This window comes from Podarcis vaucheri (assembly GCF_965113315.1).
Source record: "Podarcis vaucheri genome assembly, chromosome: 8".
NCBI classification, from domain to species: Eukaryota; Metazoa; Chordata; class Lepidosauria; order Squamata; family Lacertidae; genus Podarcis; species Podarcis vaucheri.
The window spans coordinates 15,631,465-15,703,553 of NC_138766.1; the positions used below are offsets into that span (position 1 = coordinate 15,631,465).

At 43.1% G+C, this 72,089-nt stretch overlaps 3 long non-coding RNA genes across 6 annotated transcripts; 1 reads left to right on the forward strand and 2 right to left on the reverse strand.

Moving 5' to 3' along the window:
- Window positions 1-15,013: 15,013 nt before the first annotated feature.
- On the reverse strand, window positions 15,014-19,432 carry LOC309538858. The gene is made up of 2 exons (XR_014222405.1): window positions 18,478-19,432; window positions 15,014-15,990 (listed from the first exon to the last, which is right to left on the reverse strand). It is a non-coding gene; the product is annotated as an uncharacterized lncRNA (long non-coding RNA).
- An 8,358-nt stretch (window positions 19,433-27,790) lies between these two features.
- Window positions 27,791-48,104, forward strand: LOC309538896. The gene is made up of 3 exons (XR_014222472.1): window positions 27,791-28,265; window positions 43,126-43,304; window positions 47,853-48,104. It is a non-coding gene; the product is annotated as an uncharacterized lncRNA (long non-coding RNA).
- Window positions 48,105-57,163: 9,059 nt separating this feature from the next.
- On the reverse strand, window positions 57,164-66,574 carry LOC309538927. 4 transcript variants are annotated; one of them, XR_014222513.1, is made up of 4 exons: window positions 65,976-66,574; window positions 59,693-61,219; window positions 59,034-59,089; window positions 58,378-58,587 (listed from the first exon to the last, which is right to left on the reverse strand). It is a non-coding gene; the product is annotated as an uncharacterized lncRNA (long non-coding RNA). The 4 variants fall into 4 exon arrangements; XR_014222512.1 differs by lacking the exons at window positions 58,378-58,587; window positions 65,976-66,574 and adding an exon at window positions 57,164-57,301 and having other exon boundaries at window positions 59,552-62,693; XR_014222514.1 differs by lacking the exon at window positions 65,976-66,574 and having other exon boundaries at window positions 59,693-62,693.
- Window positions 66,575-72,089: the final 5,515 nt, after the last annotated feature.

Below are 72,089 nucleotides of genomic sequence, written 5' to 3' on the forward strand. Positions count from 1 at the left end.
TACTGTGGCTTGCCGTTGTTTTATTGATTATAGTTCAGATATTATTGTAACTGTTGAGTGGATTTCTGTTGAACTTTCATATGTTGATATAATTATTTTTTACTATTCTAATGATTGTTGAATGTTACCTTTTTGATGGAGGTTGCCTATTTTAACGTTATGTTTTATTATCACATTTTTGTATTGCATTAGATTGTTATAAGATGTACATTTTTTGTTTCTTCAGCTTGTAAACAGCCTTGAGTATTGTAAGATAGAAAAGCGGTATACAAATTAAAAATGATGATGATGATCTATACATTAATTAGATTTGCTAAAATCCTAAAGTCCCATGAGGCAATCTGTTTATTAGGGGCAGCCATTGCTTCTAGGAGTAAAGGAAGTGTTCTTATAATGAGTCAAACCATTGGTTGATCTACCTTAGTTTTGCATTTTCCTGTCATATCTGGAGATGCCAAGGGCTTAAAGAATCATACAATCATAGAGTTGGAAGGGACCATGTATTGCAACCCTGTGCAATACAGGAATCTATTGCCCAGTGTTATTTTTCTAGAAAAAGGTGCCACAACTCACTATGAATATCTCCCTTCTTCTCTGGCAATGGCATCCACTTGGGAGGTGCCAGAATGGAGTTCCTGTGAGTTACCCCTGAAAAAAGCTCTGTTTTTGCCCAATGTGGGACTTAACTTAGGACTTTTTGGACACAGGATCTACCCACCTTGGAAGATTGGCAGATGCAATTAATGGACTACATGGAAATGGCGGAGATGACTGGCAGAATCCGAGATCAGGGAGAGGAGACGGTGGAGGAAGATTGGAAGAAATTTAAAATTTATTTGCAGAAATATTGTAAAATTTATGAATGTTAAGGACATTGAAATGAATCGCAGGGGTTTTAGCAACAAAGTAAAATGTAAGAGTGGATTAACAACAGATAAATTAATAGGATATGAATTTGCTGAATTAACTTTTAAAAAGGGGTACAAGAACGGGAGACGTGAGGAAGTCCGGAAAATAAGCTAATTGAAGATGAGAAATTAAGAAAGAGGGAATTTTTGTTTTTTGTTATTATATGTGTTTTTATCTCTTTTTTCTTTTTCTTTTGATGTGTTTAATGTTTGTATTTTTGTATTGTATTTTTTTTTTGTGTGTGACTTTGTATCTTCTTTGTCTTTTTTTGTGAAAACTTAATAAAATATTTAACTTAGGACTTTTTGTATGAGAAGCATGTGCTTGAGTTACTTTTTTTAAAAAAATATTTTTATTAAACAATTTCAACCAAACAAATTATTCAAATAATCAATTACATCCCCCCCTTTTATTCCCCCCATCCCTCCCTCTCCCCCCCCCAAGACTTCCCTCAGCTCCCCTCTCTGATTTATTTGCACATATTGCTCTCTGCATGTAAAAGAACTGTACATATCATTCGGTCAATGTCCTATATTCTATTAATAATTTTGTGGATGTTTATTCAAAACGTGCCACAGAGTCCAAATCATTTTGTTGTTTTTTTAAAATAGTCTGTAAAAACTTCCCAATCTTCTCTGAAGTCCCGATTGTCCTTAACTCGTAGGTTATTTGTCAGCTTTGCCAACTCTGCTTGAGTTATTTTTTAAGTGGGGTGGTCATATTGGGTCTTCTGAAGGACTGTGTGGTTTTGCAATGACACCCCCGCCGCCGCCAATCCTTAAAGGCATCTTTTATATCAACCAGTTTTTAGCTTGGATAATTTTCTTATATTTTCCAGTGTATATATGTTGCTACAGCAGGCTGGGCTGACTTATTTAATTTTATGTATGAATTCATTGTTTCTTTCCGTCTTAAAACATGAATAAACTACTGGTGTTGAATTGACCCTTGTAGAATAATTTCCCCCTAATGTACTCAACCAGAAGTCGAAATATGTGCATATCCCTTTTCGTTTTGAGACGCTGAAATGTATCTCCCTTCTCAGCTGTGGAGAACAAAAAGCCTCCCTCAATTCCATTGGGTAGAATGTCCTGCCAATACAAATAAATAATGATGAAAAAGTCAATAGAACAGCATATTATTGCTACTATATAATATAGTGGAGAACATAAATGTTAAATTAAGATGCCCTTGGCTCCTTGGTTTTCTACATGAGTTGTGGGTTATTACTCTGCAGAAATGAACCATCTAGCAGCATCTGTCACAGGAGGAAAAATTAGTCAAAGGAATAAGAGAACAGGAATGTGGGAGCTGATATGACGTAGAGCACTCTGTTGGTCTTCAGCTGGTGATTTGTGGTCCAACCTAAATTGGACCATGCTAACACTACTAGCACATTTTTTTAAAAAAAAGGTTTCTAAGGTTTCTACTTTTTAAAGAGATGGAGCGCGTGTGAATGTCTGTACTTGCAGAGAGCTGGTGAAGAGTGAGAATGGGAGGTAGAGGGATAGACGGGAAAAATGTAAAGGTGGGTGTGATATTGCAAGTTAGGGTTAAAGGTGTACCCCAGCTTTGAAAAAATTAAGCAAATCAGTCTCTTAAACGTAAGCCAAGAAATAGTATTCTCTATGAAATTGAATATCAATATACGTATCAAGGCTTTGAGATTAGACCACTGAAGAAGCTCGGAAAACTACCTTGGGAGTGTGCTATGTGCAAGCCCCAGTAAAAGGGCCCCATCGGGGGTGAACAGCGGCTTCTTGATTACTTGGACTGCCAGGGCGAAACAGGTGCAAAACGCCGGCACCCTGTCCACAACTTCATTAACATCCATCTACAACTTCACTAGCATCTCTCGGTATTGCGAACACCGAACTTACCTTTGGTTGGTATCTTCATGAACTTACCTAAAAAGATAAAGAAAACAAAAGACTGAGGTAAGCACTTGAAAAAATCCATTGAAATCAGACATTATTAGTTCACCTTAGGTTGTGTAGTTTGCAAGTCTCTGTGGCTTTGCATAAGGTTTTGTATATTTCTCAGAAGACTGATAAAGAAAGCATAATCATTTTGGTAATTATTGTATGTATATTAGTCGCCAACATGTTGCATGAGTACTACTACTTCAATCAACAGCACAGATTGCATTTTTCTAGCATTGAAAAAATTAATGGCACTGAAGGTATTGCTGAATGAATGTTTGGTTCAGTTCTCAGCACTGAGGACTAATAGAAGTGCAGAGGAACCAATTCCCACGGCAGGTTGCCAGGAATGGACAAGACAAAGGAAAGTCCTTACTACCTGCTTTTATTCAATATTCACAGAGAGAAGCTTGGGGATGTGGCCTCTCAGAATAATGGTGTTGCTTCGAGTAAATCTCCACCCCTCCCACTTCCTCATGAGTCATCACTACAGGTGTTGGGACATGCCATCTGCCTTTGAGCTCTTTGCTCTCCTACCTTCAAGGCCCACCATGTTCTGGGAGTGAAGGGAGGTCTGGAATGCTCTCTAAAGACACTGAGTCCATCAGCTGTCGCTCCCCTGGTGCTTCTTCTTCCTCATCCTCCTCTCCCATTATTTCCCAGATTTCTCCCTCATCTTCCTCTGAGCTGTGATCTCCCTCAAACCCCTGCTGTAATTCTGAACTGTCTCCTTCTTCTCTGGAAGGGACAGGCTGAGGAGGCAGTCTCCAACATTCCTCCTCTGCCTAGTCCCTGACAGTGGGGTAGGGGAGACACAAAGCTAACTTTCCATTAGCGAGGTCATCACCACTTACTGATAGGGAGAGGGGAGAAATAATGGGGAAGGAAGCGCCTGCCCCCTTACTTCCTCACCCCTCACCCTCCCATTAATTGACGGCAACTGTCCTGCTGCAAAGCTCGTGCCGTGACTCTGCCGCACTGGAGGATCCATTTATGCTGGCTAATAGTATCAGAAATTTAAAGAAGAAGAAGAGGAGGAGGAGGAGGAGGAGTTTGGATTTGATATCCCGCTTTATCACTACCTGAAGGAGTCTCAAAGCGGCTAACATTCTCCTTTCCCTTCCTCCCCCACAACAAACACTCTGTGAGGTGAGTGGGGCTGAGAGACTTCAGAGAAGTGTGACTAGCCCAAGGTCACCCAGTAGCTGCAAGTGGAGGAGCGGAGACGCGAACCCGGTTCACCAGATTACGAGTCTACTGCTCTTAACCACTACACCACACTGGCTCTCAAAAGAAGTTTGAATCAACTACCTAAAAAGAAAAAAGAAAAAACCAGAGTGAGAAAATTGCTTTAGAAATTCCAGAACACACCCCATTTTTTTTTACAAGGAAGGCAAGTAAACATACTGAGGTCTGAATAGCGTCTTTCTCTCCACCCCCAGCCTTTGTTCCTTGTACTTGGTCCATTTCTGCCACAGATCTCCTACAAAACTAAGGCTGGCTAATGAAAGGAAAGAAAGAAAGAAAGAAATGTTGGAATGGGTAAGCCTCAGCTGAAGTGCCTGCAGGCAAAGGAACAGAAGCAGGTAATTAATGTGTTGACATAGGAGCAGACGTCAAAACTGATTTTGTAGCTGCCCTGATGCCAATTCCATTGTGTATGTCAAAAAGAGAGAGGCTCATTTGTGCATATCCATTCTCCTCATTGTACTCACTCTTTTGTTACCAGAATGTTTAGCTTGGACAGTGAGTGGGAAGACAGAAGAAATGGACATACCCTCCCACTCCCACTTTGGGGGGCGGGTGCATAAATTCTGAAATTGAGAGCTTCTCTTCTTAAAATCAACACTCTGGTCAGAAAGGTCACATATTCTTTGAACCTCTGGTCACTGGTGTATGGAGGGGGGCGGGGGCGGACACCCAGGCACCATTTGGGGGAAAGGTTGCCATCCCAGCTGCCCTCTCACGGGACGCACAACCCCAGATGTGTGCCACACTCCCGCAGGCAATGTGCCATGCCCCCACAGCCGACGCACAATGCCCCCAGGACATGCACCAGCCACGCTCCCACCTGTTCTCTGCTCTGGGGGCTGCAGCATGTTGCTCCACCACTGCCTCTAGTTACTATTAAAAAGGTAAAGGTAAAGGGACCCCTGACCATTAGGTCCAGTCGTGGCTGACTCTGGGGTTGCAGCACTCATCTCACTTTATTGGCCGAGGGAGCCGGTGTACAGCTTCTGGGTCATGTGGCCAGCATATCTAAGCTGCTTCTGGTGAACCAGAGCAGTGCACGGAAACGCCGTTTACCTTCCCACTGGAGCGGTATCTATTTATCTACTTGCACTTTGATGTGCTTTCCAACTGCCAGGTTGCCAGGAGCAGAGACCGAGCAACGGGAGCTCACCCCGTCACGGGGATTCAAACCACCGACCTTCCGATCGGCAAGTCCTAGGCTCTGTGGTTTAACCCACAGCACCACCCGCGTCCCTCTGGTTACTATTACCCCCTAGTAATTATTTACCAAAGTACTTCAGCATGCAAAACTAATGCATAATACAGGTAATACTCTTCAATTCGTTCTCCTCCTGAACACTTTCATCATATTCCCTGTACAGTGGTAACTAGGGTTAAGAACTTAATTCGTTCCGGAGGTCCATTCTTAACCTGAAACTGTTCTTAACCTGAGGTACCACTTTAGCTAATGGGGCCTCCCGCTGTCGCTGGACCACGATTTCTGTTCTCATCCTGAAGCAAAGTTCCTAACCTGAGGTACTATTTCTGGGTTAGCAGAGGCTGTAACCTGAAGCATCTGTAACCCGAGGTACCACTGTATTGTTAGGTTATTAAAAGGTTAAATAGACCCTCCATGTTTAGAGATAGTGTACCCCTGATTTCTGGACCAACACTGGGTCCTGAGAGCATGGGGAAAGTATAGAATGTGGTCCTGGATGCAGAATTGAGATCTCTGAGGATCTCAGCTTTAATTTATTTAAAGAAACCAAGTTTCTGGTCCCAATGAAGAAAGAAGTAAGCCACCTGTGCTTTCCATTCAATTGCTCAGAAAGAAGCCAATTTACAGTGGTACCTCGGGTTACATACGCTTCAGGTTACATAAGCTTCAGGTTACAGACTCTGCTAACCCAGAAATAGTGCTTCAGGTTAAGAACTTTGCTTCAGGAAGAGAACAGAAATCGTGCCCCGGCGGCATGGTGGCAGCAGGAGGCCCCGTTAGCTAAAGTGGTGCTTCAGGTTAAGAACAGTTTCAGGTTAAGTACGGACCTCCGGAACGAATTAAGTACTTAACCCGAGGTACCACTGCATTTCAAAATTCAGGAAATTGCCTGGGTTTTTTTTCTGAACTAATTCAAGGTTGGCCTATTGTTTCCCTCCGTGAGGCTCCAAGCCCCTTTCACCCCAGCCTGCCTTCTTCCATCCCACTAATGTCTGATCTCCAAACCTCATAAACTTGGTTGCTGTGGCTAACGATAAGCAAACACAGGTAAGGGAAAGAGACCGAGAGGATGCACATCAAAGGCCCTTATCACCCCTATGGAGGGACACATCTACTATGCAAAGACACATCATTGAGTTTTGGAGGTTGCACAGAGACAAAAAAGTCTCCTCCAAACCACAGGTGTGTATTGTGGAAGAGGAAGTCCCAGCTCCCTCTAGGGATGCCCTTGTTCTAATGGGTATTTACTGATGGAGGATATTCCCTGCCTCCTTTCCAGTTGTTTTCAAAACCGTAGCCTCTTAGTTCAGCTGCCTGCGATGGCTGGCCCAGTTGAATTTAAGGGAAGTGGGCAGGGTTGGTGGCTGGGGTCTGTTTTGGTGCTGACTGGTTGTGAGGGGGCCCCAGCCATCTAGGAATTTGTCTCCAGCTGAGCCAGAGAACAATTCAAGTTGTTTACACTTCTCTCTTCTTTGAGCCCCTGGACTCCATATCTTGGTCTGACTCCACAAGCTTCAGTGACAATTCCTAGTCTTTATGGCTGAGCCACTGTGGTGTAGTGGTTAAGAGTGGTAGTCTCGTAATCTGGGGAACCGGGTTCGCGTCCCCGCTCCTCCACCTGCAGCTGCTGGGTGACCTTGGGCTAGTCACACTTCTCTGAAGTCTCTCAGCCCCACTCACCTCCCAGAGTGTTTGTTGTGGGGGAGGAAAGGAGATTGTTAGCCGCTTTGAGACTCCTTAAAGGGAGTGAAAGGCGGGATATCTAATCCAAACTCTTCTCTTCTTCTTCTTCTTCTGTAAATATCTGCCATGAACCATATTGGCCAGTGTTTGCTGACATAGATAAAAAATAGTTCTTTATTGTGAAACAACCAGTTAAAAAGCCGTTAAAGAAAAAAATCCAATACATTTCAAGCCCCTTAGAATTTCCTTCAGGGACTCCTAAAACTGTTTACAGTGAGGACAAATACCTTCTTCCAGCCTCCTGAATGCTCTGGCATCTGGAGAAGGGAGAAAATGCTTATTTCCGTCTCTGTAAAGTGATCAGTGCCTTGTGTTTTCAATGACCAGCCCACTTTGAAAGAGCAATAGCCTCTCTTGTGGGCTTTGTGCTATGTGGGTGCTGGCGCCTGCCTCACAAAACTGCATGAAATATAGTCCAGAAGCGACACAATAATGTGATTACTTCATACGCAGCGGTGTCGAGTGTGAAATTCACTAAATGATTAACGGTATGAGCCTGCTGTAAAATATCATCCTGATGCTTTGCTGTTGCCCCGCTTGTCCAGTTTTTAGCGCTGCCTTTCAAACAGTCAGAAAACTAAACATGATTATAGCATGATACGGAACGGGGGGGGGGCAATGTCTTCTTCACTACAATATATTTGCTCAATTTCTCTAGGACTCCATCACCCCTCCCCTGTCCTCCATAATCTCTCAAGTAATACTGTCAAAATCCTGTCACAATGTATCCACTCTGTTTCTGCTTTTGCTCTCTAGTACAGAGTGGCTTAGAAATCACTGAAATCTTCAAAAATTGATATAAAATCAGCCGTGGTTCTGATCTGCTCGTTCTCGGTGCCATTCAACTCAGTTCCCCTTGGACTCCATGATGCTGTCCCTACTTCCATAATCCCCAAAGCGGCAGGTCACGTACGCAGGAACTTCTTAATCCTGTCAGATAGTTTTGCAAATCCTTCCTTCGGGCAATACTAGGTGACAGACGATGTATATTCCTGGCCCATTGTCTTGCCACCACCGGTACTCAATAAATGTGTATCTATGTATATTTCCCGCTCCGCATATCCCCCCTCCCTCATCCGAAAATGCTAATTAATGTAATCCCACCTTTTCATAATGTATTCATGACGTGTAAAGTATATTCATGATGTAACTTGTGAAACCCAACCTTCCCATAATGTATTCGTGACGTTTCATGCACTGTATTCTGGGACATGGAGGGAAAACTCAAAAGTTCATGTCACCCCTTTCTCACTGTTCAATCTCGCCTTGAACCTGTTGCGCAATAAACTTGGATCTTCTGCAGTTTGCTCCTGCGTCCGGCTGAGCTCATTTTCTTCCGCAGGGACCCACGGACTTAGTCCGATGAGCTGGGTGGCAGAGTAACCCCGCACCCAGAATTTTTCCGTAACAGTTGGCTGCCCAACGTGGGGCTTGTGGTTCTCCCGAGCTGCTGACTGGGGGCCCCGAAATCTTCAGCCGGCTCCGGGCCATTTTGCCTGGGAAGATCCTTTTGGACCCCCAGCCATCTTCTGGGCGGTAATCGAAAGCCCTAGGAGTTCAGCCGGGGAGCAAAAGAGGGATCCAGCCGGCTTATTCATCGATCCCGGGATCATCATAGAAGACGCGTGAGTATAAGGAAAAAGGAAAATCCAGTGCACTGGTGGGAAGGGGGTGGAAGTCTCCTGGCAACTGAATTCTCTGCCCTCCTCTCTATCGCTCCTTCTTGCCTTTCTCTTGGTCCGGTTAGTGAGAGAGACCGGGGACCGCTGCTCAACCCGAAAGGGGGGTTCTGAGCTCTATCCCTTTTCCTTAAAATCTCCAGCCAGCCGCACCAATTGGGAGCCCGAAAGTAAGACGGAGAGACCCGACTTGAAAGATAGCCGACTCTCTGCAACGGACATCCCAGTTGAAAGCAAGGGGTTGGAGCTCTCTTTCCGATCTTCCCGAGCGTCCTTTCTAGGGGGCAGGAAGTGGTCTTGCTTTCTATCCCAATCCCAGCCGCACCGGTCGAGCTACATACCACGTGTACTGTAAGCTCGCTTCCGAAAGCAAGGGGGATTTTCGACCCGAAATTCTATCCAGGGACCACCCGATCTGGCACTGCATGGCGCGGGCGTCCAGTAGGGCCCCTTTTCCTGAGATGTGACGATAGGTAGGAGGTTGCCAGGAGGGATAGCCCATGAGGAATTGGGCAGGACCGGCAGAGTGGAAAGAGACCCCAGGTTACAGGAAATAAGGAAATAAGGAAATAGGAAATGGAACGCAAGGAACCGGATAGCTAGAGCTCTCTAAAACCCACTAAGGAAGTTGCCAGGCAACTAGAAGCCCCTTCTCCTCTTTACTATACGTCCCTGTACTAAGCATACCAAACCCCTAGACATACCAATCCTAATCAACCCCTCTTTTTCCCCTTCTCTATCCCAGACACCCCCCCCAAAAAAGAAAAAAGCAAAAAAAGCAACAACAGCAACGCATGCATCTATAAAGGGGTACCCAGTCAACCAAGCGTTGTGAGCCCTACCAGTCTGATTACCTGGTGGTGTGTTTGAAGAGGCAAGGAGGCTCATAAAACCATGTGGGACCTTCCTACTAATTTCACTTAATGAAGCCAAAGGTAGTGGCCCATCTCCTTGCAATAACCAACTAAAGGATGAGAATATATATGTTTACATGTTGTCTGTTATGTGTGTTGTCTGTGAATACATATATGAGAATATGTATGTTTACATGTTGTCCGTTATGTGTGTTGTCTGTTCCTTCTGTCTCTGGCAGACTGCCTTTCTTAAGTGTGCATGGTTTAAAATGCAAGCTTGCTTCAAAATTTAAATCTAAGGAAACCATGCTGGACCTTAGCAGTCCTAAATAAGACAAAAAAAATGAGAATGAAGTGTGCAAATATTTGTTATTTGAGAGGGGCTCCAAAAGAGAGTTTTCCTCCCAAGTGGTAAAACCTAATGTTTCTGCTGCAAAAGCCTAGTTGAGCCAACTGCTCTCAAGCTAAAATGCAGTGTATGTATTTCATTAAGCATATGCCTATGAAAGTATGGTGTTCCTTCTAATAAAATTATGTCAGTCCAGTTTTAACTTTGATTTGGTTATTGTGAGAGTTATTGTAAGGCTCCTGATATCAGTAGTCTCTATAAGACGTCCTGGCCTCTTTTCTTAGAAAATGCCCCCCCCCTTGTTTCATTCTGTCTCTTTCAGGGTTTTTCCCCCCTTCTCCTTCTTATTCTGTGCCAGGTAAATTTACTCCCGAGTAAGCTTCCTTTAAAGGAAACTGCAAGGGGGGGGCATAGATTAGGCTTACTATTCCTCTGCAAGTTCAGGAAAATTGTCACTTTTGTCTTCCTTTTAAATCAAATCTATGGCTGTTTTAATTATTTGTGAGTGGTTATATCAATTGAATTAACTTTGCTTTATAAAAGATCCTCTCCCTATCTTAGGAAAAATGTTAACTTCAATCTTCCTTTAAAGATAATTTCTATAGGTATGTGTGTGTTTCTGGTAGTACAAATCTTGCTATGAACCCTGTATTTTAGGGTTGGACTAGATGACCCCAGGTCCCTTTCAACTTTCCCAATTTGTGGCTGATGAGTTGAAATTCAGCCCAGGTTGGCTCTTTGTTTTTTAAAAGGTGTGATGAGAGGTGAAAGCCATGATGTTTGAAGCAGAACTGGTGATATCAAGCATTTAAGTGATTACAGTGTTTATCATTTTGTCTATTATTTACAAAAATCAGACTTAAAAGTCTACTCAAAGTTTAAGCACATACAAATGGATAATCAAGTAGAATTAGCCTTGACCAATCCATTTGTCTGCAAATGGTAAGGCCGAAATGACTGAGAATGTTTAAAAAAAAAAAAAATTCCTATGAATTCTAACTCTCTGGCCATTTTTACTCATAAATAAGAGAGCGGTTGATTGTTCCGCGAATGGCCAGAGGGATATTAGCCCTTTCCTGTACATAAAGGAAGCAGTCTCGTTTGCTTGGGCCGAAATCGCTAGCTTTGGTAAATACTTAAATTGCTGAGTTTCTCCTTTTTGTTTAAAATCAAACCCTGTTTTCAAAATCTACTCCATACCCTTCCCTTCCCTTATTCAAATGTTAATTTAGCCAAAGGATGCAACATTTTCAATAGTACAAAAGGTTTGCTGAGACATGAACTCTGCACATGCACAGAGGCTAGATCAGCTAAAGAAGAGAGAGAGAGAGGACGGGGGGGGGGGGACTGTAAGGAGGGAGAGGAGGTTTCTTCCAAATGTAAAAGAAAAGTCAGAACCATTGAGGGAAATCACCCTTAATCTGTCTTTGCCCCAGGGGCTACTTAAGACAAAAGGCTACAAAAAAAAAAAACAAAAAAAACTAGCCCATCAAAAGTCAAGAGCTTTCCAGGTTCCAAATCTTAACATGCAAAATTCTTTTCACAGGTAAATATCAAAGCATTCCCCCCTGATTGGGAATTTTAGGAACAGCATTTCCTGACAGGCTTCTCACATGAAATAATTTCCCCTTTTAACAGGATATGTGAACCCCGATAACAAAGTGTTTGTCCCTTTTCCTCCCACAGCAACTTTCTTTCTGTTCTGTGAAACAAGTCTGAATCCCTGCTATATTAGTGACTTTCATCTCTTTGTGGCTTTGACACTCTTTTAAGTTACAAATAATCTGTTTCATTTATTTAATCCGTTTCTCCATGATGTCTATGAAGTTAATCGAAGCACAACCAAACATTGTTTGTGGAATGGTACTTGTTTACCTTCGGCCTGAGCATTTCTTATTAATTCTGTCATTTTGGCTAGTGCAAGGTACCCACACAACTTTAAATTGCCATTCATTTTTCTTGGTATTAACTCATTTCCCAGTATTCCGCTATTAACATTACAGCTGATGTTGTCACGTCATTTGGGATGTTAGAATGCCAAAACAGATTACTTCAGGTTACTTCAAGTTTCGTATTAATTGTGTGTCTTAGCATTTATTTATTTTTGGTTCCTCATAGGTCATTTTGTGTGTGTGTGTTCTACTTTGGGGACATGTTCATCACATGTTGAAAGTCAGTTTCATGAAGTTCTTTTATCAGATAGCACATGGTGAATTTAAAGTTTCCCCCCCATGGTTTTCCCTTTCCCCCCCCCAGTCTAGTAGTAATCTGTGTGGTTTTGATAATATATTTAATAATAATTCTTTTCTAAATCTGATGTCTTTGTGTCAAGTTTGTTTTCATCTGACTGGTAATCTAATTTTTTACTTTCTTTTGTATTTTTTTAACCTTTGTATTTTTTCAGTTCTCTTTCTATACATGTGGAGTAATTTTTATTTTATAATATGAAAAGAACAACAACAACAAAAACTAAGTGAAGGAAAGCAAACAAACTTAGCAGATAATAACAGTAATTATATGGAAATGTGATAATAAATAATACTAAATAGTAAATTTTATTTCTATCCTGCCCTCCCCAGCCGAAGCTGGGCTCAGGGCGGCTAACAACAATCAAAATAGTCCAATAATGATAATGAATAAAATGTTTAATCCACTAAGATTGTTATTATTTGCAGCTTCCCATGGAAACTGGAGGACATCCCTTTTACCTTTTGCCCTTTCCTTGTCTAACTGTGTTTTTAAGTCACCCCAAAACCCTGCCCCCTTACAGGATATCACTTCTACAGATGTGCAATGATGAAAAGCAGCAACAACCCCTCAACTCAGTACTTCGCCATCGCAAGACCAGCAACAACAGACAACAGAGACTGCTTGGGGAGTGGGCCTGACAAAGGGGGGTGGAGTTGACTTACAAGGACATCTTTTCACTTGAACCTCAAGCCTCTGTGCTCCAGGATTCAAAAGATACATGCGTAAAAGATCACAATTGTGTCAAGATATGCAACTGATACTTAATTAGTTTGTTTGTATTACGTGTTATTACGTAGGAATGTTGAAATGTGTCTGACAGTGTGTTATTTGTGGGGGGGCTATTTTGTGTGTAATTGTTTTTATGTTTAATGTCTTATTCCTTACACCCCAGTGAAGGATTCTCATACATTTTATGCTTTTAATAGGTCAGGCTATTATGTAGTCCAATGTTTAGAATTAGATAAATTTATAACCACATTTCGTTGTTCCACCTGGCACTCTGCCAACTTCCCAACTTCCCTACCCATTTTTAAAATGTGCTAAAACTCGCTTTACCAAAGAGAAGCTGATAAGATACATGAAGGTGCATATGCTTTCGTTTAGCAGGAATGATTCCTTATAGACTTAAATTGACTTATTTGGACAACTGCCCTTGTTAAGAATGGTTTTCTTTTAACAGATTGGTTTGAAGAGTTGAGAACCATGGGGCAAGATAAATTCAAATTGGACTCAGTTTGAATTGGGCACGTGTATCCAGGCTGCAATTAGCCTTTTGGTCCTTTAAGTGCAAGTGAGCAACCCCCATGCGTGCAAAACCACAGCCTATAATAAAATCCCATAGCTAAAGGCCAAGGCGAAGACATCTCCCTCAGAGATGCCCAAACCTGTGCCAGCTATGGTGAATGCCAGGCGACATGGTTAAATGAAAGCCCTGAGGGGATTCAACAGACAGGATGTGTTGCTGTAGCACTATGTCAGTGTGAGACCACAGAAGAGCTAGCTTGACACCTGAGAAATACACAAAAATGGCGAAGGACAAAACACCAACTGCATTTTTCAGTCAATTAGACCTTCCTGCTAGGTGTAAAGCATAAAACACTACTGAGAATGCCACAAGTAATTTAGCAACAAAATACAAGAGGTGTTCTTTATATAATACCCTATATGCAGCTACCTGCACTGATATACTTGCAAATGACCGTAAGAGGCATGGCTTGCAAGTCCCTTTCAGGTTTGCATAAAGCCACACATCCCATTCACCGAGATTTAGGGTGCGGAGAAAAGATTTGCAAGTTCTTACAGAACTTTAATGCAAATCTATCTCCGAATGGGGGACTGATACGGAACGGGGGGGGGGGCAATGTCTTCTTCACTACAATATATTTGCTCAATTTCTCTAGGACTCCATCACCCCTCCCCTGTCCTCCATAATCTCTCAAGTAATACTGTCAAAATCCTGTCACAATGTATCCACTCTGTTTCTGCTTTTGCTCTCTAGTACAGAGTGGCTTAGAAATCACTGAAATCTTCAAAAATTGATATAAAATCAGCCGTGGTTCTGATCTGCTCGTTCTCGGTGCCATTCAACTCAGTTCCCCTTGGACTCCATGATGCTGTCCCTACTTCCATAATCCCCAAAGCGGCAGGTCACGTACGCAGGAACTTCTTAATCCTGTCAGATAGTTTTGCAAATCCTTCCTTCGGGCAATACTAGGTGACAGACGATGTATATTCCTGGCCCATTGTCTTGCCACCACCGGTACTCAATAAATGTGTATCTATGTATATTTCCCGCTCCGCATATCCCCCCTCCCTCATCCGAAAATGCTAATTAATGTAATCCCACCTTTTCATAATGTATTCATGACGTGTAAAGTATATTCATGATGTAACTTGTGAAACCCAACCTTCCCATAATGTATTCGTGACGTTTCATGCACTGTATTCTGGGACATGGAGGGAAAACTCAAAAGTTCATGTCACCCCTTTCTCACTGTTCAATCTCGCCTTGAACCTGTTGCGCAATAAACTTGGATCTTCTGCAGTTTGCTCCTGCGTCCGGCTGAGCTCATTTTCTTCCGCAGGGACCCACGGACTTAGTCCGATGAGCTGGGTGGCAGAGTAACCCCGCACCCAGAATTTTTCCGTAACATAGCAAAACATGGCTTCATTAGTCCCCTCGGGGAATTAATTACCTGCTTTATCTGAGAAACTGTAATAATCCTCTTAGGTCGTGAGTTGTTAATCTATGTTAACATTGCAGTGTAGGTCAGAAGTGTGGAACAAGACAATCCATATCCTGAACAATCCTATTGGTAACATTTCTTTTCCATACAACGACCGAGACAAAGAGATATCAGAAAAGCAAGCTTTTAATAATTTTCTCCTTAGCTTTTGAGTACTGCTGACCAAAGGCAAGGACATACAGGGGTGTGCACTTCATATTAGCTTTTTCATTGCAACTGTCATAGCAGCATCTGCTATGGATTAAAGAGATCCATTCTCAATTTTTCTTAAAACTTGATTGTGTCCTATTCAAACCTAGTGCAGGAGCAAAATCACTTTTCCTTTTCTTTTTTTGCAAAAAATGCCAGAAATGATAAAAAGCCTTTTTTGTAGTGTTTGCGCTTACAGTTTCTGCTTGCGAAAAGGGGGGAGCAGCTCACCAGATGGGGTAGAGCAGCTATGCAAGGAGAGAGAGGGGTGAGATGGTGAAGTCAGTGCAAATACAATACTGGAATCAATGTGGTGATCCTGCCAGTGGGCTTGCACCATGCTGACCTCCCTGCCTCTTTCTCCTGTTAAGCAACAGTTACCCAAAGCTAGGATAGCATTTCCACACTGCCCTGCCTCTGCAAAAAAAAATGTTTATTCGTTAAATTGCCTTCGGTGAAATTGTTGTCAAATCAAGCTGGCTGGTAGCATCTGCCCCCCGATTTTATTTAGAGTTGCACAATATTTGTACCGAGGTATATTTTCAGTGCAAACATAGTCCTCAGAGCTGGGACCTGACTACTCATATTGAGTGAAGGACACTGGTGGTGCTACAGAAAAAAAAAGAATGAATGCAATGCTTTCAGAACCTCCAAAACATACCAGGAAAAAACCCTTTCCTCGCCTTGTTTGTAAGCCAACTGGCTGCTCCTTGATTGGCTGCTGTTTCAGGAATATGAATCGGATGATGAAATGAACTGTGCTCCATGAAAGTGTTTGCCATCCAAACTTTGGTCATCTCAAGGCTGTTGGTTGTTTCACATATTCTCCTTTGTGCTTGCACTGCAGCAGCTGACGCCTATGACCAGGACTGGGCTGTAAGGAATGTCCTTAGAAGCTGCAGAAACAAAGAAAATTGTTCTTGTCAGTGGTGAACCACATTTGCAAAAGAAACTGTACTTGAAAGTGCCAGAGAATAACATTGTTTGACAATCTGTTCCTATTACTTCTTACTTGCACTAGGCATTGTGACTTTTGGATCTTTCAATCTTTGCAAACTAGACTGCTAGACTATTTCGTGATTTTAAATTTAACACAGACCAATAATCACCCGATGAATTTTGGACTCCTCATATGGAGCTCAACTTCTCTTTAGCACAATATAAATGAAATACAATCCCCATGCATCCAACTGATGGAGATCCTTGACTTTTTTCTTAAGGCATTGTAATTACTCCTTGATTCATTTTCCTTTGAATGGAACAGTTAATAGAAGTTATTTTTAGCGCTGCTCCTATGCAACTCAGGTTGAAATAAAATGTTTTATTCCCCCCAAGGAGCAATCTGTTTAAAATCATTTCTCAAGCCCGGCTACTATCAGTAGCACTGTCAAAACCTCATTATTACTGACTTCATGTTTTGAATTTTATTCAGCACCTTTTCAGCCACCGGTCACAGGAAGCTTCTGCAGGCCCAAATAACTGTTTGCAGTATTCATATGGGAGCATGAATAGAAATTAGGCAGAGCTAAGGCAGGATAAGAACGCAGTCAGTCAGACAAGGCTAGCAGTGGCTGTGTGTCAACCGAAAGAGAATATCTCCATCTACCAGTGAGTGAGCTAAAAGGGCAAACAGGAAACACCCTGTCAGGAATTGAGACTGGAACTGGGAGATGAGTTTATTTTGTTGGATAATGTCTGAATGTGATGTAAGTAAGGTCCATGTAAGTAAGGGAATGAGAAAAGGAAAGAAAGAGGGTTGGGGATAAAGAAAGAAAGAAAGAAAGAAAGAAAGAAAGAAAGAAAGAAAGAAAGAGGCACAATGGGTAAACAATGTCTGTCCAGTTGATGTAAAGCATTACAGTGGTACCTCAGGTTACATACACTTCAGGTTACATACGCTTCAGGTTACAGACTCCGCTAACCCAGAAATAGTGCTTCAGGTTAAGAACTTTCCTTGAGGATGAGAACAGAAATCGTGTTCTGGCGGTGCGGCAGCAGCAGGAGGCCCCATTAGCTAAAGGGGTGCTTCAGGTTAAGAACAGTTTCAGGTTAAGTACGGACCTCCGGAACGAATTAAGTACTTAACCTGAGGTACCACTGTATAGCAGAGAGACAGAGATAGAGATAAACGATTAACTATCAAACTACATATTCTGCATGGTAGATTCCTAGAGAAGCTGGGACAGGCAGCAGTTTTAATTTTATTTATTTATTTAGAGCAGGAGTGAGGAAACATTGGCTCCCTAGGTGTTGTTGAACTTCAATACCCATCACTGGAGACAGTCAGTTTATGCATCCAGAGCAGTGACCAGAGGAGGAGTGATTCCTGGGGGGAGCTTGGAGAGATAAAACACCATGGTGCACCTGTAGCAGCAGAACTGGATACCTTCATCTCCCTCTGCAACAAAACATGTCCCTCCCATGTTACAGCTACAGCAGGTGCTGTAACTGTCAAGGACTGGGCAGAGGAGGAATGGTGAAGACCGCCTCCCCATCCTGACCTTTCCAGGGAGGAGGAAGAGGAAGAAACTATATATTTACAACAGGGCGTTGAGGGAGGTAGCAGCTCAGAGGTAGATGAGGGGGAAAAGCTGGGAAGTCATGGGAGAACCGGTACAACACCCAGCAGACATGCTGTCTTTAGTAAACGATCCATCTCCCAGAACCTGTCAAGCCTTAAAAGTAGGAGAGCAAAGAGCTCAAAGACAGAGGGCATGTAGCAGCACCCACAGAGGAGATGATGAGAATGACGAATGAGGAAGTGGGAGAGATGGGAGTGGAGATTCACTCGGGACAACGCCATTATCCTAGAGGCTGTGTTCTATAGCATCTCTCTGTAAACATTGAAATAATAATAATAATAATAATAATAATAATAATAATAATAATAATAATATTTTATTTATACCCCGCCCTCCCCAGTCAAGACCAGGCTCAGGGCGGCTAACAAGCAATAATAAAAACAAGTTGAATGAATGAAACTTAAAAACAAAATTAAAATACAACATTAAAATATTGAAACATTAAAATATTAAAATGTAGCCTCATCGCAGGAGGAGAAAGGAAAAGAAAAAAGAAAGAGGGGGAGAGAATCAAATTGTCTCCAAGCCAAAGGCCAGGTGGAACAACTCTGTCTTACAGGCCCTGCGGGAAGAAATCAGATCCTGCAGGGCCCTGGTCTCATGAGACAGAGTGGAGCCAATGTTGAAAAGGCCCTGGCTCTGGTTGAGGCTAATCTAACTTCCTTAGGGCCCGGGACCACTAGGGTGTTGCTATTTATGGACCTTGAGGCTCTCCGTGAGGCATACCGGGAGAGGTGGTCCCGTAGGTACGAGGGTCCTAAAAAAGGACGGTAAGAAACTTTCCCTTGTCTTTATACTTACCTGGGCAACCAGCTGGGAGCCACTGACAGCATCCTGACAGTAACTCTCCAGTGGTTTGACTTTACCCCCGAAGGCACTTTCTTCCATCATCTCCCAAGACAATGGATGCCAGCTCTCTCAACTCAACAACTCCCATCAACCCTAGGAAGCTCACTTTATAGCCTTATGAGAAGTTCTCAGACCGGCTTATAAAAGATTCCCAGATGAAAAACGGCAAGTCTGGTTTCAAGCAGAGGAACTCAGGTGACATTTCCTGCCCTCATTCTTGGGTCTGCCCTGATTTTGACCTTCACCCTCAAACCGTAGAGGCAGCAAAGCCTACTGAGAATCTTGGAGGACAAAGGAGTGGGAACTGAGCAGCTTGAATTCACTCAGCTCATAATGGAGGCAAGTCTTTCCTTGCTGGCAATTGGCCGTTGCCTGGCAACAATTCTCACTGAGGACCTTGAAGGCAAAGGAGTGGGGCTGAACTACCAGAACTTGTTCAGCCCATGATGACCTTACACAGACATTTTCTATTGTCTTTGCTCGGTGTGCTATGCAAACCAGCAGTTCTGATTGCTGAGAATGGGAAGTACAGCATAAAAGAGGCTAAGAGAAAGCTAAGCCACAGTAAGGCTACAATCCTAAGATCACTTACCTGGGAGTAAAGCTCTTGAACTTGGAGGGACTTGCTTCTGAGCAGACTTCTATCCTATGTATAGCATTACACTGTCAATGATCTTTAAAATGGACAGTGCTTTTTTCTGGGGGTACTCAAGGGTACTCAGTATTGGCACCTCTTTTTTCTAGAAGAAAAGCACTGCATATTTATGTGTAGGGAACATAAGAGGAAGCTAAACTATAGCTGAGAACTGGGTCCCACCTTGTTTTCCATCATAATCTGGAGAGTACACCCAAGATATACCTCCTTTTTGTTTATTTAACTGCTAGGCAAATCTAGCCAGATGGATGGGGTATAAATAAAATTATTATTATTATTTATTATTTACATGAACTGTATGACAAATGTACACACTGAAAGCTGAATAAAGATCGATTGGAATTGGCTAAATATATAATATAATGGAAACCTTCTGTGGCGAGGGGAAACTAGGTTATCCATTGGTGTCTTTCCAGTTTTATTGTTCTTAAATTTAGCTACAAGGCATTCACATAAAATGTGGTCAATTCTAATGCTCAAATGGTAGTGATGTTTAGCACTTATTTTGTGTCTTAAAATCAGTTCATGTACATTACCTCGCAAATCCTTTTAATAGCCCTGAAAGGTAAGCCAGTATATTACTTTTCTAGTGTTGCTTATAGAGGGTCTTAAGCTAAAATTTTTGGCTTGCCCAAAACCACACAGTAAGATTTGAATGCTCTCCAGCTCACACTCAAGAGTCACTATGCTCAATCAGTTCCATGTAACGTCACAGAAGCCATTAAGTGGTATTATGAGTGGGGATATCTCAAGACCCATGGAGGAATGTGCTGAGCCTTCTCAGAGCTCTTTTCGGTCGACTGAAATCGGTTGGCTGTTTTGCCCAAAGCAGGAAGCTCATCTTGACCTTTTACATGAGGTCAAACTCACTACATTAGATCGAGGCGTAGTCATACTTCAAGTAGACCCATACAAATCAATGGGACTGACTTAAGTGCAGTTGATTTCAGGGGGTCTGCTTTAAGAAAAAGCAGCATTGGGGCACTGGTCTGAAATACGGTCCTGATCCAGATCGAGAAATGTAGTCCTGATCTGAAATATGGTCCTGATCCTGGCCCAGAGCAGTCTTCTATCAAAAATTGCCTCCTTCCTAGATGTTAGCTCCAGAAGCGCCATTTAAGGGCAAGTAGAATCAGAGAGACTCCTGCCAACCTAGCAGTTCGAAAGCACGTCAAAGTGCAAGTAGATAAATAGGTACCACTCTGGCGGGAAGGTAAACCGCATTTCCATGCGCTGCTCTGGTTCGCTAGAAGTGGCTTAGTCATGCTGGCCACATGACCCGGAAGCTGTACGCTGGCTCCCTCAGCCAATAAAGCGAGATGAGCGCCGCAACCCCAGAGTCGGCCACGACTGGACCTAATGGTCAGGGGTTCCTTTACCTTTACCTAGAATCAGAGAATTCTAGACCAATCCCCTCTAGACCAACCCCCTCCAGTGCAGGAATCACAGCACAAGCATCTCTACAAAACAAATTTGCTCCATCTTCCCTGTGTACAGCCCTTCAAATACAACAGAATAACAGAACCTTTCACAGAGTTGGAAGGGATCCACCAGGGTGATCTAGTCCAACCCCCTGCCATACAGGAATCTTAGGCCCAAGATGGGGCTTGAACCCATGACCTTCAGATTAAAATTCTCCTGCTCAGTCTCTACTGACTGAGCAATCACACCTGGATATGGTGTTTTGGGGTAGGAATTAGGTGTGGGCCTCAATCCGGATTGGAAACATTATTCCCCGTGGCTTTTTCTTAAAAAATAAAAGTGGCTGCTTTAAGCACACCCTTTTTTTCTTCCAAAGTGTGAGTAACGTGGCATATAGTGGCCCTAAGCATTCATCAAAAAGTTACCTTATGCAAAATGTGATAGCAATGCCTACAGATGTATTTGTAATGGCAGGAATAATGTGTTCTCTGTTGAGAATTTTATTGTCCATTTCTGAATACATGAAAAAACCTCTTTCTCCTCGCTGTATTCTACCTCCTTTTCTTCTGCTGCTACAATTTTGGGTTGTTTTCATGGCCTCTTCATGTTTCTCAATCCTTTATTGGCATGTATTCCGTCTCTCTTTGTCACCACTCGCATGGCACAGTCAGTGCCGAATCTGTCTAGCTCATGATTTTGTATTCCTAAAGGAGACTTTCATTTAAAACTGTCCTTCAGCTTTTGTCCTCAGAGATGGACGGGGGGGGGGAGAGGGAGAGAGAGAGAGAGAGAAACCAAAACCCAACACATTCCTTCAGAAGCATAATTGGGGACAATGGCGCTGTGCACTCTGTAAAGAATGACATTCTTCTCTTCAAAGTTCCCTTAATCTTTACAATCCTTTATTTTCTGAATCACTATGTCATCTTAAGAAGGATGGTGCATCTGCAGATTTATATTATGAATAAAAGCCAGCCAGAGCCTTGCTTTTCTGCATGCAAACATTGAATTTCACAGCTGATGGACTTGGGTCTGGAGTTAATGATGTGCAGCATCAATACTTTATGAAGATCAGATGAAGTGTTTAAGTGAAACACTTCGCAAAAACCTTCCCTGTTTTCTTCAGGGTGCTTTTGAATCTTTCAGTTCATCAGTCACATATCTTTGGGGTTCTGGTTTGAAATTGTAATATACTAGACAGGTACCCTAGATTTAAGAGATTATACAAGTTTTGGTAATCTAGGAGGGTTTTTTTTAATATAATGTCTGGTGTGGTCGCGGGTGGCACTGTGGGTTAAACCACAGAGCCTAGGACTTGTTGATCAGAAGGTCGGGGGTTCGAATCCCTGTGACGGGATGAGCTCCCGTTGCTCGGTCCCTGCTCCTGCCAACCTAGCAGTTCGAAAGCATGAAGTGCACGTAGATAAATAGGCGCCGCTCCAGCAGGAAAGTATACTGCATTTCTGTGTGCTGCTCTGGTTCGCCAGAAGCGGCTTAGTCATGCTGGCCACATGACCTGGAAGCTGTAAGCTGGCTCCTTCGGCCAATAAAGCGAGATGAGCACCGCAACCCCAGAGTCGTCCATGACTGGACCTAATGGTCAGGGGTCCCTTTACCTTTACCTGGTGTGGTCAGTGGTATTTTTCTAGAAAAAAAGATGCCTGAACTCACCATGAATACCTCATTTGTTCTCTTATAATGGCAATTATAATGGCACCTGAGAGGTGCCGGAACTGAGTTCCAGTGAGTTCCAACTGGGCAAAAAAAGCCCTGGGTGTGGTTATCACAGTTGTGACAGTGATACAAGAGAATAAAGAGGAGCTTGTGTTGTCTGCTATTATGTGCTTGACTCTTATGTGGAATGGTAATTGAACTTTAATGTGGGCTCTGTGCTTTTCATTCATTTGCTAACCATGTGAGCCAATTAATTTCCATATGACCACTAGCTTTATTGAACAGTACTGATTTTTTTTTAAAAGCACCAACCTAACAATGTTTTCAAACTCAGGCCATTATACAAACAATACTCCGTTTGTTGTCAATGTTTTGGAATTTACATCGGATGCAATGTGCTAAAATGTGTAGGGAGGCAATGATATACCCTCCACCACTGTCAGGCTTCGGGGAATCGAATCCCTCCCCCGGTGGCAGTAATTAAGAAGATCAAATGTTCTTCACCCAGTATTTCCCAGCTTTCCTCCTCTGGACTATGCCCCTCTGCAAACCACTGTTCTAAATCAATACTGTCCTCAAGCCCTTGGGAATGTTCAGGAGAAGGGAGTGGGGCGGCTCCCACCATTCCTCCTCAGTCTAGCCCCTGACAAACACATTGCTGCAGAAAACCAGGACGCACGGCTACATGAATCACATGAACCGCATGAGATCGTGGTGCCCCTAAATGTGTGGTTTTGGGCATCCTGCTCTCAAGAAAACAGCACCCATAAACAGGATGCCCCGATTTAATCGGGGCAGTTGAGGGGTACGAAATGAAGGTCGCTTAACATTCACTGTTAACGTTTCTTATCCTGTCTCCCTAATTATATAGCTTTCTGTTACGTGTGTGTAGACATTAGTAACGCCTAATGGTACCAGTAGCTTTCTTTAAAAGAAATAATGATTTTTTGAGTTTCTCTCAGAGTCACATACGTAGTCTCATACGCTGCCATACAAAACTGAGGTCATTCTGAATTACATAAATTTTATTTCATTTCCTCAGCTTTCATCCTCAGTTCATCATATATTAAGACTATGTTTTTCATTTATTTCTCATACAGATGAGGAAACAATACACACAACTTTCTCCAAAGAGAAAGTTATAATTTCACTGTATAATTGCATTATAATTCCACCCCTACCATTGCACACCCAACTGAATGTTTAAATGTGTGAAATGTTTGAATGCTTATGTTTAAAGTTAGGGTTGTCATACTGGAATACTTTTGTCGGCACCAGTGTCCAGGCAGAAATCGCTAAAATGTCTGGGAAATTCTGGACAGATGTCAACCCATGTTGGATGTCTAGATTTTGCCGAATTTCCTTAAAACTAGCTCAGTGGCAGCCCTATTTAAAGTATCAATTTTTCTACAAATAATAAATGTTAATGTTGTTTACTTACGGTATATTGATCAACCAAATGCATATTTGTCAAAAAAGGGCTTTTATTTCTAAAGAAAATGATTTTTACAAACAAGGCTTAAAATAAAGAATACAGATCCCTCCCGCAAAACAAACAAGCCAGTTAGGGTCAATGGTACAACTGAGGATCGATGATGGAGTCAACTTGAAACATAGCAAAATAGTAAAATGAAGCACTTTGTTCAGCTGTATTTGCAAGCTACATTAAACTCCCAAAGAAAATAAGGACAGAAGAAGGGGTCACATCAAACCTAATGTGACACCACAAGACAGACAGATTACAATACCTCTGGAGGCATGCAAATTACTGCTTGATGATGAGCAATGAATAACAGCAGCAGTACTACACCCATTGCATAAATGCTGCAATGTTGCAAGAAGGTTCAAATCCAAAAATGCTATTTTTGCAAACCACCAACTGTGGTGTGTTGTGATTCCCATTTCTTTAAGCTTCCAAGTTTGAGTAACGATCACTCGGTCAAATGATGAACAGGTACAGAACAGCTAATCCCATCTCTACTGTTGAGTCCTTGTTTATCGTTTGGAACATAAGGAGCTGTAACTAGTACTATTGCCTAAAGTTTGCAGAGAGTGCACATTCATGCACTGGACAATCATGCAAGTTGTTTGTTTTTTAATTATGTAAAATGGTGTGTGTGTGTGTCCACATATTCACTCACATACTATTTTTTTTAAAGGTGGGGGCAATGGAATACTATAAATATACCCATTTCAACAATATACTGCCGTTCAATAAAACTATTCACCCCCACTTTCCCATCCTAAATTTCCTCTCGTTTTATGGGAAGTGATTCTTAAATAGAATTAATCAAATAAACAAACTCACTGGACCCCAGGAATACCAGTCCAATTCTAGATTGCCAGCACAATTGGCTGGTGCTGATGGGAATTGTAGTCCAAACCATCTGCAGGACATCTGGTTGGCAAAGGCTGATATGATATATATACCAATAGAACTGGATCCTTATGTAGTCGAAGTGGTACCATCCATGCATAAAAGGGGGTGGTGGCAGGATAATGGTTTTACAAACAAAGGGTTCTGTCCAAATGTTCGGTCTAGAGGGGGCCGAACATGACAAGTGGTCCCTGTATGCTGACTGTTATGCAGAGGATAGAAAAACTAAGCAAAGAGGGAAATGCATTGGATTATCCTCAAAAAGATAATGTCTGGAACCCTGAACCGTAAACTTTGATGCAGGTCCAACTTGTGGAATCAGTTTCACAGTTCAGTGGACTAGGGACTAGTTCTCACTGAGGTGCTACATGGCTTATGTTTCTGAAGTTTGGAGAGCCAGTGTGGTGTAGTTGTTAGGAGCGATAGACTCGTAATCTGGGGAACCGGGTTCGCGTCTCTGCTCCTCCACATGCAGCTGCTGGGTGACCTTGGGCTAGTCACACTTCTCTGAAGTCTCTCAGCCCCACTCACCTCACAGAGTGTTTGTTGTGGGGGAGGAAGGGAAAGGAGAATGTTAGCCACTTTGAGACTCCTTCGGGTAGTGATAAAGTGGGATATCAAATCCAAACTCTTCTTCTCCTGTATGAACTTAGCCATTTGCTGTGATAGCCATTAGCAGAGGCACCGACTTGCACCCAAGATTGTGGGTGCTCAGCAGCGCACTGCAACATGACGTTGTAAAATTACTCGTGCATCATGTGCTCATGACGCTGGGCTCCATGCTCGGCTGCTTCCCACTGCTTTGCCTCCGCTGGCTTACTGCTGTGGTGGTGACTGAGCCAGGGCCTCCACTTCTGCCACATGGCCTCCATTGGGGCCCTCTGCAGATGTGGTTGCGCTCCTGGAAGTGCAGCCTGGCTTCCTGGGTTGCGGCTATGGCTGTGGTGGGACTCGGTGGAGGCCTCGCACTGGAGGTCTTGGCCTCGTTGCCGAAGAGGCTGTGGTGGTGAGGGCGGTAGAGGCCCTGGCCTGGTCACTGCGGCAGCGGTGGGGGTGGTGCAGCCAGCCAAGTGCATATCTTTGGGATGAGACCTCCTCTACCCCCTCAAGATTTTGGGGGCCTGGCCCCCTGCTTACAAATATTGAGGAGGCTGAGACACCCACAGCCCCTTAGAGATGGTGGCATTGGTCACTAGAGACCTTTCTCCAAGCACCCCTGCTTTAGTAAATAGACAGGTAGCCACCATAGATTAGGATTTTCCTTTGGCTGGCACCCAGATATATTTGATTAACACTTACTCATCTCCACCCTCCCCAACAAGCATTAAATCTGCTGTGCTTACATATGATTTAACAGTCATTATCATTAACTTTCTTTCCAATCTCACACTTCAGAGGAAGTGCTTCAGCCCCTGCTATCAAACGACCCCCAAAATGAAATTCCCCTTTTCCACGGCTGCTCCTAGATCAGCAGGGAAATAAGTGCACATAGCAGACAAATAATATATTGCATCTGTCTGGAAGTAAAGTGAAAGGTGGGAGGACAGAGCGTAGGTCCATGCTAAACAGAAGGGAGAAAAGTCACTTGTAAGACGGTTGTTAGTCTCCACGTGAACACAGATTGGCAAAACCTTCGAGATATACTCCTGGGACAGCTCTTTCCTCAATTCAGAGAGGCAGCTTTGATAGAATATCTTGTCTATCACTGAGGACTGAGTTCAAAAATTACATTCTGTAGAGGAATCACAGAGCCTACAGTACCTCTTAAATTCTATCAGGTCAGACTCAGTATGCACCGGCAGATTGATGCTTTATCCTGAAACAAGGTTGAGACTCATCATTCTGACATGTAACTGCTGGGCCCCTGAAAAACCCATGAATATAGATAAGAAAAAGGACGAGTGAGTGCAGCCTGGCTTCTAAAGACGACATAGTGCTTTTCTCCCTTCACTATCTGCCTTATGCAGGTATCGGCAAGGGTTGGAGGGGGAAGGGATTTCCATAGATTTCTCTCTTTGTAACTTATATTGCAAATTTGATATCATCTTCTTTCTTCTCCCATGGTTTTCTTACACCTTTGTGTCCCAGAATGTCTAGGGAAGTAAATAAAGAAAATATGGTTAGGATTGTCACCCCACCCTACTCTGTATGCTTGTGTAACTCATCTGCCTTAAGAATGTCTTTTTTAAAAATAAAAGCCCCCTTCTCCCCCTGCCAAAAAAAGAAGACTAGTGAGATAACTGGCTGATCTAAGTAGACAATCTGATCCTTCTTGGTATTTTGTTATGTTGAAACTCTATATATCCCAAATATAGGTGATATTTACCTGACTGTAGTATTTTCAATTCAATTTTCAGCAGCAACTTTAATAGTTTTTCTTAAAAAAAAAAAACCCGCACAAGAGTACTTTTTGAGCATGGTGACTTACCGCAGCCTTGCAAATATGTCTGCAAAAGCACTAGCTCAAGAAAATATTCCGCTTGCCATATCTCCCCAATTTAAGTCTGTGGTAGGGGACACATTCACTTCTGAACAGCCTTCTGGGGAGGTTGGGGGCTTGTGTCAATAATGGGCTAGAGGCAAAGTGGACAGATCCATGAATGTAAATGTTATCATTGTATGGTAGGATAGTTTCTGTATACTCAGACACCCCTCTCTGTCTTCTACCCAGGCAAGTTAAGAGCCATTAGCAGAGTCTGAGGACACATCTCTGCCAGCCAAAAAACATTCAAAGAGTGCAAGAAGCAGGGCCATTGTGGATTCTTTTCATTCCCATCCAGGCAAAGTTTCCCTTGAACTCCACCTAGTGCATTGTCCAAACCATGGCAACTGGAACCCTCCTAACTGGTGGAAATGGTTCAAGGGAAGAACACAAGATGCCTTTCCATAGGTTCCTAACTAGACCAAGCACAGAGTAACAAACATGGAAGGACAACAGGAAATGCTGGCGAGGGTAGAAAGGGGAGCCAAACTAACTTGGGCTGGAAATATCTGTCCCAGGAGAGATCTCATGAAGACTGTGGGGTTCATATGGGAGAGGACTGTGGCATTTGCCTGTTCTTTTGGAAATGTCTGTACAGGGGGAGAGAAAGGGTTAATAGGTAGAAATAGAATAGCCCAGAAGTGGAGCCTACCTGTTTTTAAAAGGCTTAGCCAGAGGTTTAGACAGTTGGGAAAAAGCAGTTGGAAGACAGTTGGAAATATAGACAGTTAGTGCAGTTGGTTCTTGCTTGAGGGGAGGTAGAGGAGTTAGAGTGAGTTAGAGACAGGAGAAAATAAGACTAAGAGGGTAAAGGGTAAGAGCGTTTCGAATGCATTTAAAGTTTGTTTGTGTTTGCAATAAACTACAATCTTCATTGTTAACTTGAGAACCTGACTGAGACAAAGTGTTTTACCGGGGAGAACCTGGTTGGTGGCAGCGGATTAGTGGTGTATGGGTAAATAGTCCATGAAACGACTGGGGGCCACAACTCTCCTGCTTCCTTGGCAAAGAGGTGTACCCTTGACAAAGGGAGAGTGATTTAGCAGGAAAGTGATCTGGAGTCATTATCCCATCATGGAAGCTGGTGGACACAAGTTCCCTGGCTTTTGGTGCAGGGTAAAAAGTTGAAGGTGAGTTCTGTGTTGCTGTTGTTTAGTCGTTTAGTCGTGTCCGACTCTTTGTGACCCTATGGACCAGAGCACACCAAGCGTTCCTGTCTTCCACCGCCTCCCACAGTTTGGTCAGACTCATGTTTGTAGCTTCGAGATCACTGTCCAACCATCTCATCCTCTGTCGTCCCCTTCTCCTTGTGCCTTCCATCTTTCCCAACATCAGGGTCTTTTCCAGGGAGTCTTGTCTTCTCATGAGGTGGCCAAAGTATTGGAGCCTCAGCTTCACGACCTGTCCTTCCAGTGAGCACTCAGGGCTGATTTCCTTAAGAATGGATACGTTTGATCTTCTTGCAGTCCATGGGACTCTCAAGAGTCTCCTCCAGCACCATAAGGGGAGAAAGGTCAGCAGAGCTTCTTCCTGAACTATTACTGCGCTTTTGTGTGTAAATCCTGGGTGGGAGTTCTTGAACTTTCGTAGTGTTAATGACTTGTGGATTACCTTACTGATAGGGAGAGACAATGCTTAGGGACACTTCTAGGGAAGGAATGGCCTGCACATCTCCACTGAGTCTGGGTGGCTTAGCCCTTGCTGACAGAAACTGCAGTCCCACCCTACATACAAGGAGACACACAAACCTTTCTTGTCTTATTGATATCCAGAAGTGAAGGAACCACTATACATGCAGGGGGGGAGAGATGTTGGGCTATGGTTGTAATGAAAACTAGCCCACCTCATCATGGCTATGGGAGAGAATGAAGCATCAATTTCTTTGTCACAGGAAAATCTATGTGCATAGTAGAACAGTAATTGTGTACTCATCTTGGGAAACCATTTACTGTACTGACAGTTAGCATCAACAGAGAATGGGGGGTGTAGAAGGAGGGAGCAGCTAAGGAGGAAACCTAGAACATGCAGCAGGCAGAATAAAAGACACATTGGGCAGATTTTTAATTTTGCAGTTAGTGTTGCTTCATGTGCTCTAGAGATCAGAATGATTGCAGAATCCTCAAATGTTGCTTTAATGATGATTGCACAATCCAGAAAATGCCCAGGCACGTCTTCCATAATGGCACGGAATAACTACACCCCAGGAGGTATCAGGCTTGGCAAATCACAATTTGCATGATATTTCCTCTTTTTAAATGGCTATTTCAGTAGGCTTGCATATGGACAGTAGCTGTATGTTTGTCCATCACTGTAGAACCACTTTGGGCACGTTAAAGCATCCATCCATCTGCAACTTGCTTCTTGGCTCAGACAAGTGAGGGCATATATTGGCCAAGAAACACACCTGGCCCCGTGTTATTGCCTACTTTATGTTCATTATCTGCATTTTCATGAACAATTAGGGGAATAAATCTTCTTCAGTGGCCAATTTTATAACCTGAAGACTCCTGCTGTAGAAATGTTATGGGGAAGCTGATGCAGTTTTGGCAGTATAAAGTATATATCAGCAATCCCCAAACTGTGTGCTAAGGCATCTATGAGTCCAAATTATCTACCAATCTAGGGTCTGCCTGCTGTGCCTTTGCACAGTTCATGGAATCAAAGAATCATAGAGTTGGAGGAGGTCTTGTAGGTTGCTCAAGCCATCCCTTCTGCTTAGTGAAGAAATTCTGAAATAGAGCATCCCCCAACTAGTGGTGGTTGGTGCCCATTAGGACTGGTGGGCAGAAGGCAAGGAGACCAAGGGAGCCAGAACAAAGGACACCCTCTTCCCTGCTGAGCTTCAGGGGCAAAAATGAGGCTAAAGAGGAAGAAGTTGACAGCAGTGCTACCCATTGGACTGGGTGTAAGATGACAGGGAGAGGCATAGTGGGGGTGTGATCAGAAGGTGGTGGACGTATTCTGGATATTAAGCCCATTCTACTCGGTCATGTGACCTGACAGCACACTGAAAATTAGGCTGGAAAAATGGATGGCATAACTCAAAGTCTATTTCAAAGGCTTGTTTCACCTCTGCCAGGCTTAGGTGAGCTCAGCCAGCAGCAATTCCTATGCTGAATGGAGTTTCGATCCGGTGTAACTTTACACTAGCTTAGCTTATGCCACCCTTGCTTCCCACCAGCTTCTTGTCTAGTGCATTGTTCCTTTAGGGACACATGCAGTTTGGCCATTAAAGGTAAAGGTACCCCTGACAGTTAAGTCAAGTCACGAATGACTCTAGGGTTGCGGCGCTCATCTCGCTCTACAGGCCAAGGGAGCTGGTGTTTGTCTGTGTGGCGTTTGCCCTCCTAGGTGTGTGACTTCATACTAGGTCATAAAGAAAGGGTTAACTAAGTGTAAAATGATTAACCAATAGGAACCCAAGGGGAGGAGTTAGAGTTAGAGTTGTTAACAAGTCAGTCTGGAGTTAGAGAAGGGAGAGGGAGGAATAGTCTGTGGGTTGGGCTACTTTGATGTGACAGAGTGAGAGAAACTGTTAAGAGGAGTCAGTTAAACAGTTGGGATAATCAGTTAGAAGTATTAGGAAGGTAAAGGTAAAGGTAAAGGTACCCCTGCCCGAACGGGCCAGTCTTGACAGACTCTGGGGTTTGTGCGCCCATCTCACATCTATTGGCCGGGGGCCAGCGCTGTCCGCAGACACTTCCGGGTCACGTGGCCAGCGTGACAACGCTGCTCTGGCGAGCCAGAGCCGCACACGGAACGCCGTTTACCTTCCCGCTGGTAAGCGGTACCTATTTATCTACTTGCCCCCGGGGGTGCTTTCGAACTGCTAGGTGGGCAGGCGCTGGGACCGAGCAGCGGGAGCGCACCCCGCCGCGGGGATTCGAACCGCCGACCTTTCGATCGGCAAGCCCTAGGCGCTGAGGCTTTAGCCCACAGCGCCACCCGCGTCCCAATTAGGAAGGTATAGGTCAGTAAAGAAACTAAGATTAAGAAACTGACAAGAAAAATTACCTGAAACCATAAACTTGTTAATGCTTATAAAATAAACTTGCTTATTTGGTTTAATGTTAACAACTGTCTGGACTCTGTGTGTACCCAAGAGAAACGGGTTGGTGGCAGTGGGGAAGTGATCACAGTGGTGGCACAGGGATCAATAGACCGTCAAACGTCCGGGGACCCTGTGTGATTGCCACAGTCCACTTCCACAGACAGTTTTTCCAGGTCATGTGACCAGCATGACTAAGCCGCTTCTGGCAAAGCCACAGCAGTGCACAGAAACACTGTTTACCTTCCTGCTGGAGCAGTACCTATTTATCTACTTGTACTGCATGCTTTCGAACTGCTAGGTTGGCAGGAGCTGGGACTGAACAACAGGAGATTGCCCCATCGCGGGGCCTCGAACAGCCGAACTTCCGATTGGCAAGTCCAAGCGGCACAGTGGTTTAAACCACAGCGCCACCCGCGTCCTAGTTTGGTCATTACTCATTTTAAAAGCAGGACGGTTTCAAAGAACATCTGCTGGAGCCAAGTATGTAAACATATGGATTTTGCTCTGTTCAGAAGCCTTGAGCAAGCTTTTTTTTCTTCTACTGGGGTTGCCTCTGTCTGTTCGAGGCATCTGCACACAGCTTGTGTGGCGAGTGGCAGCACAATTCACTCTTACACGTAAGCGTAAAAATAAAAAGCTATTTTCAAATGTAAGAGCAAAGTGTGCGTCCAGTTTTAATGCCGAGTGAGAGAGTGGGAGGGAAAGTTTGCCTGGGCAATCGGGAGCCGGGGGGGGGGGGAGAGAGAACTTTAACAATTTCAAAAGGCGTTTTTGCATTGTGCTTTCAGCTTATCCATATTGGCTGCAACAATCCTCTGAACAGCTGGATTGTTTAAATTCCGCGGAAGCCACTGGGATTTCAACAGCCTAACCGTCTATAGGGTTTCATCGATTATAGATTGTGCACGCAAAAGGCAATATTAAATGCTCAGCCTTCCTTCCCCATTCCTAAAATTGTTACATCTAGGAGTGTGCTGCCCCCACTCCCAACCCCAACCCAAATATGCGCCAACGAGCAGGAGGAGATTGTGCTGGGCAAATGCGGCTACTTTGAATTACCTTGTTCAATTCAGGGCTTGCAAGCTGTACCACAAAGAAAATAGGATCAAGTTACAAAAAAACTGCTGCTGATGCTGCTTCCAGAATATCCGAGGAGGGGGCAAAATGATTTAGGGAGGTTTATCCTGCTAACCGGATTTACTGAGCTTAGTACACTTTTTGCTCTCTCACTCTCTCTTTTAAAAGTCTAATACAGAACAGGTTTCCTTACATAGAGATTTGGCAAACAAACTTCATTTGATCTCTGAGAGGAGCTTAAAGGGGACTTAAAAGTGGGGATGGAAGACTGCTCTTTCATAACATAAGAAGTGGTTGAATCCTTCCTTCTAATCCTTAAGTGGAGCATGGCTAAATATTTAGGTCAATTTCGTTAAATTGCCCTTTTTTCCCTTGCGGAAAATGAATCTCTCATTTTATATTTTGGCCTGGCTTGGATTGCTTAAATATAAAAGAAAGAAAAACTTAAATTACTTGATATACATACATTCAGTTCCGCAAATTACAAAATGGAAAAATGGAGATGTAAAGTGTATATTCAAATGGAACGAAAACGTCCTTCAGTTGTCCTGCCGTGGTTTGAATCTCTTAGGTAGCAATGTGTAGGATCCTTCCTTCCTTCCTTCCTTCCTTCCTTCCTTCCTTCCTTCCTTCCTTCCTTCCTTCCTTCCTTTCTTTACATTTTATTTATGCTTTTCAGACTTATACATTTCACTAATTTTACGATCATGTTAACATTTCCAAACTTGACTTCCTTCCCCCTCTTTCTGAGGTTCCTTAAATTTGTTTTTAAGATCTTCTGCATATCCAAATTAACTTAATTTGCTCATTTATTCATCTACTATAAATACATACTCTTATAAAACTGCATGTTATTTCAATAATCCTGCCAATGTTCTTATCTGTTTGCAATTTATCTGTAAATATTCAATAAACCATTTCCATTCTTTAGCAAAAAGTTTGTTGTCTTGATTTCATTTCTGCATGTTCCATAAGTTTTTGTATCCATTCTTCCTTTGCTGGGACTTCTTCTTCATTCCATTTTCCAAAATGGAAAATGGTGTAGGACCCCTTCTGAGTCATGTCATTAGTCTTTTCCAAAATCCTTTCATTTCTCTTAAAAGTTCTTGAATGACGCTCCTCAATAGAAGCTTCCAAGTCTGCCAGCTTTGGACAACACATGTGGATCCAGCAACTAAATGCTGCAATGTGGAGTTCTCTTGTATAGTGATCCAGCCACTCAGCCAGATAGTCTTGACTTCCTTCAGGATACTATTCCCCTTTTCCACCTGGTTTTCCTGACTCACTCATCTACAACAGTCCATCAGCATTCCATGGACAATATATTCATACTGCTGAAAAAATTGAGGTTCTCCGAAGCTCCCCCTTGTGTTTTGCATACACAAGCATTGGCACTCATGCCTAAATACTGGAAATAGAAGTTTAATGGATCTGTGGATGCCCTGACTCCCTTGGGTTTCTGAGTGTCTTCCTCACCCTTGATTCCTGGGTGTTAGGATTCAATTGATTACTGCAATGCGTTATACTTAGGGCTGCCTCTGAAGACAGTTCAGAAACTTCAGCTAGTGCAGAATTCAGCTGCCCGTTTGCTCACTGGAGCAGGATGGTTTGAGCATATAATATAGTGATCCTGGTCCGACTGCACTGGCTACCAATTAGTTTCTGGGCCCAATTCAAAGTGCTGGTTTTGACCTATAAAGCCTTAAATGGCTCAGGACCACAATACCTCAAGGGACCGCCTCTTTCCATATGAACCTACCCGGACCCTGAGATTATCTTCTGAGGCCCTCCTTCATGTGCCCCCTTCAAGAGGTCCGGAGGGTGGCAACACGAGAACGGGCATTCTCTGCAATAGCTCTCCATCTGTGAAATGCTCTCCCCAGTGAAGTTCACCTGGCGCCTTCATTATACACCTTTAGGCACCAGGCAAAAACGTTCCTTTTTAACCAGGCCTTTGGTTGACCTGGTCGACATCCTATACCCTTTTAAAATGTGGCTTTTTTCTGGGAGGGTGTTATTGGGTTGTTGTTCTTATTTTGATTTTCTATATTGTGATCTTTTCTGTGAACCGCCCTGAGACCTCTGGGTATATTGTGGTATATAAATTCAATAAATAAATAAAATAATCAGTGTTTTGAGAGTTAAGATGGAACTGACAGGCAATGGGTTTAGAAGTGTAGAAACAGAGTCCATACCAGTAATTTTCTTAATGTTCTCTATGACAGGCAATGTCATATAAGTGTAGGAGGAAGGCCTACATGTCCTGCAAGAAGTTGGAGTCTCTGTGTGTGTACATGCGTGAGCAATGCTTTGCAGGGCTGAGCCATATAGCTCAGGGATAAATTGGCCTTGTGTTATGCTAAATGTGAGTTACTGGAGTTATTGTTGTTTAGTCGTTTAGTCGTGTCCGACTCTTCGTGACCCCATGGACCAGAGCACACCAGGCACTCCTGTCTTCCACTGCCTCCCGCAGTTTGGTCAAACTCAGGCTGGTAGCTTCAAGAACACTGTCCATCCATCTCGTCCTCTGTCGTCCCCTTCTCCTTGTGCCCTCCATCTTTCCCAACATCAGGGTCTTTTCCAGGGAGTCTTCTCTTCTCACGAGGTGGCCAAAGTATTGGAGCCTCAGCTTCACAATCAGCTTCCGGGGTGGGTTTGTTAATTAATCACAGGCATGGGTGGCCTAATTGTCAGGACCACAGCATGCTAGAAGGAGAAGTTCATCGCTTCCATCCCAAGGCACAGTCATTGAGACTGCCCACCAGCATATGCTACTTGAGGCGATTGCCTCATTCTGAGTAATGGCTTTATCCCCCATGAATTTGTCTAATCCCCTGTTTTTATTTATTTATAAAAGAATTTATGAATCACCAACTCATGAACAATATCATGGCAGTGTTCAATAAGATTATTAACACTTCATGGAAGACAGGAGTGCCTGGTGTGCTCTGGTCCATGGAGTCACGAAGAGTCAGACACGACTAAATGACTAAACAACAACAATTGTATAAAAACTTAAAATACACAGCAGACCAAAACTGATTCAAAACAATTCTCTAAACAGTAAATTTTCAGCAGATGATGAAATATCAGAACTGTCTTATTTCAGTAGGAGCAGCATTCCAAACTAATAACAACAACAACAACAACAACAACAACAACAACAACAACAACAACAATATATTTATAACCTGTCCATCTTACTGGGCTGCCCAAGCCATTCTGGGTGGTTCACAACAACAACAACAAAATAGTAAAAACACAACACAGCATCAAAACTTCCCTAAACAAAGTTGCCTTCAGATGTCTTTTAAAAATCACATAGCTGTTTATCTGTTTGACATCTGCTGGGGTGGGTGCCACTACTGAAAAGGCCCTCTGTCTGGTTCCCTACTAGTGACTCTATACTAAAAGCTATAGTTTGGGTAGAAACTAAACTGTGGAACATTCAGGAAGGTTTCTCCAAATGATTGCAATGATCTGACGAGTCTAAAGTTCCCTTTCATTGCTAGTCTTGTTTCAGGGAGCCAAGAAGAGAATTTTTAAACAGGGAACAAGACCTCGTTTTAAGATTCCAAGCCAAATTATTAAAATATAATTGCCATCCAGCGTATTCCTTTTTTCTTTTCTTTTTTTAAAGGTGGCAGCACTGGTCTTCTCTTGAAAATCAGAAAACACATTTCTCTCTTCCATTTCTTTTTGTGATAAATACTGGTAATCAAATTTTTCTACTTGAAGGGAAGAACAATTCTTATGCTGCTGCATGTCACGAGGAAATGAATGGCTAGTATTTTCAACAAGCTTGGGGCCAAAGAAAAGAAGCCTTCAAACAAAAAAAGCCTAATAACGGAGGTTTTTTTGGTTGGGGATATAATCTGCTCTGAAAGGTTGGTAATGTGAGCCAAGATGAATATCTTACATTTCAGCTTCTTGAAGGCATCTTCAGGCAAAGTGAAAAGAGACTGTTTCAAAACCTAGAATGATTCCTCCCCTAAGTTTCTGTTAAATGTTTGAAGAATCCCAAAAGAAATGACTTTTTCAAAAAAAAAAAACTACTTTAAAAAATGTACTTTTTCAAAAAAAAAAAAAAACACAAAGCAAACTGTGCCCAACCTGTTCCCTCTGAAATGTTGTCCTATCATTACTCTGGAGCAATTAAAGCTCATGTATTACAGCATATTTCTGAGATGCATGCTTATAATGCTTCCAAATCACATACAGTGGTACCTTGGGTTAAGTACTTAATTCGTTCTGGAGGTCCGTTCTTAACCTGAAACTGTTCTTAACCAGAAGCACCACTTTAGCTAATGGGGCCTCCTGCTGCCACCATGCCGCTGGGGCACGATTTCTGTTCTCATCCTGAAGCAAAGTTCTTAACCCAAGGTACTATTTCTGGGTTAGCAGAGTCTGTAACTTGAAGCATCTGTAACCTGAAGCATCTGTAACCTGAGGTACCACTGTATTCAAGTTTCCATCACATTTGTTATAAATGAATGGGGGCGGATTGTCCCATTTTGCCACCTGAGGCAAACGGGAAGGTGCCATCCTGCCCTGCCACTTTTGTGTCACCCCTCCCTTACCTGGGTTGCGTGGCAGCACACATGAAGCGGTGACAGGCTCCGGTGAGATATAGCATGATCTCATGCACTCCACGAGATCTTGCAAGATTTCAGCAAGATCTTGAGTATGTTTCCGAGCACAATTCAAAGTGTTGGTGCTGACCTTTAAAGCCCTAAATGGCCTCGGTCCAGTATATATGAAGGAGCGTCTCCACCCCCATCGTTCTGCCCGGACACTGAGGTCTAGTGCTGAGGGCCTTCTGGTGGTTCCCTCACTGCGAGAAGCCAAGTTACAGGGAACCAGGCAGAGGGCCTTCTCTGTAGTGGCACCTGCCCTGTGGAACGCCCTCCCACCAGATGTCAAAGAGAACAACAACTACCAAACTTTTAGAAGACATCTGAAGGCAGCCCTGTTTAGGCAGGGTTTTAATGTTTAATAAACTATTGTATTATAATATTGTGTTGGAAGCTGCCCAGAGTGGCTGGGGAAACCCAGCCAGATGGGCGGGGTATAAATAATAATTTGTTTGTTTGTTGTTGTTATTGAGAGATTTGGGCAAGATATTGCCAGAAGCCAGCACTGCTTCTCCACTGGTGGTGGAGGCAGCAGGGTGGCTGAGCAAGGTGGGTACCACCTCTTGGGCTTCTGCCACCCGAGGCAGTTCCTTCAGCCCACCTTATGAGCAGGCCGGCCCTGAAATGTCCATACAAGCCATCCTATGGGATAGGTTGGGGTGAGAGTTAGTCACTGGGCAAAGGTCACCCAATAAACATAATAGATGAGGAAGGATTTCTCTCTAGTGATTTAATCCAACTATTTGTCCTCTTACACTGGACTTTTCTTTGCCAACCAAGTTTGCGATGGAATAAAAACTTGCCCGCAATATCTTTACTTAGCTTTATTTTTGGTAAGAATTTAGTAAAAAAGCTGCAAAACACCCCTTCTCACCACTACACACTCCCCCAGTCATTAACCAAATTCTTTAACACTACACTAGTCGATTAGTAAGTCAAACAGAGAGTACAAAATAAGAGAGTAAGATAGCAAGATATGATACAAAGCATTTGGTCAACTTAGATACAGTATTCAAAACAATCCATTATCCTACCACATCGCTGCATTCATTGCAGCAGGTAAACTCCCCCTGCTAGTTAGGCAAATTGCTAACATACCACAGGTGTGCTGAATTGTCGATAGCTCACAGGTGTGCCGCCGTGCAGGCTAAGATTACAAACACACACACCTCTCTGAGTAGCACCATTGACCACATTAATATTAAGAAACCTTTTCACCAGATTGCTATGAAAAATGGAGTTCTGGTTTTAGGGATAAAATGGCTGCTGGCTGTGCCTTTCTTTGCAGAAGCTAGGTCAAGTGTTCTGTCCTCAGCAGGCAGCACCACACAACACAATAATAAAATTCAGAGAACACTAATGCTATAATCATGGGGCCACTTACTTGAAAGTAACCCACAGTGAGCAAGTGGGACTTAGTTGAGGAAGGACCAACTTAGCTGTCAGTTAAACAACAACTGCTTTGAATTGTGAAGGTCCAAGCTTCAGTCCCCAGCATCTCTAGGTAGGTCTCGGAGAAACTGATCTGAGGTCCTGTAGAGCAGCTGCAGGTGAATAATTAGTGAGCTAGATATTCATATGGCAGTTTCCCCCCTCTTTTTTGCAGTTTTATTTATTAAAGTTATTATGTTACATCGGTAAACATTATCATATTACATCACAAGACTTATTATCATAGCTGTCAACTTATAGATTTGAAAATAAGGGACCAGCAGCCTCGAAAATAAGGGATCAGCAGCCAAAATAAAGGACTTGCAGCCTCACCTGTTCCAGGCACTCTAGTCTTCCTGTCCTCCTGCAGTCTGATCAAACTCATACTGGTAGCTTCGAGAACACTGTCCAACCAACTTTGTACCCAGAGCTTCAAGTGAATAGAATCTGAATCACATGTACCACAAGGCCTATGCAGCCTCAACTTAAGATGGCTCCCTGGCCTGGCTTTGCACTGCAAAGTTTGCAGCAGCACGTGCAACAAAATTGCGTCCAGCATTCAAAAACCCCCGCAGCTTGCATTAACTAGCCACACACACAGAGCCTCCCCTCCTCGCCATGAGATCACCAGTCACTCACCATTTTAGTCAACCAGCTTCTTTCTTTCCCCCCATAAGTCAATCGAAGGAGCCTCCAAAACAAATTCAAAAGCCCCCCTCCCATGAGATCTCCTTTCCTTTTCCCCCACCATGTGCCCCCGCTCCAGACAGACCTTTTCGCCGGCAAGGGTGAGTGGGCCGTTGATGACGTATCCATCCGAATCTATCCGAGCACTCAGCACAGGTATGTTCAACTTCTGAGCCCCTCTGAGCCAAAGGCAGAATGCCCAGCCAGCAGCCAAACGAAGCCTCAAGGAAAACCACCGTCACCTCTCCGCTGGGAAGCGCTGAGCAAAGGCGAGTCCCCAGGCAATGCAGCCGATTTCATAAGCACAAGGCATGCAAGCTCCACCCCCCCAGTCGTTCTTAGACTTCTTATTGGGTGAGCAACACAGCCAAACAACACAGTTGGAGCCTCCCTCCTCCCTGGCCGGCAGGGAGGGAGGGAGAGGAGCTGCTTCCTTTGAAATTTAAGGGACATCATTTAAGGGACATCCATCAATAAGGGACAGCAGCGGTACATGGTGCTGGAATAAGGGACTGCCCCTCTAAATAATGGATGCTTGACAGCTGTGCTTATTATACTATAATTTTCAGTATATATACAAAGTTTATATACTTAAAGGAGAAAGAAAGAAAACAAAAAAGGACAAAAAAACTACTCCCAAATAATATATATATACCAACACTTTGGACTTCCTGTCTATCCCGTTGTATATTCCTTTTTTTTACAAATGAATGTACTCTTATTATTGTATGTTTCTTTACATTTTATCCAATACATTCCTATATCAATATGTACCCTTGGTCTTATTTCTCAACTCAGTCTCTCTCCAACGTCAATCGAATGCTAGCATAAGTAGCGAACCTTTACTGTATTTTTGAACATATATCTTATATCTATCCCACTTTTCCATACATTTTTGTTTCGAATTGCCTCTCAGACTATTGTCAACTGCGCCATTTCAGCAAATTCTTGTAGCTTGTTATGCCAATCCGTTATTGTCAGGACTTCTTCTTCTTTCCACCCATTTGCCACCAAAGTCAGAGCTCATATGGCAGTTTTCTATGTGCCTATGCTCCTGAGTGAACATGACAGGCTCAAGTACTAAGATGCACTAAGTACAGAGTCCATGGCAACTGCAGAACTCTTTTATCAGTTGTGACATCATGCCAACTAATGATCCCAGCAACAGTGCATGCTCAGGCCTCAGTGCACATCACCATTTGCTCTGGCTCCAATGTGCTTGCACTTTTAATATCTGAAGCCTAGTATACAGTTGCCTGTTGTCTTTGTCCATGGAGTTTTCTTGGCAGGGATACTGGAGTGGCTTGCCGGTTCCTCCTCCAGGTATAGTAAAAGCAATGGTTTTCCCAGAAGTGATTTATGGAAATGAGAGCTGGACCATAAAGAAGGCTGATCACCAAAGAATTGATGTTTTTGAATTATGGTGCTGGAGGAGACTCTTGAGAGTCCCATGGACTGCAAGAAGATCAAGCCTATCCATTCTTAAGGAAATCAGCCCTGAGTGCTCACTGGAAGGACAGATCCTGAAGCTGAGGCTCCAATACTTTGGCCATCTCATGAGAAGACAAGACTCCCTGCAAAAGACCCTGATGTTGGGAAAGATGGAGGGCACAAGGAGAAGGGGACGACAGAGGACGAGATGGTTGGACAGTGTTCTCGAAGCTACCAACATGAGTTTGACCAAACTGCAGGAGGCACTGGAAGACAGGAGTGCCTGGCGTGCTCTAGTCCATGGGGTCATGAAGAGTCGGACACGACTAAACGACTAAACAACAACAGTATACAGTTTATATGTATCCTGTATATTCTTGAAAAAGTCTGAGAAATACAATCTCTTCCGCAGCTATGCTTGTCATTTCTCCTTGCTTCTCTTATTAAACTCATTGTAAGTAATAAAATCCTCAGTGTTTCCTAATCTTGCACCTGTAGTAGACTATCATGAGAGTTCACTTGCACCAGTCCACAAGTGTTATGGCTTTTATGCTATAATATGATAATACTCTTTAGTCTTCATGGAAGGCGGAGTCTTAATTTCCATAATAGGCAGTTGAGCTCACTCTTGAACTCTTACTATTGAATCCAAATGAGTCTGATTTGATGTCAAATGAAACCATCTCACAGTCTTAAGAAGAAGAGTTTCCAGACCTATTATTTCTATTGCAATAATAAAAAGGACCGTCTTTCATACTATAGTGGCTTTCAAAATGCTATGTTTCAGAATGAAAGGCAGACCGTTCTTCTTTGACCAATAGCTCAAAATAATAAGATCCCAAATCAAAAGAAAATCTGTAAAAAGGAAAAGGAAAACAGACTTCCTTGTGAGATATATGTGGGTAATGTGGCTGAAATCCTTAAATTAGATGAACTAAGGTCTGAAATATGATTTCTATCTGCCACAGGAGCAGCCTGAAATCTTGTAAGTTTGGGCTCTGATTTTCAGACTTTGCTGCCACTTTGAAAAGCAACTCATCAGGGTGTGATGTGGGCAATTAGATTCCTAAGCAGCTCTGAATGCCTAGGGAAGAACTAAGTGAATCAGCGACTGGGGGGACGAATCCAATATAGATGTATGTGTGGGTCTCTATTACACATCCTTAGAATCAGGCAGTTTAAACACTATAAAGCAAAATATCCCATGACAATTGTGGTATGAGATAGTAAAACTCCCATAAGAATTCTGTCCAAAAATGTATTAGGGTGCAGTTTTGTGGTCCCTGGGGGGCATCAAAGGGTACATGGGCTCTCCCTCTCTCAGTGCATAGAAAGAGGTCCATCCAAAAGAGAGAAAGAGAAAGAGAGAAGGAGAGAGAGAGAGAGAGAGAGAGAGAGAGAGATGCCACCTCTCTGAGGTGGTGGTAAAGTCCTCCACCATGTTGGACTTCCGACTTGGAGAGGGAAAACAAGAGGCGTTCTGGGGGGCATGTCAGGAGAGGCATAAATATACATATGTGATTTGATTGCATGCTGCCTTTCCAGAGTTCAAACCATGCTCAAGGCAGCTTACAACATAAAATACATAACTTAATAATAATATTTTTTCATATCCCACCCATCTGACTGGGTTGCCCCAGTCACTCTGGGCAGCTTCCAACAGAATATACAAAAGCACAACAGATCACCACACATTAAAAGCTTCCCAACACAGTGGTACCTTGGGTTACAAACACCTTGGGTTACAAACACTTCGGGTTACAGACTCCACTAACCCAGAAGTAGTACTTCGGGTTAAGAACTTTACCTCAGGATGAGAACAGAAATCATGTAGCGGCGGCGGCGGGAGGCCCCATTAGCTAAAGTGGTACCTCAGGTTATGAACAGTTTCAGGTTAAGAACGGACCTCCGGAACGAATTAAGTTCGTAACCAGAGGTACCGCTGTACAGGGCCACCTTCAGATGTTTATGGATGGTCATATAATTATTTATCTCTTTGACATCTGGTGGGAGGGTAGATCGCAGTGGTAGATCAATGTACTGTAGATTATTACAATAGTAGTCATAAACAATAAGGAAAACATTAAAAAATACACAACCAAACTAAACAATTTCCACATAAATCACAAGAACTAAAATAAAGATACAAAAAACAGCAGCAACCCACCAACCACAGCAACAACCACCACCCCTACAGCAAAAAACCCCAAACAGCACCCCAGCCGAAGTCTGTTCAGCAGCCTCAGGTTTTGTAGGTGGAGTCAGTCCTCCCAGGCCAGCTGGCAAAAGGACTGCAAGGCAGGGAGCAGGTTTTCCAGGATAAGATGGTCTCTACGCCAAGTCCAGAACCACTGTTGTTTGTTTCAATGGGAGGGAAATATTGTGTGTGTGTGTGTGTGTGTGTGTGTGTGTGTGTGTGTGTGTTGCAGAGGGGGGAACCTGGAACTGAACATCAACAGGGAAAATGAACCCTACACTTTCTGCCCCATCCTTAGTCTGTCTGCTTCTTGTACCCCAGTAAGGCATGGCCCTTCCATCTCTTCCCAGTCCCACTTTCTACTGCTTCTTCAGTTCTTTGTCTCTACCTCATCTTCTCCATGTTTGGTGTACACGTTGTCTTACTGCCTTGTGCTATATTTTCTGTCAACTGTTGTTTCTTATTCTCCCTCCTCCCCACAGGTAGTGTGTTTCCAGTTGAAACAGCGCTTGATGAAATTTTGACCTGTCTTCCAAAGACAAAATATTCTCAGGAAACGTTTAGTATGGCATTCAGCTAGACTTTCACACCTGACTTGACTGGCTTTAACTTGCACCGTGTTACTTAAGACAAATTTGAGAGCATTAAAAAACCCTTTAAGGTAATGGGCTTTCAGACTTATGAATAAAGGAATGAAATTGGGACTAAAAGATTAACATGAGAAAAAATCGGACTGCATGGAGGGGTTCCTGCTGAGTTTGCAAACAGATTTCCCCCCCCCCATATGTATACTGATTTAATAATTAACTATATGATGCCATTTATTTCTTTTGTTTGCAAAGTCACTTTGCATAGGTCAGAAGCACATTTAAAGGTTCACATCCAGTTTTCTCTTCGATTTTTCCAATTTGTTCCAATGCTCAGCAAGCCGGGTTTTTTTGCAGACTCATAAATTTTCCGTAGATTGTCTTAATGGCTGACTCATTTTATTTCTTTGCTTTATTTTCCTTGCAAAATAATCAGTTTCCCAGTTATTGACATATGAACAAATCTGCTTGCCTTGGCTGGAATATTTCATTAAGCCTTAAACATCTAAATTGCAGGTGATGGATGTACTATTATTCTTAGTAAAATGTAGCCCATCTGCCTTAGTTTCCAGCATCTAGCTGCTCACATTAGAAAGTTATATGAAATTGCACTGGAGTTTTGTTTTGGTTTCTTAAATGAAATAAAAATCATCGCTGGCCATTACTTTCCGCAAACCCAAAATAAAACTAAGGAACTCACTTCCCACAGGAGGCAGTGATGGCTCCCAACTTGGAAGGCTTTAAAAGAGGACCAGAAACATTCATGGAAGAGAGCGCTATTAATGCTCTGCCTCCACAGTTGGTTGCAGCAATAACAATAACAATTTATTATTTATACCCTGCCCATCTGGCTGAGTTTCCCCAGCCACTCTGGGCAGCTCCCAATCAAATGATTAAAAACACTACAGTGGTACCTCGGGCTACATACGCTTCAGGTTACAGACTCCACTAACCCAGAAATAGTGCTTCAGGTTATGAACTTTGCTTCAGGATAAGAACAGAAATCGGGCTCCGACGGTGCAGCAGCAGCAGGAGGCCCCATTAGCTAAAGTGGTGCTTCAGGTTAAGAACAGTTTCAGGTTAAGTACGAACCTCCAGAATGAAATAAGTACTCAACCTGAGGTACCACTGTACAGCATTAAATATTAAGAACTTCCCTTAACAGGGCTGCCTTCAGATGTCTTTTAAAGATAAAGGTAAAGGTAAAGGTACCCCTGCCCGAGCGGGCCAGTCTTGACAGACTCTGGGGTTTGTGCGCCCATCTCACATCTATAGGCCGGGGGCCAGCGCTGTCCGGAGACACTTCCGGGTCACGTGGCCAGCGTGACAAAGCTGCATCTGGCGAGCCAGCGCAGCACACGGAACGCCGTTTACCTTCCCGCTGGTAAGCGGTACCTATTTATCTACTTGCACCCGGGGGTGCTTTCGAACTGCTAGGTTGGCAGGCGCTGGGACCGAGCAGCGGGAGCGCACCCCGCCGCGGGGATTCGAACCGCCGACCTTTCGATCGGCAAGCCCTAGGCGCTGAGGCTTTTACCCACAGCGCCACCCGCGTCCCAGATAGAAAAAAGATAGAAAATCTGAAGGGAGGGTGTTCCACAGGGTGGGCGCCACTACCGAAAAGGCCCTCTGTCTGGTTCCCTGTAACATCACTTCTCGCAATGAGGGAACCACCAGAAGGCCCTCGATGCTGGATCTCAGTGTCCGGGCTGAACGATGGGAGTGGAGACGCTCCTTCAGGTATACAGGACCGAGGCCACTTAGGGCTTTCAAGGTCAGCACCAACACTTTGAATTGTGCTTGGAAACGTACTGGTTTCAATGCTTCTGAATACCAGTTGCTAGAAACCACAGGAAGAGAGAGAGCTCTTATGCTCAAATCCTGATTGCTGGTTTCCCACAGGCATCTGATTGGCCACTGTGAGAACAGGATGCTGGACGAGACAGTCAGGTTATTGTGTTATTAGAACAGTTTCCTGGTTCTAAACTGAGCAACTCACAGCAACTTCATTTTTCTAGTAAAGTATTTCACCCTCTTGTGCTCCCCAGGGAGGGGGCACTCCCAAGGGGTGCAGGGCACAGAGGGTGCCCTCCCAGGCATGAAATAGCCACTTGGGGGCATTAAACAGTGCTTGCACCCTGTAGCCGGGGGCGGAGTGAGCCGCCGAGGGCAAACATTTGGCGCACCACGTGCCCGTGACTCCCAGGTCTCCCCCAGCTGTCAAAACGATGTCACCCCCTCAGTGAAGACACCCGGGGCGGACTGCCCCCACCACACACCCCTTCCTCTGCCCGTGGCTGTCTGCCCTTCTGTCCCCTAAGATCAGAGTACCACACACCAAATTCACAGCTTCCGGTTGCTGTCCTCAGTCTCAGGCAGCACATCGAAATTTCAGCTACTCCACTGATTGTAAGACTTTTCATTTTAGAACCAGGGTTCTCTCCTCAGGTGCAGTGGATAATGCTGTCCTGAAACCAGTCTTAATAATAACACTCAAAATGAAAAGAAAGAAAGATGTTAATGGACCAAGTAAATTTATGTGAAACTAGTTTTGGAAAACTGCTACAATGATGTATATGGAAACTCAGCCAGGGGGATTTGAAGAAGTCACCAACAGTGATAACAAAAGTGGAATTTTTACAGTTAGGATATGTGTTTGTTTGTTTGTTTGTTTGTTTGCTTGCTTGTTTTTTGATGTTTTCTTTTTATGTTTGTGGATATGTTTGTTATAAATTTGGAAAACCAATTTTTTTTGAAAATAACAACAACAACAACAACAACAACAACAACAACAACAACAACAACCTAAATTCAGTTAACAGTTTGCTTTGGTACATGGGAAGGGGTACAAACCATCCATTGCCTTTTAATAAACATGAATAAGACCAAAAGACAGACTTCAATTGGCATATCTAGATCCTGGGAGGAGGCGGGAAGCTCTGAGGTTTTGTATATTTCTATTTTTTCTTATTTTTAGCTGCAAGTCATCTTGAGGGGAAATGGTGGGGTTTAAATAAATATGTACTAAGACATCCAAACTGGAGTCCCAGATTTTTGAAGATGGCTTGAGCTAAAACTGGATATGCAGAAAGGAAAATAACCTGCAGATACTGAACCTGGCCCTGGGTTTGACACAACAGGAAATTGCTGCTTCTTGTGGATGAATGTTTTTCTGCACTGCCCACAGCTGTTTACTCTTGTATTGTAAATAATCCCTTAGGTTTTGCAATGCTTGGTGCTGTTTGCCTTGCTTAACAGTGTTTTCAACTCTGCAGTTTCTGTCTTTTCATTATTTGGTCAATTCATCAGGCCACAAGTGAAGGTTTCTAAAGTCATGTTTCTTTTTATCTGCATCACACCCACAGGGAAAGCTTCATGGAACTTGATTAGAGAGACGCATGAGTAGTAGAGCTACTTCCGTCCAGTGGCGTAGTGTGGGGGGTGCAGGGGGGGCCGGCCGCAACATCTGGGGGTTAGGGGGCGCAAATCCACGGGTTAGGGGGCGCAAATTACTTGCCTTGCCCCGGGTGCTGACAACCCACGCTACGCCACTGCTTCTGTCGCAAGGTTCTGTTTCTTCTTGGGTTTGTCCACAGTTCCTTTAGGCTTAATCTCTCCTCACTTGGAGCTTTATGTGGGGCTTTGCCTGAGATACAATTATTGCCTATGTCTTGGAGAAAAAGGAAAATGAAGGGAAAAGTCTCTGTATGGAATCCTTCTAAGCTGCAGAAGAATTTCTGAGGGAAGCCATTCAATTTGTTGTATATGTAAGAATGGCAAGCTAGCCAGACTTACATTCTGAACCAGGCAACAGAGAATTCTGCAACATCAGTAGTTGGCTTGGAAGTCATGATGCCTCCAGCTACTCTGAGGTCACAATGGCCCACAGCTACCAGCCAGTCATTGGGCATAGGAGAGAACAGGTTAGAAACAGTAACATATTATCTCTGGATGCCAAGGCTGGGAGAGTGGGGAAAGGAAGCAACAGTTTAGCTGGGACTTGTGAGAGAGAAGAAAGCAAGTCTGGAGTTGGAAACAGTGGCATAACATGGTTTGCTAGTGCCTGGGTCCTTACGGAGAGGGGTATTGGGAGGGAGGGGGACCAAGAATATGCACAAACATAGAACTCCCTAATGGCATCCACATCACCCAGGAGATCGCAGCCACAGAGATTTTTTTTTTTTAAGGAGTAGTTTCATTGTCTACAGAGGTTACTTCCTGGTTCGCATGGAGAAACCATTTTCAATGGAGCCCAGCAATAGAAGCACACAGCTGTATTGAGGCAGTACCTCAATTTTGTGCCTGGGGCAACCACCCCGTACCTCATGCCACTGGTTGGAATGAAGTGTGCTGGAAGGGGGAAAGGAGGTTTAGAAGGCACTCTACAGAGATGTTAAGGAACGTGGTGTGTCATGACTCTTGGCCTTATGAAGAATTTGCAACAGAAAAGCTTAAGAAATTTGGCCACTTGTGGAAGAAGTGTCTGAGGGAAAATGTGCTGCTTGTCATACTCTCCCCTCTCCAAGCCCACCCCGCTTAGCAGTAAGAAGATACTTTAATTCTACTCACCAATCTCCTTTTGCTTGGTAAATGATCTCTCAACTGTTCCTCTTTGCCTATAGGATTCACAGCTCTGGGTTTCCAGTTTGCTGAAGATCTGCTGCTGTCAGTAAAAATTATTGTTAAGTGACGTCGTGTATGATATCAAAAAAAGAAAGAAAGAAAAAGCACACATTTGCATATTTTTCTTAACCATGACTCCCATGAACTCAGAGAAGGAACAGTATTAAAACTGGAAATGTTACTATTGCCACAATGGCATATTAATTTGCAGGCCTCTTCGTAATCAAATAAAAGTGACATGCTTTGTACAAGTGTCGAGTCCACGTTTGACCTTTCTCAGTTCTTTAGCTTTCCTTTCTCCCCTCTTTACTGGTACTTTGTCAAACTGTCTTAATGTCTTCATCGAAAAGGCTCAGTGCACAGCAACTCCCCTTGTAGCCATAGAAACATTCATTACACTATTCTCTCTGGTTTGGCTTCACACTCCTTGTTTTTCACACAAGAAGGCAGAGGTAACCAAACAAGAGCTCTCTGTGTGAGATGCACACGGATTGCGTATCATGTTTTCTCTCATTCTTGCTTATTAATTTATTGGAAAATGTAATGTGAAAGGGTTCAAACACATGAAGGCAGCCGCATTGAAACAGAACAAAAAAAGATAGCAGTGAGGGCAACACACCTTCAGGTGACATTCATTGGCAGGCCTTGAAACAAGTTTGGCACATTTCTTCTCCCCAAAGATGTTTTATAAAACAAGACAGCAGTGTTCAGTCAGGAATGCATATATATATATATATATATATATATATATATATATATATATATATATACACATAGGGAAATGTATTCTTCAAGACAGGCTGAGGTGAAAGCTATTGCTGAGCTGAAGCAACCCTTGGTGTTGCAGCCAAGTTCAAGAGCTCTGAAAGTAGGAGCAGATTGCTCACTCGAGGGATGGGAGTAAACTCTGGAGTTAACGTGAACCAACCTAATTTGGACTTTCTGAACCAATGCAGGATGTGAACCACAACATTCACCCTTGACCGAATTTTGTTATTATTAATTTTTAATGGGTTTTTCAAAACTTTTTTTTTAAAATTCACTACACAGACAATGTATCATTTACTTATATTTTTTCTTTTTGACTCCCCACCCCTTCTGCACTGGTGTTTTTATTCTTATCCTTAGTTGCTGCATTATACTTGTTACTAACCCCCCTAAGTCCATCTTAACGTCATTTCATCCCACCCACGCTGCTCATTTCTCAAATTCTGTGCACGATTTCATATCGCTAAAATATTTTTACAGTCCAAAAAGGCCTCTTTTAAAAGTCATTATGTCTTTGGCTGAATTTTGCAATGCAATGTACAAAAAATGTGTATATTAGGGAAAAGAACACATACAGATACAAGTGCTGGTATTCATGAAAACAATGAACAAAATGCATTATATGAGAGGAAATGTGTCTTTTAGAAGACATGCACATGGAAATTCCCTATGAATTTTCATGCAGATTTATTTATCTTTTAACAAAAGGAAACACAATCTGGAATGTGAATAATCACTCTCTCCCAATCCTGTTTGCCATCAGAATGATGGGAAATTATTGAGTCACAGCAAAGAGAACCTATTGGACCTCTCTAGCTGAAACATCAGAAAGTCAGACCCAGCAGCAAGGAAAGAACATTGAGAGAGAGAGAGAGTGCATCTTTTTAACTTGCAGATTAACAGTAGAGGAAATGTAAATAACACTGATGATAATATTGGGAAAATATTGAGGCTCAGTGAGAAGGATTTCTGGATGCTGCGTCCTGTTCACACCAAGCCATACAAGACAAAATTGCAAGTAGGAGGGGGAAACATTGAATTGTAGCTGTACTATTTTCCAACTTGTAATTACAACAAATGATGGTGATGATGACTGCAAAGTATAGTGTTAACAAGTAATAGTGATATTAAGCGATGACAGGAAAAAATGAAATATGAAGAAGGTCACTCACACCAGACCAAACAGGGGGCAGAGTTGAGTCGGGAAGAGCTCAGGAACATGGGAAGCTTCCCTGAATCATCTCATAATTTCGGGCACACATAGAGCCAAGACATAGAGTTAGTACAGTGGTACTTCGGTTTTCAAATGACTCCGTTGACGAACATTTTGCAAATTCAAATATCTTTAATACGGTCAATGACCAGGAAACAATTTATAAAATATGACATTAAGAGTAATATTGTGCTAGAAGTAGCAGTAAAAATATGGCCAATTTGTCAGAGTTGTCAACGATAGATTATTGCATTGTTTCCCAGGACCCGATCCCTAGGATATCAAAATTCACCATAGCAGCAAGAGCTGAAAGTGATCATCTACCTTTATCCCTCGTGTGTGATTTACCCTTTGATCTGCCCAAACCACAACACAGATATCAACCAGATCTAACACCCGGATCAGGCCTCAAGAAAATCAGATGGAACGGACAAGTGAGTGAGTGGATATCTAACTGGTACAAAACTGAGGAGAGCTACCGTCTCTCAAAAGCAATTATGGAAGGATGCTTAGAAATAGAGGAGAGTGCCCCGAACATGATGACAACATATGAAATACTTATACAAAAAATTCAAGGGTTTGTTGTAAAACCGAATTCCAAGTCTCCCCACCGTCGGAAAACTTCCAGGGAGTGGTTCGATCATGAGTGTATTACCTCCAAAAAATCATTGATCCACTCCTTCATCTGCCATAAGGACAATCCAACAGAGGATAACAGACAAAAGATGCTTGAAGCCAAAAGAAGTTACAAAAAACTTCTGACACAAAAGAAAAGATACGCAATGAAGTTATTATGGCAGCAACTGATAGAGGCCTCCAATTCAAGTAACCCATCATTATTCTGGAGAATCGTAGCTGTACAGCCGGATAGGGGCCTATCACAACTATCCTGCTGCATATCAATGAAAGCCTGGGAAACACACTTCCATAATCTTTATGAGGAACCTAGCGTTGAGTCCTATGTATTAGACATACCGGATGATCAGATACAGCCATGGCCAGCAGTCTCATCAACAGAGACCCATCTGCTGATTGACCAACTAAAGAACGGGAAAGCCCCCGGAATTGACTGTATACCAGCGGAACTATTTAAAACCAATGCGAACTGGTGGGCCCCCTTGCTAGCCTCTTTGTTCACATATATAGATAGAACCGCACAGATCCCATACGACTGGGGGACTTCCATCATTATTCCCATTTATAAAAAAGGCTCGAGGGACGATCCCTCCAACTATAGACCTATAAGCCTCCTGAATATAATAAGTAAATTATACGCTAAACACCTCAGCGAGAAACTGTGCGAATGGATAGAAAGAGCGAAGATTCTTGATGATGCACAGGCAGGATTTAGACAAGGGAGATCCACAATGGATCACTGCCTGATCTTACAGCACCTAGCTGAGAAATACACGTCGCACCACAATCACCACCTATTCGCAGCACTTGTAGATTTTAAAGCAGCCTTTGACTCCATCTCAAGAACTCGACTCTGGGACAAACTCAATAAATCATCCATAGACCGACGTCTGCTGCTACTAATATACAAACTGTATAACAACACACGACTTCGTATAAGATGCAGCCAAGAAGGTCAACTCTCTAACTCTATTAGAACAACAAAGGGAGTTAAACAAGGATGCATTTTGGCCCCCTTTTTGTTCAACATCTATATAAACTCCCTAATAGACCACCTACAAGGAGCGGATACACACGCCCCAAAATTAGCAGACAAAAAACTGCCTATCCTACTCTATGCAGACGATGCGGTTATACTGTCCCAGACTCAGATGGGCCTCAAAAGAGCTCTTAACAGCTTATCCCAATATTGTAGAGAAGAGAAACTAACAGTGAACTACCAAAAAACAAAAATCATGGTTTTCTCTAACAAAAGGAAAATATACAGATGGAATCAGGAGATTGAACAAGTGACATGCTTTAAATATCTAGGAGTGATATTCCAAGCATCAAGGAAGAAGACTGCCCACATAAACTACAGCTCCTTTACAGCACAAAAAAGTACAACAGCAATCCTAAGATTCCATCGTACAACGGGAGGAAATTTCATTCCTGCTACAATTAAACTATTCGTGGCAAAACCAACAGCACAAATCCTATACGGCGCACCACTCGTCTCCCTCTCTAATCTAGATCCATATGAGAAGATACAATCAGGTTTCCTTAGATCACTCCTGCAAACACCTAAATGCGTCCCAAACGCCGCCCTACGACTAGAAGCAGGCTTATACAGCATTAAAGCCAAAGTATGGATAAGAACCTTATGCACTTGGCTAAGACTTAACAACTCGCCGGTTGGACTACTTTCCCTGATGCTTCTCGACAAATTCCAATCTAGCTGGTTGAAGGGCATCCTCAGAAAGCTGGCCACATATGGTCTGTCCCCAGAGTATTTATTAAGTTTAGAAAGGGGAAGGGCCAAGAACATAATCAAAGAAAGGCTCAGGGACATTGAAACCCAAAATGACTTTAACCAAATTCCGATAACTTATAAACTTCTATACAATTCCCAAAGGCCCCATCTAGCGAACTATCTCAAAGTTCTAGACAATGCTAAACACCGATGGGCATTTACTAGGGCCCGCTTCAACGCTCTCCCTTCAGCTCTTCTAGAGGGAAGATACAATAAAACACCGATCGAACAAAGATTATGTCCCTGTAACAGCAATGATGTCCCTGTAACAGCGCGGGTGGCGCTGTGGGCTAAAGCCTCAGCGCCTAGGGCTTGCCGATCGAAAGGTCGGCGGTTCGAATCCCCGCGGCGGGGTGCGCTCCCGCTGCTCGGTCCCAGCGCCTGCCAACCTAGCAGTTCGAAAGCACCCCCGGGGGCAAGTAGATAAATAGGTACCGCTTACCAGCGGGAAGGTAAACGGCGTTCCGTGTGCGGCTCTGGCTCGCCAGAGCAGCGTTGTCACGCTGGCCACGTGACCCGGAAGTGTCTCCGGACAGCGCTGGCCCCCGGCCAATAGATGTGAGATGGGCGCACAAACCCCAGAGTCTGGCAAGACTGGCCCGTTCGGGCAGGGGTACCTTTACCTTTACCTAACAGCAATGAAATCGAAACCATTGGGCATGTCATCTTATACTGCCCATTATATCGAGACTCAAGAAAAGAGCTGATCGAACCGATTCTGAGGAAAATACCTCATGGCACAGACGACACCTATATCAGACACCTCTTACCTGACAAAGAGCCCAAAATTAACAGGTCCGTGGCAAAGTACTGTTACATTGCAACAAGAACAAGACGAGCAATGATGTCTACAAAGGAGTCCAAACTGTAAACATCGAAGGAACGATATTAAACAGTAGCGACTCCTGAATTGAATTTTAAAAAACTTAAAACTCGACGAACATTTTTGTTTTTGAACACCGTAAACCCGGAAGTAAATGCTTTGGTTTTCGAACACAACTCGGAAGTCGAACATGCCACGTGGCTTCCACTGAGTGCAAGATCCTGAGGCCTAGCTGTCGGCTATTGAGTTTTCAGTTTTTGAACATTTCACAACTCGAACGGTCTTCCTCAAATAGATTACGTTTGAAAACCTAGGTACCACTGTATATAGTTTTATGGTTCTTCTCTGTTGCTCCATTTCTCGTTATTTGCTTGACTTAGCCAATAAAAATTCCAGTAACAAAAAGTCTACCTTTAAAGAGAAAGTGTACACACACTGTCAGGTTTAGCACTTCTCTCACACAAGACACAACATTCTGGCAGTTTAACTAGCTGAGGTTTATTAGCAATAACAGGCTAATAACAGGCTTACTGTTATTAGCAATCCGAGCTTCCCACAACTCATTCCTCACTGTAAGAGTCAGTTGACTCCACTGGCTTCCTGCCCTTCCCAAGGCCAGATATACCCCAGGCCCACCCCTGCTTCCTGCTGGTCGTCCTTTGTTCTTATCATTTGCTCTGCCTCCTACTTCTTGGAGACTCGGGTGCAGCCAATTCTCGGAAGTTGAATCCAACTCCCTCCCACCACTTGCCTCCTGCTCCTTCAGCTCTGTGCTGCTGCGAAAACTTACAGGCAGCAATCCAGAGCGAGGAAGGGAATATCTCACTTTCATTGCATGAAAGAATCAAGTTTCTATTTTCCTCTGCCTCTTCCTCCCCCTCTGCAGATTCCTCTCTGCTGGTCATGTGTGCTGGTCCTGGGGGGCGGTTACCGGGCGGTGTGGTCTGAGTCCGGTCCTAGGTTGAGGGTATGGAGGCTGTCCGTCAAGGGCGAAGCGGGGTCCAAGGCAAGGAGCCGGGCGTGTTCAGGAACTCTGGAAGAGCAGGACAGGGTGCTGGGAGGAACAGGTTACCAACGATGTTGCTCCCGCAACCTGGGACTGGGCTGACTGGCCTTTATCTCCTCTGAGGCATAGAGCGGCCCCGGTCCACAGGTAACTCGCCTCTCCTGGCCTTAAGGTGAGCACTCCTCCTGTGAGAACTTTGTTCCCTCTGCCTCTCTGCCCTGAGCCCCTGCAGCTCCGGAGAGGCTGGAGGGTTACCGGACCCAGAGGCAACCTCACCTTCCCCTGACAGGGCTGGGAGAGGAGCACCTGCAGGCAATGGGTCCTCGATCACCTCCGGAGCCAGAGTGGATTCAGCTGGTGTCTGCTCCTGAAGATCCGGCACAGGTAAGGGCCCTTCAGGTTCAAGCCTCAGCCCCAGCTCAGATGGCCCTGGAGGCGGGGACTCCTGTGCAGGCTGGGATTCCTCAGGTTCAGCCTCTGAATCGGATTCCCAGGCCATCACACCATGTCTCTGACACACACACACACACACACACACACACACTTATGCCTTCTCCATTGCCATTCCCTTTCCTGCACACCTTAAAGCTCCTCAGCAACCTTCCCTCCAAGCTGTGGGGCATTTCTTTGCCATTAGTTTCCCCCCCTGCTGTTGGACATCTGTTGGCTCTGTGCAGCCACTCACCCACTGCCACCCCTATTGCCCCGAGGCCTGAATGTTCGCTGGACTGGTTCATAAGATGTGTTGCCTTGGAAGCTCGAGTCATTTCTTGTCTTCTGCATTTTAAACCTAAATACTTTCAAGGCTTCAATAAATGGAATTACCGTCTGCTGTAAAGCTGCGGATGAGGCACCGCGGCTCCCCAAATGACTTAAATCTTTATGTAACTCGATTAGATATGCCAATGAAATTGTTAAGGGATTTAGCACTGAGGCTTTGGCATAGTCGGTATGGTGTATGGAGAGGGAAAAAACACCCTAGAAAATCTATTTCATAAGATATTACAAACAGCATTTAAAATTAGCATGCTGCAAGGTGTATTGAGTTGTATTCTCAATGGAGGAGAATGCAAGTCTTTTTCAAGAGAAGCCACAGTAAGTTGTTCCTTAAAAATAAAAAATAAAACAGGGACAATTATTGTTCTCAAGGTAAAACACTACTGTTGTTGTTTAGTCGTTTAGTCGTGTCCAACTCTTCGTGACCCCATGGACCAGAGCACTCCAGGCACTCCTGTCTTCCATTGCCTCCTGCAGTTTGGTCAGACTCATGTTTGTAGCTTCGAGAACACTGTCCAACCATCTCGTCCTCTGTCATCCCCTTCTCTTTCCCAACATCAGGGTCTTTTCCAGGAGGTCTTCTCATGAGGCGGCCAAAGTATTGGAGCCTCAGCTTCAGGATCTGTCCTTCCAGTGAGCACTCAGGGCTGATTTCCTTAAGAATGGAGAGGTTTAGTTTTCTTGCTCTCCATGGGACTTTCAAGAGTCTCCTCCAGCACCATAATTCAAAAGCATCAATTGTTCAGCAATCAGCCTTCTTTATGGTCCAGCTCTTACTTCCATACATCACTACTGGGAAAACCATAGCTTTAACACTACTATTCCCCCCCCCCCCATTCTCTCTTTTATTTGGGGATGCCTTTTAAACACAGCAGTCATGTGTTAAAAATTGCTCAGGATTTAGCCTTTGGATTTCTTCGAGTTAAATGTGGGTGTGAATACATTTATACAGTATGTGACTATGGAGGCCAATTTTGGATCCACATGTCCTTCCACAGTGGGGACATTGGTTTCCAGGTGGGAATTGGTCACGGTGTGGATTTGCCAAGCATGCCTTCCTCTTAGCACATTTCTCCCTTGCATTCTGAGTTTGAGTGTCTTCAAAGCCCACAACATCTTTGGTAAAGGCTGTTCTCCAACTGGAGTGCTCGCAGGCCAGTGTTTCCCAGTTGTCAATGTTTATATTACTTTTTAAAGGTTTGCTTTTAGACAAGTCTTTAAACCTCTTTTGTTGACCACCAGCATTACACTTTCCATTTTTAAGTTCGGAATAGAATAGCTGCTTTGGAAGACGATCATCAGGCATCCGCACAACATGACCAGTCCAACAAAGTTGATGTTGAAGAATCATTGCTTCAATGCTGGTGATCTTTGCTTCTTCCAGTGATCAATACCTGCCTGGAAACCAATGTCCCCACTGTGGAAGGACTTGTGGATCCAGAATTGGCCTCCACAGTCACTTAAGGACTCATTGATAAAACCGTGTTTATGGAAGACAATCTTACTTGGCTACAAGTGATCGCCAAAGAAGAAAAAGATAGTATTATTGACATTGATATGAGTATTTATTGAATGATGTTAATGTATTTGTAGTATATTTTGAAACAAACATGTATTTCATCATTAATCCTGACATATTTATAATATTGGTATTGTGAATTTGGTATTGTGAATTGGTTGATTGACATTGATGCGTAGTTGATTAGTTGTATAGAGAAGGGAATTTTACACAACAGAATATACTCATGAAAAGTATTTTATTCTACCTTTTTGCCAGGGGGGTGTGTGTCCTAAAATGAATATACAAATATTTTTTAAAGATTTGGACTGAAATGCAAAAGAGTGAGCTATCAAGAAAATGCTTGCAGGATGGTTCTTTCTTTTCCTCCAGAAGAGATTTCTCAAGGGCATTTACTTACGTTGAGAGTGAATATTGAAAATATGCTTTGTGAGGCTGCACCTTTATTAAGTGCCTATCAATGCAAGACAGTTTAAACTAAGTCAGCAGCTAATGAAACTTGTCACAGAACAAGAGGGATTTGAAGAAGGGCTAATCCTAAGGGTTTCATTTCTGCTGGCATCCCAGCTAGCCTTAGGTCTTTGGCTTTGTTTTCTAGGTCATCAGCTTTTATCAGAAATTGAGTAACTTTAATTACGACTGACATTTATCGTCCAAGGAAGCTGGGGAAACTGGAGGCCAGGCCTAATACATGGACTTTCCTCTTTGTTTTCTGTTCATGTGGGTCAAAGAATGCCATGAAAGATAGTATGGGATGTCACGTGTACCTTGTTTTTCCATTTCACCATTCACAGTAACAGTATTCTTATGTGGACTCTTGACAGGGGACAATGACTGTTAACTGATTGGTTGTCCTGTATTTTAGCTCATTCTCTCGTTTCCTCCCACCTTTGCCATGTTATCCTCACAACAACCTGAGGGAATTGAGAAGGAGACAGAAATATAGTGATTTTCCCACAGTGATTTCCTACAGAGTTTCATGACTGAGTGGTCTACCTCACCCATCGTCCTCACACAAATCAAATACACTATCCCATGTACCACAGTGTCTGTTTGTCTACTTTGCAGTTTCTGAGTACAAAATATATGTGAACAGCATGATTATATATAAGTAGAATATGCAAGAGGCTTTTACCAGAAAAATACACACAGGCTAGATAGAAGAGTTCAGGAAATACTGAGTTGCTAACATTTTTATTCCTTTGTAACTTTATTTCCTACAAGTTCCTGTCTGTTTGCAATTTTATTTAGCGTGCCCAGTTTGTAGTTGAATGAACATGGCCCTAGAGAGAAATGACTACTGGTTATCTTGTATACTTCCCAAATCTTGAGTTTACCTTTAGAGTAAGATTCTTTGGTTATGCAGAACCCAATCTTTCCTATAGAAGGTGATCATTAATCCTTGCTAGTAACAGAGGATTAGTGTGTGATCTTTACATTAAGTATTAGGAGGTCAGAATATTTACTCATCCCTTCTAGAACATGTTTACAATAAGGGCTAGAAACAGGATCAAGGCAGTCCATTGAGAGATGTATTTTATAAGAAGTTATGCTAACTTCACACCATTGGGGAGTGGGAATCATATTGGTACACACCGCAACGCTACTGTATGCGTGTTCAATTTTCATTCCATGTAAAGTAGCTTGAAAGTCAATGCATGGATAGCTCAGAATAATTTCTTTAAGAATTATGACAACTGCACATTCTTCCATGGGGAAATAATAATAGTGTCCTCATCTGGCAGTATGTATAGGAAATTTGAATACACAAATATAATGAAAAATAAATTAACATGTCCAGCAGGGTTGGTATCAGTGCTTTCACCAAGGATAAAATATTCAGGGAAATGCTATCCTTGAATTGTCTATAACCATTTACATGTTAGCTTATGTTTTAGTAAGTATTTTCCAAAAGCTGTTTTGATTGCTCAGTTTCAAAAAAAAGTCAGACTACCATCTTCCAAATCACACTAATCAGCTCCATCATCAATTTTAATGGTGTGATTAGGATTTTTTTCTCATTCGTCTCACTATCTGACATGAGCATCGATCAGTGCAACATGGCTTCAGCTCCAGAGATGTGACAAGAGCACTTCCCTTCTTGACATTTTGCATGCATTGCAATTACAGGAGACTGCCCTCGTTAGATGATCGGATGCAAGGCTTCCTGTCATCCAGGCGACGGTGAGCATCTTCTCTTCTAAATGGGTGAAGGAGTATTCATAATGCAAAATGTATATCTCAGTTATATCATATCTGGACTACTGCAATGCACTCTTTGTAGGACTGCCAGTGGAGAGTGTCTGGGAATTTATTTATGTTTTTCTAAGCAGTTTCCCCACCATGGTCTCACTCACTACAACTGGACCATGACCCAAGACTCTTTCTCTTCAGCCCAGACTTCCAGGAACTGAGATGGTGTTGGACCTGCCAATGTCGAGAGCTGGTGGAGGAGTAATACACCTAGCAGCCAGAGGACTTCACCACTAGGAGCCGACTAGGCAGTAGAGAGGCACCAAAGAAGGACTAGTTGTGCACTGGGATCCAGAAGATGAACAGGACAAGTGATATAAAACTTCCCATCTCTACTGGGCCTTTGTTGTGATAGCAACTGGTGGCTGTGTTCCCATAGGCAAGTTCACTCACCTCTGCTCCCAAGTTTGGAGAAATGGTGATAGACAGTGAATCACAAGCTCTGTAATCTGAATGTGGGAAAGCTTAATTACATGAAATGAAAGTGACAGAATAGATAAATGCTGCATTCAGACAAACAGGGGTGCCAACTTGAATAAAATATTGGTGGACCCAGACAATCCCACCCTACCTAATTGATCGTGAGACACGGTGCATACATGCCATTTGAATGGCAATGCCTGTCAACTTGGGGGTGGGGACAATCTCCTCAGAAATTTTAGTCCAAATGTTTAAAATCACACAGCATAGAAACCTTGACCTAAAGAGTAAAAAGGACCCCTGATTATTTTGCAAAGTCTAGAGAGAGAGAGCTCAGTGATGTGCCACAGACCCATGCTATAAGTAAAGTGAGAAACTGAGGGGAAGGGTAGACCTGTCCTGAAGTTTTTATTTTCTAAGCACTCCTCCCCCCCCCCCCATGGCCTATTAATTATCCCTTTGAGACAAGCATTTTGAAGCATTCTTCTTACTGTTGGAAGTACAACAGCAGGGGTTACGCAGTGCATGACCTAAGGATTTAATTCTGTTGTTGGCTTGGATGACAGCAGACGCTGATCAGCTGGAAGTTCTAGTCAGTTAGGAGTTAGCTGTCAATGAAGAAGATGGCTGACCTTTGACAATTGGAGGAGTTGGAGGGAAAAGTACTTCCGAAGGAGCTTTACCTCCGTATGTGTGGCTGAATATGTCTCCCTGCCCTCAACTAGGCCTGAAAAGGTTTCCCTCAATATATATACGGTTTATGTTCCATTCATCTAACTAAAACATTATCCATTTTATTTACTCTCTGGACTCCATCTGCTTTATTTCAGTCACTCTGCTAACACTTACCCATCCCCCCCATTCTGTTTCCCTGGAAACCATGGGGAATATTGGATGAGCAACATCGGTTGTGACTGGGAACCATGGGAACAATGGTTCCTGGTGCTCCTTAAGTCTGAAACTCTGTTTTTTTGGAATTGTTTCTAGAAGGCTGAACCTATTCCCTCCCAATCCCTGCCCACTGGAATTATCACCCCTACTGTGGCAGTATGAGCTCATAATTGCCTTCCCATTAGATATATATGTGGCTGTGAACCAAGTTATTACTTAGACCAAGTTCGCCGACTGGACAATTTAGCTGAGAAATCTAGCACTGGATGCTACCACATCAAAATTCACCATATTGGTAATTCAAACAAAATTATCACAAATTATAGTCTCTCTCTCTTTCTTTCTCTCTCCCTCTCCCCACCCACTCTGCTGTCTAAGAGGGAGATTTCACTGTGTTATTGTTTGACAATAGAGTCAGTAGGCATTTCCTGAACTCAAAGTCTGGTCAAAATAGTCACTATTTGCCTTACAACCAGTTGTTTTGTTCATTTTCATTTTGTCATTCAATAAAACTGCACCGATATATGCAAATGAGCAGTGTTTCCTCCCCTCAAGTCATCCTACTGCGACACCTTTTTTTAAAAAACACACACTCTCAAGTAGTTTTATTACACAGCAGTAGGGTATGAATTATTCTTCAGATGTACATTCATCAGCATCAAATGTAAATTACTTTTGGGCTTTACATTCATCTGGGTTTAAGCTCACAGAAAGCTGTCTGGTTAGCTGAAATGGTTCCGTGTGTTGCCTTCTAGACTCTCCGCCCCCCCCCCACCATGTTCTCACTGCCATTTTAAGTTGTTTTAGGTACTTGACCTATGGTCGTCTTCTGGGACTTGGCACAATGAGAAAGTAGTAATCTACTGGTAATTCTTTATGTGCCAAGCAATTCCTTAGTATAGCAGGACCAAAGTCCTTTAAAATATAGCAGCTACCATGAAAGTACAAAGCATAAAGCCTGGTCCTTTTTTTGTTTTCTGAAACAATATTTCCACGTGTTAACTCTCTTCCATATTCTCAAAATTTTTACACCTGGCATTGACTTTAGTGATGAGTAATCTTGGTCCCTTGGCATTAGATAAGTAGTATTGCGTCACTGTTGCTGTCTGTTAGTGTGGAAAATATTGAGTTACATGGACCACTATATCCTGCTAGTTACTAATCTCACAGTTGTGCTTTGTTTGCAGCAGTGGTAAATTTCCCATTATACAATTAGGGATTTCAATGGCATGGAGCTCAATGTTGCTGGCTGTGTGTTCAAAGGAAGACTGAGAAGAAAGAGTAATAGTATTCTTTCAAGTTCTGGAAACATTCCTACTTTGTAATATGGTATTTGATGTTCAATGTCATAATCAAGAATCAGGCAGCTATGCTAGGACTACAGTTGGGTTGACTGAATAGTGAATGAGAGAAGGGCAATTATTTAGGGTAGGTCTACACTTGTCATTTATAACGTTAAAAATGTGTTATTAAAATGTGAACCAGAGGGCACTGCTGAGCAGCAAGCCACCAGCAGTGGAAATCGGCTATTAAGTGTTATAGAATGTTTTATTTAGTAACTTTTAGAAGATCACTGTCGATCCAGCCTTATATAAAGACAGAGTGTGGGTTGTTTCAGTCTCTTATTGTGGCGTTCCCACCTGCATTCTGAAGTGGTACAGTCTGAGGTGTGGTCTACACATGAAGGTGGGTAGAATCTCAAAGTGATAAAATGGAATTTACTACTTCAGAGTGCAGGGGTGCGGGGATGCTTTTAAATGCTCCTCCATGTTTTTTAAAAAGAGGCCTGCATACCATATGTTAACATGGCGACAATATCCTTTCTCTTGTGTTGTTCCCTGAAGTCTACTGTCATTCTGTCTTCATTCTACCACCTGTTTCCCATCATTCTGCTGTACACATATACCAAGTCCCTCAAAGATTTTTCTACGTTATTTTCATAAACTCTTCACGGGGAATGAAAAACCCTGTGGACATACACAGGCACACATTGTTCAGTCTGATTCCAACTAATACTGAGCATTAAGCACAAGTTCCAGGGCTAAGCTTGCCAAAACATGGCTGAATTAAATCCCTGATTAGTCCCTTCCGCACAACAGGCTACATACACAATGTGATATTCTGGGTGTTCTGTTTCCAAGTTTCTGTATAGCTTAGCACAAATTTGCGCTTCTGTTGTTTTGTTTCCCATTTGGTATCTCTCAAAACTTGATGAGCCAAAATGAATCTTTCCAACTGGAAAACATAAACAGCAAAATAGGAGATGAAGAAGAAACATAGTGTGGAGATCATGGCGATGACTCTCAGAATGCAAAATGCCTGTAAGCACATGAAAATTTAAGGAAATTAACAGGAAAAAATGTAATGAGGGAGGACAGCTTGTCTATGGATATGCCTTAAAATCGGTTAGCCAATCTGCAGGAATCTTCAGCTAGATGCCACAATGGGAATCTCCCACCAGATGTCAAAGAGAAAAACAACTACCAGACTTTTAGAAGACATCTGAAGGCAGCCCTGTTTAGGGAAGCTTTTAATGTTTGACAGACTATTGTATTTTAATATTTTGTTGGAAGTTGCCCAGAGTGGCTGGGGAAACCCAGCCAGATGGGTGGGGTATAAATAATAAATTGTTGTTGTTTTTAAATTATGCTTGTGTACAAAGATGCAAGCAACAGCCTGGTAGCTTGGTAGGAGGTATCCATAACATTGCTGCAAAGTGAACCTGCTCAAAAATAGTATGTATGCGGAACTGTTTATTTTATAGGGTTGTCTAAAAGATAAAACGATAATAAATATGAATCAGAATCCAACAGATTTTTACTCTGGAACACATGACATTCTAAAAGATAAAAGGTAAAAGGTAAAGGACCCCTGGACAGTTAAGTCCAGTCAAAGGCGACTATGGGGTTGCGATGCTCATCTCACTTTCAGGCTGAGGGAGCCAGTGTTTGTCCACAGACAACTTTCCGAGTCACGTGGCCAGCATAATTAAACCACTTCTGGCGCAATGGAACACTGTGACAGAAACCAGAGCACATGGATATGCCGTTTACCTTCCCATTGCAGCGGTACCTATCTATCTACTTGCACTGGTGTGCTTCCAAACTGCTAGGTTGGCAGGAGTTGGGACAGAGCAATGGGAGCTCACCCCATCACGGAGATTTGAACCGCCGACCTTCTGATCGGCAAGCCCGAGAGGCTCATAGGTTTAGACCACAACACCACCTGCATCCTTACATGGCATTCTAATGTAATATAGACAGGTATGAATGAACTTTATTACGGTCACAGACCAGGATAAAAAACAACAACAACCCCATATAAATAAAATAGGAGTTAGGATTTTTTTTTTAACCGATAATTGTTAGAGCAAATAAGGACAAAGAAACAAGCATAGGATAAATCATCTGAATAAAATACAAGATTAAACACAGATAATGGATGGATAAAAACTGATAATTAAAATAGATAACTAAAAACAAATAAAAACCATGCAGTTAAAACAACTGTAAGAGAATAAGAACTAAAAGACTCGCAGTTAAAACAACAATAAGAGGCTGCAGAGTAGAAGCCTCTGAAATAGAGGACACTCACAACATTAGAAACTGATGTGCAAATATGGTTAAAACAGACAATTAAAACAATGTACAACAATAAATTTAGAAGCAATGTACAACAATAAACTATCCCAGGGAGTTGACTCAGAGTCACCCATGGAACTGAGTTTGGGGATTTTCATGCTGCACTATTTTGAGTTGGGTGATGGTCTGCGCCTACAGATATGTACACAGAATCTGGGTACCATCCAGATCATCTTCTGATCTTTGTCTAACAGCAAAGGTAGACAGGTATGTGTTTATCAATACATACAGTATTGTTTAGCTGATTGCTGAACTAGGTTTCCCATTCCGGTTTCCCATGACAAATTATCCCTCTGAGAAAATTGCAGGGGGCATTTTTGGTGCTGTTTTGGTGGGAGGGTGGCTAAAAAAATTCTCTGAAATTTTCAGGAGGTGGTTGCTGCTTACCTTAATGCAACTCCGCAGAAAGTGCAGATGGAAGAAAATTGTGGAGAGAGTTTCATGTTGCTTTGTGCTGGCCACAACTTCCTGGAATGCCTTTGGGAGCAATATGATATTGCACCATGTGTCAAGAAGTTATCCCAAGAGGTGTGGCTGGTGAGACACTGCAGAGAGTGGCAGTAGGACAGAGTAGGACAGAGCTTCCTTTTTTTAATAAAAAAAGTGATAAAACGGAAAGTATTCCTATCAGCAACACACCTGACAATAGCTAGAAAGCGGGAAGATTTAGGAGACAACTTGCTATCTGAATGGTATGCTTATTTTCTGCTGCTCCAGACAGTAGGACCTAAATCAATGGATTCAAATTACAAGAAAGGCGATTCTGACTAAGCATTAGGAATAAGTTTCTGATGCTAAGAGCTGTTCAACAGTCGAACAAACTGCCTTGGAAGGTGGTGGAATCTCTTTCGTTACAAGTTTTTTTTAACTGAGTTTGGAAAGCCATCTATCAGGGGTTCTTTAACTGTGATTCCTGCATTGCAGAAGGTTGGAGTAGATTACTCTTGGGATCCCTTCCAGCTCTTGTTGTTGTTTAGTCATTTAGTCGTGTCCGACTCTTCGTGACCCCATGGACCAGAGCATGCCAGGCACTCCTGTCTTCCACTGCCTACCACAGTTTGGTCAAACTCATGCTGGTAGCTTCGAGAACACTGTCCAACCATCTCGTCCTCTGCCGTCCCCTTCTCCTTGTGCCCTCAATCTTTCCCAACATCAGGGTCTTTTCCAGGGAGTCTTCTCTTCTCATGAGGTGGCCAAAGTATTGGAGCTTCAGCTTCAGGATCTGTCCTTCCAGTGAGCACTCAGGGCTGATTTCCTGAAGAATGGATAGGTTTGATCTTCTTGCAGTCCATGGGACTCTCAAGAGTCTCCTCCAGCACCATAATTCAAAAGCATCAATTCTTTGGCAATCAGCCTTCTTTATGGTCCAGTTCTCACTTCCATACATCACTACTGGGAAAACCATGGCTTTAACTATACGGACCTTTGTTGGCAAGGTGATGTCTCTGCTTTTTAAGATGCTGTCTAAGTTTGCCATCGCCTTTCTCCCAAGGAGCAGGCGTCCTTTAATTTTGTGACTGCTGTCAGTGATCATGGAGCCCAAGAAAGTAAAATCTCTCTACGATTCTATTATTCTATGAACTAACAACCACCAATCACAAATGGTCTTCTGTGGAATGACGGTATAAGATGACAATGTAAACAAAACAGTAGAATAAGTAAAGAAGAACAGATGTTTTACAGTGAAGCAGAGATTCAACTATATGTCACTTACATGTTTAGGATGTTGTATGTTGTTTTGTTTTTTAAAAAGCAAGTAAAATAGCAAACAAAAACAAAACACAACCCCTTGGCTATCTTATAAGGTTAGATAAGGTGACAACCGACTCCTTGATTTGGGGGTTTGGTTGGTAGAAATTTCACCCCCTCCCATAATCTTTTGAGAGGGTTCCATTTCAGCCCCAGCCACCAAAGAAAGGTTGAAAAATACATTTCTGACATTTTCAGCACAGTTCTAGTTACTTCTTTAAATGAAGTGATTCACTTTTGCTCTTTTCTATAGTTAACAGCTAAATATGTCTCTTAAATGGGCATCCATGGCCAGAAGGCACCTCATTTAATTAGCATTGATGGTTTTTGATGGCTGGTGGTCACCCCCTCCTGCATGAATAGAGAATGAAAAATAGAGGCAGTTGGAAGTTAGGCAGTGCAGGAGACAAAAATTTGTAGCATTCTGGCATGAAAGAGCTATGAGCGAAGCAGGAAGGATATGCTATGGATTCTTGGGGAAAGAAATGTTGCTGTAGAGATTAGTGTTTTTTCTGTTTCAGTCTGTGTCTACTTCGGCTTATATGTTTGTAAATAAATAGCAGAAAAACACAATAAACAAGCTCTCCTCACAAGGAAACCAATCTGGCAGTAGCTTCTTCCTGGAACTACTTACCATTGAAGCTGGGAAGTGAAAAACAGCTTCATATACACCATCAAATCCTGACTTACATGTGCTAGCTTGATGTAAATGCATTCAGATCCTTTGCTCCTCCCTTCATGGAAGTGGGGAAACAAACCAGGAAGCCACATGGAGCCACTATTTCCCATTACCTATTAGAAGAAGTGACCAGGCAGGCTTGGGAGATTAGCCTCAGGAGCTGCCTGTCAAGGAAGCTATTCTTCTTTACAGAATACAAGAAAAGAGGAGAAGGAAAGAACCCAGACACATTCGCAGTTGGACTTTGCCAGTTGGCTTTGAGGTGGGCACACCTCTGAAGGAGAGATAGAGAAAGAAGTTGGATGATCTGACTTAAGTCTGCTGCTGTTGTATTGCATGCTCTGTAAATGTCGTACTTGTTGATACAGTGCAGCTGGGATGGTACTAAGCATGTTTCTGATGGTTTAAGAGTCTAATCCAGGCTTCCTCAACCTCGGCCCTCCATATGATTTTGGCCTACAACTCTCATGATCCCTAGCTAGCAGGACCAGGGGTCAGGGATGATGGGAATTGTAGTCTCAAAACATCTGGAGGGCCAAGGTTGAGGAAGCCTGGTCTAATCCAGGGGTCAGCAACCTTTTTCAGCCATGGGCCAGTTCATTGTCCCTCAGACCATGTGGTGGGCTAGACTATATTTGAGAGGGAGAGGAATGAATGAATTTCTATGCCCCACAAATAACCCAGAGATGCATTTTAAACAAAGGCACACCTTCTGCTCATGTAAAAACACCAGGCAGGCCCCACAAATAGCCTAGAGATGCATTTTAAATAAAAGGACACATTCTACTCATGTAAAAGCATGCTGATTCCTGGACCATCCGGGGGCCGGATTGAGAAGGCAATTGGGCTGCATCCAGCCCACAGGCCTTAGGTTGCCTACCCCTGGACAAATCTGTATGTTGATCTTGGGTTTTGGGCCACGCACTCCAGTTTTACATATCGCACTGTATTGAAGTGTTTTTGAATAAATAACTCCAGTAACAGAGGACTCTTTGATCCAGCAGAGGTTTTTGTCGGTGGAAAAACCTTTCCCACGGGTCGGAAGTCCCATTAGAATAGCAAATTAGGTGGTACAGGGAGGAGCTGCAAGAAAAAGGGGAAATTTGCCAAAATCACATTCTTCCTTTTTATCCTGAAGAACCTTCTGTTTGTGGAGGAGCACAATTGGATGTAGCTCACGGTTGTTATTATTTTACAGAGATCAAAGTAATCACAGCCATAATCTTGGGCCTTGATAGCCTATTTATACCTTTGCTATTCATTCTGTTGATAACTATAGGTTCAATAGAAAGGAGAGAGGCAGACCTAATAATAATCGTCACCAAGCACTAGAAATCTAGGTATCAATTGTCAGTTTATAAATAGCTGAGAAAGCTATGGAGCATTATAGTATTGGCTAAGAAAGTACACAATGCATTAAAGTGAGGGAAGTGATAGAAAATCAAAAATCAAATTGGATTCCATTTATTCAATACTTTACCAAGAGGTATATTAAAAATTATGAGAACTGTAATAGTGCTACAGTCATTCACAGTAATAGCAACAACCGTAATATGACTCATTTTAACATTAGTTTTGCACAATAACACACACACACACACACACACACACACACACTTTTACCTATCATCTATCTACTCTAAAATTATCTTGGACCAATATAGTTTGGATTTGATATCCCGCCTTTCACTCCCCTTCAGGAGTCTCAAAGCGGCTAACATTCTCCTTTCCCTTCCTCCCCCACAACAAGCACTCTGTGAGGTGAGTGGGGCTGAGAGACTTCAAAGAAGTGTGACTGGCCCAAGGTCACCCAGCAGCTGCATGTGGAGGAGCGGAGACGCGAACCCGGTTCCCCAGATTACGAGACTACCGCTCTTAACCACTGCACCACACTGGCTCTTATATAGCTCTTCGGAAGCACCACATTACAATTTCTGAGACCCACTGAGAAGATTCAAATGGTAACACATTTACGCATCAGGTTCAGGCATCACAAAGAGACATTCTTGGTGGCAGCTCTCCAGTTCAAGATCATCTTCCAGCTACAGATTCTTCATAGTCTAAGCCAGAGATGATCTATAGCAGCAAGGTCCAATTGGTCGACCGTGATCAACAGGTCTCCTGGGTTCTCCAGGTCAATTGTGGCAGTTAAAAAAGAGATTGCCCAGTAGCTCCTGAGTGATCTTTACGTGCCCCTCCCCTGGCTCTACGCTATGCCCTATTGCCTCCACCAGTGCCTCTGCTTTTATTTCATGCATCTGTGGTAGAGTGTGGGAAGGAGTGAGGGCTGTGAACTGATGGATAACTGATCAACAACTCTGGTCCTTCCCCCTAAAAAAGCTCAACAACTATGGACAATGACAATGGGTAGATCACTGCCAGTTTTATCATGTTGCTGTTGTTGTTTAGTCATTTAGTTGTGTCCGACTCTTCATGATCCCATGGACCAGAGCACGCCAGGCACTTCTGTCTTCCACTGCCTCCCGCAGTTTGGTCAAACTCATGTTTGTAGCTTCGAGAACACCATCCAACCATCTTGTCCTCTGTCATCCCCTTCTCCTTGTGCCCTCCATCTTGCCCAACATCAGGGTCTTTTCCAGGGAGTCTTCTCTTCTCATGAGGTGGCCAAAGTATTGGAGTCTCAGCTTCAGGATGTGTCCTTCCAGTGAGCACTCAGGGCTGATTTCCTGAAGGATGGATAGGTTTGATCTTCTTGCAGTCCATGGGACTCTCAAGAGTCTCCTCCAGCACCATAATTCAAAAGCATCAATTCTTCAGCGACAAGCCTTCTTTATGGTCCAGCTCTCACTTCCATACATCACTACTGGGAAAACCATGGCTTTAAGTATACGGACCTTTGTTGGCAAGGTGATGTTTCTGCTTTTTAAGATACTGTCTAGGTTTGCCATCGCCTTTCTCCCAAGAAGCAGGCGTCTCTTAATTTCGTGACTGCTGTCACCATCTGCAGTGATCATGGAGCCCAAGAAAGTAAAATCTCTCACTGCCTCCATTTCCTCCCCTTCTATTTGCCAGGAGGTGATGGGACCAGTGGCCATGATCTTCATTTTTTTTATGTTGAGCTTCAGACCATATTTTGCACTCTCCTCTTTCACCCTCATTAAAAGGTTCTTTAATTCCTCCTCGCTTTCTGCCATCAAGGTTGTGTCATCTGCATATCTGAGGTTGTTGATATTTCTTCCAGCGATCTTAATTCCGGCTTGGGATTCATCCAGCCCAGCCTTTCGCATGATGAATTCTGCATATAAGTTAAATAAACAGGGAGACAATATACAGCCTTGCCGTACTCCTTTCCCAATTTTGAACCAATCAGTTGTTCCATATCCAGTTCTAACTGTAGCGTCTTGTCCCACATAGAGATTTTTCAGGAGACAGATGAGGTGATCAGGCACTCCTATTTCTTTAAGAACTTGCCATAGTTTGCTGTGGTCGACACAGTCAAAGGCTTTTGCATAGTCAATGAAGCAGAAGTAAATGTCTTTCTGGAACTCTCTAGCTTTCTCCATAATCCAGCGCATGTTTGCAATTTGGTTTCTGGTTCCTCTGCCCCTTCGAAATCGAGCTTGCACTTCTGGGAGTTCTTGGTCCACATACTGCTTAAGCCTGCCTTGTATAATTTTAAGCATAACCTTGCTAGCGTGTGAAATGAGTGCAATTGTGCGGTAGTTGGATCATTCTTTGGCGCTGCCCTTCTTTGGGATTGGGATGTAGACTGATCTTCTCCAATCCTCCGGCCACTGCTGAGTTTTCCAAACTTGCTGGCATATTGAGTGTAGCACCTTAACAGCATCATCGTTTAAAATTTTAAATAGTTCAGCTGGAATATCATCACTTTTATCATACTGGGAGTAAATCGCCGTCTCTATAGAGTTGGACATGCCTGATCTATAAAGGTAAAGGTAAAGGTACCCCTAACAGTTAGGTTCAGTCACGGACAACTCTGGGGTTGTGCGTTCATCTCGCTCTATAGGCTGAGGGAGCCGACGTTTGTCCACAGACAGTTTTTCTGGGTCATGTGGCCAACCTGACTAAGCTGCTTCTGGCGAACCAGAGCATCACATGGAAACACCGTTTACCTTCCTGCCGGAGCAGTACCTATTTATCTACTTGCACTTGGCGTCCTTTTGAACTGCTAGGTGGGCAGGAGCTGGGACCGAGCAATGGGAGCTCACCCCGTCATGGGGATTCGAACTATCAACCTTCCGATCAGCAAGCCCTAGGCTCTGTGGTTTAGACCACAGCACCACCCATGTCCCACAAGCCTGATCTATAGAAAGAGGTAATTCTAAGGTGTGGTTCCTCACCTACCTTAAGTTCAGCTGTCCTCTTGTTTAACCCCTTTGAAAGATCAGCTCTTGAACTGATGAACTTGCATAAAAACCTGACGTGTTTGAAGAACATTAACCACAGTAACACTTTTAAGTATACAGTGGTACCTCGGGTTACATACGCTTCAGGTTACATACACTTCAGGTTACAGACTCTGCTAACCCTGAAATATTACCTCGGGTTGAAAACTTTGCTTCAGGATGAGAACAGAAATCGTGCAGCGGCAGTGCAGCTGTAGCAGGAGGCCCCATTAGCTAAAGTGGTGCTTCAGGATAAGAACAGTTTCAGGTTAAGAACAGACCTCCAGAACTAATTAAGTTCTTAACCCAAGGTACCACTGTACCTTATAAAACTATGAGAATTGTCAAAAAGTCCTCCTTTCTCATGGTTTGTGCCTTTGGCACATACACCTGCTCCTCACAAATAGGTAGACAGGTCTGCATTATGCATTTAAAGGATGCTACTCAGCCAAAAGTAAAAAATAAAAGTCTGTAGAAACATCCATTAGAAGGCAGCCCCTGTCCTCAGGCTTCCAGTCTAAAAGGAATTAAACAAAATGCAAAAGGACTGAGATGGGGGGTGGGGGAAAGCAAACCCAAACACTATTTCTCGGGGATGAATTTCCTGTAATGACAAGCATGAATTGGATTTTTTTCACAGAGAGGATGAGCCAAATATAGTCAGCCTTCCAGGGTCCCTAGAATCTCATCCCTCTCCCTGTCCTATAATCCCACAGCATCAGGCTCTTCAAAGCACTTATCCATGGGAAGAAACAGTTAGTTAACAACATAGAAGAGGCTGCTGGATCAGACCAATGGTCCATTTAATCCACCATCCTGCTCACAATGGTCAACAAGGTAGCTATGGGAACCTTGAACGCAGGACCCAAGTGCAATACCAGCAGCTGGTATTTATAGACACACTTTCTTTGACTGTGGAGTTAGAATGTACCCATGATGATGGCCAGTAGCCATCAATAGCCCTATGTTCCATGACTTTGTCAAATTCTCTTTTGAAATGGCCACCACTACCCCTCAGGGGAGCAAATTCCATGGTTTAACTACGCACTGTATAAATAAGTACTTGTCTGTTCTCAATCTCCCAACATTCAGATTCGCTGGAGGCCCCTGAGTCCTAGTCTATCTGCTATCTCTGTGCCACAAATAATTTTATAAATGTTAATCACATTACCTCTCATGTGCTTTTTCTCTAAATACTACCGAATGCTGGAACCTTTCCCATGAGGGGAGTTGCTCCAGCTCCTTTATCATTTTAGTTGCCCTTTTCTGAATTTTTCCCAGCTCTCATTTTAAGGTGAGGCAACCAGAACTGTATAACTATTATCACTTTTTAACAACCTCATGTTCCTGTAGCTTAGTTAGATGAACTTTTGCCAAAAAAGAAGGAATGAACTGTCATTTCCAAATCTTTTGAAAAAAGCTCACCCTGAAATCAATAAATCAATTTTTGTATATGAAACAGTATGATACATAATAATTATAATCATGTATTATAATACAGGGACACGGATGGTGCTGTGGGTTAAACCACAGAGCCTAGGACTTGCCAATCAGAAGGCTGGCGCTTCGAATCCCCGCAACGGACGGGGTGAGCTCCCGTTGCTCTGCCCCTGCTCCTGCCAACCTAGCAGTTTGAAAGCACATCAAAGTGCAAGTAGATAAATAGGTACCGCTTCAGCAGGAAGGTAAACGGCGTTTCTGT